Source organism: Aythya fuligula, chromosome 1, assembly GCF_009819795.1.
Source record: "Aythya fuligula isolate bAytFul2 chromosome 1, bAytFul2.pri, whole genome shotgun sequence".
In the NCBI taxonomy this organism is placed as follows: Eukaryota; Metazoa; Chordata; class Aves; order Anseriformes; family Anatidae; genus Aythya; species Aythya fuligula.
The window spans coordinates 116,825,917-116,885,479 of NC_045559.1; the positions used below are offsets into that span (position 1 = coordinate 116,825,917).

General features: G+C 40.1%; 1 protein-coding gene across 1 annotated transcript; it reads left to right on the top strand.

The window, feature by feature from the left end:
- Positions 1-569: 569 nt before the first annotated feature.
- On the top strand, positions 570-50,881 carry LOC116497301 (amine oxidase [flavin-containing] B-like). Its single transcript, XM_032200991.1, has 15 exons — positions 570-680; positions 18,224-18,318; positions 19,289-19,426; positions 31,849-31,953; positions 32,991-33,082; positions 35,981-36,122; positions 37,346-37,495; positions 38,164-38,323; positions 39,760-39,856; positions 40,683-40,736; positions 44,859-44,916; positions 45,897-45,994; positions 47,179-47,290; positions 48,859-48,921; positions 49,326-50,881. The coding sequence occupies exons 1-15, from the start codon at positions 635-637 to the stop codon at positions 49,479-49,481; spliced, it is 1,566 nt and encodes a 521-aa protein (XP_032056882.1). The 5' UTR covers positions 570-634; the 3' UTR covers positions 49,482-50,881.
- Positions 50,882-59,563: the final 8,682 nt, after the last annotated feature.

A 59,563-nucleotide genomic window follows, 5' to 3' on the forward strand; every position in this document is an offset into this window, starting at 1 on the left:
GGAGCCTCAGTTATCGAGTAAAAACCCAAGAAATGGAAAAGCCTGTTGGATCTCTAGGGAACCAGCCTAAAGGCTCAAGGTGAATTTGTTGACGGAGTTATTTCTGGATGGGCCAGCCTTTTTCTCTCCGGGTCTGTCTACTGAGGGTCTAGGCAGACGATGCTCAGCATATAGGCTGACCCCACCTCTCAGCAAGGCTCTCTTGCACAGGTCAAACTGCAGCTGGCATGAGGTGCAGTTTATTTTGACGAGCTTTCAAGGAAAGCCCTGACTGGGGAGCGCAGTCACTTGATCCTACAGGTCCTCCAGAGGCGACAACTCCAGTGTTGGCTGCCGCAGGTTCCCGCTGGTGGCCCTGGTGCGTTGAGCAGATGCCGAGGACCCAGACCCCAACATAGCCTTAGGAGAACCAGCAAGCCCACGGTGACTACAACCTTGGGGCTGCGCTCTGCTACACCAGGGGCTTCTCTCCCCTCACCCTGCGGGAGATAGGCGAGGGAGAGCTGTATCCACCCCTCACCCGGGGCGGTGCGGTGCGGGGCGGGGCGGTGCTGCCCGCCCACCACAGCCGGCCGGGAGACACCGCCGCCGCCACAGGGCGGGAGAGGAGCGGCCGGGCCGGGGGGGCAGCGCCATGGCAGAGAAATGCGACGTGGTGGTGGTCGGGGGCGGCATCTCAGGTGGGTCCGGAGGGCCGGGGTCCCGGTAGCCACCCTGGGGGGATGAGATGAGCCCCGGCGGCCGCTCGGTGGGCTGCGGTGGGGATGGCGGCGCCGGGACTCCGCCGCCCCGGGAGCTGGGCGCTGCCCGGTGCCGGTGGGGGAGAGGGGCTGCGCTGGTGGCTTGATTTACCTGTAAAGTCACCGTCATCCAGGCTGAATGTCACATTGTACAGGTTTTATTTTATTTTATGTTATTTTATGTTATTTTATGTTATTTTATGTTATTTTATGTTATTTTATGTTATTTTATGTTATTTATTTTATTTTATTTTATTTTATTTTATTTTATTTTATTTTATTTTATTCATTTCATTTCATTTCATTTCATTTTTATTTTTTTTTTATCATATCTTAGCCTATTTTATCCTATCTTATCTTATTTTATCATACCTTATCTTATTTTATTTTATTCTTCCGGTTCTTCCACTGTCCAGCCCCAGCATCCCCCAAATCCCCCCCAATTCCTTCCCCTGGAAGTTCGGGGCAAACAAGGGATAGGTGCTTCTACACTATGCCCAGGAGCATTATGCAGAGCACCTCAGTCACAAATCACTAGTTTAAAATCCTGGGGTCTTTTCTGTTTAGAGCATTTTCCCATAAAGGGAAAATGCCAAAAAAGAGCTGGATCATTTTGCAAGTTTCAAGTTCCTCCCCCAGCACAGGTATGATGGATTTAAGACTGTGAACGGCCCTGCAGAAAGCAACAGCAGGCCTGGAAGCCGTGTTGCACCGGGTGGCAATCTACTGCTTTTAGCCTAATCCTGCTGGAAGACCTGTGCGTGCTCACAAAGAAACTCTCGTGCATTTTATTCACAGATGCACGTGCCCAAATAGATCGTGTTATGTGCAATTGTTTCTTTCTTCTGTGCCTTCGCCATATCAAACAGCTGCTTTTTGGCCTGTGTCTGTTGGGAGGTGTGCAATATGATAGACCTGGTGCTAATGAAACGTTAATCTCATTAGTGCGTAGCAAATGTGCAGCTGTCCATGGATCCAAACAGCATCTCTTGCCAACCTGCAAACAAATTACTCAAAATGTGTCACCAAACATACGATTTAATTCATACTTTTTCTTTAATTGTGGCTTTTAATTTTTCCACTACTTATTCCTATACAGAATTTCTATGCAACCATTATATTAAGGTGTGCAGCATGGGATTATGTAGTGAATAATGCTGTGTTAGTTCCCCAGGCCTTACCCACAAGCTGGCAAGGCACTGATTATTTCCATAGACAGTTTGGTCCTTTAAACTCATTAGCATCATTTTCTAAGGATGGTTCCCAGATAAGAAACTGCTGAATAATTATTGAATGTTTAAAGTTTGTTCATGTGGTTAGCAAAAATTAACTTATGCTGTTTTGTGAAACATGACTGTAAGCACAGCATTATGGCTAATTTTTAACTTGTTTGACAATGACAGCATTACAGAAAATTAACCACTGGGAACTATCTATTCATGTCTTCTAAATGAAAACATCTTCAGTGGCATGTTTTTGTACAGATGCAATGCTACAGGTTCCTTCTCTTTAATGAGTTGGAGTCAAAGAGTTAGTGTAACAGATTTTAATAACTCGTTTTTCATTGTTGCCATGGGAATATTTTCATGGCAGGCCTGCGCTGCCTCCGTATGTTTTTCTGAAAACACTCTTGGAGCAGAACAGAGCAGCAGTACTGTGTCGTGTTCAGTTGTGTGCTTTGCTCTTCTCTACCTGCAGCTAAAAGCAAGTGGCAGGGTGTTGTGAGGAACCAAATTTCTATTCACTTTCTTCTAAACAAAATCTTTTCCAAAGCACTTTGCTCTCATGGTGTAGCAACTTTTCTTCTGCCCCCACACAGAGGCTGGAAAAATAGATACACATAAAAATCAGTAACTGCCTTCAGTGGCTTTCCTTCACCTTTTATAAAACACTCCTGATTCACCTCTGTCTTCTGTCCACAAGTTTCTTTGTAAAAATCATTGGTCTGGCAGCCAGGTGATAAAAATATGGTTTTCCATCTCGTTGCTCTTATTGAAAACTCCTGCAGACATGCTAGACTGCTGCTGAGATCTTTCTCCTGTTGACTGGAAAATGAAGCATATGATTTTTGAAATGGGTCACTCTTTGGAGACCAGGTTTGTTATTGCTCCAGATTTGATTTGTGCATTCCTTTGGAAAGTCGCTGTTTCTAAGCTGACTCAGGAGCAGCCAACTGAGACTTTGCTGTTAGTGCCTTTAGGTGAGGGAGGCATCAGTAGGTGCACTGATGTAAAACAGCGGACTGCTCCCTTGACCTTCAGAGTAAGTGTTCTTGAGCTAGCTGTTACTGCCATGAGCACAGAAGTTAATCACAGAAGAAACAAGAAGTTGCTGTGCTGATGTGAAGATGTGAATAAACATGCCACAGACACACCATTCAGTTTTCTGTTTTCTATTTGTTTACTATTTTAGGGTAATACAAACTCCATTTGCACTGCTCTCACCCTCTTTGGCAGCAGTTCTGCCCATCTTTTACTCAGATTTAGGTAGTATCATCTAATATATTAGGGAGGAAATATATTTCCTATATTTCCTATGTAGGGGAGGAAAAACATGGCTGTGAAAAACCTAACAACATAGATGGTGGGATTGGGTGCACCCTCAGCAAGCTTGAGGACAACACTAACCTGAGTGGTGCAGTTGATACGATCGAAGTAAGGGACCACCCAGACCATCCAGAGCACCCAGAGGGACCTGGACAGGCTTGAGAGGTGGGACCACGTGAACCTCATGGACTTCAACGAGGCCAAGTGCAAGGACCTGCATCTGGGTCAGGGCAGTCCCAAGCATGAATACAGGCTCAGTGATCAACGGATGGAGAGCAGCTCTGCACAGAAGCACTTGCAAGTAGTGGCGCATGAAAAATTGGACATGAGCTAGCAGTGTGCACTTGCAACCCAGAAAGCCAACCATATGCTGGGCTGCATCAAAGGAGGTCCCGTTTTATTGGTAAAATGTCTTCGGAAGGCTTTGACATCTTTTGTGAATGGCCTGAATTAAAAAGTAATATTTTATAAGAAAACTTCTCAACTTAAAAAATGCATATATATACAAAAAAAAACATATCCCACAAACTGTATGCAATATGATAGGTACTAAGGAATATTTAGTTTGGAAATGTAAAAAGTAGTTAGTTCCTCAGAGAGTTGAAACCTGCATGGTGAAAAAAAAAAAAAAATCTTCTGTTTGTTCAGAAGCATCTTTTTTAATTTTTATTTTTTATTTTATTTTTACCATTATTATTGTGAAGGACTCCTGAAGCACGAGGATGGAAATGATTGAGAAAAGTATGGGGTTGTGTTATCAAACTTGCTTATCTTCTTAATTAATCAGACACTGGTGACAGAAATTTTCTTAAATCAAATTTTGGAATCTGTTCAGATATTTCATTTAAAAACTTCCTCCACATGTTTTCAAAACTGCCTTCCCGTCCCTGCTTTTGCCATGGAGACCTCTTTCCTTTGTTTATTTCAAAAGAACTTAACAGATTTTAACCTAGTGTTGCTCCAGTCATACTTAAGAAAATGCTTCTTGTAAATTACCAGTGTGTAGATTTTGCAATCAAAGTGAGGTTAATTTATTTTTCCTCAAAAGTGAAATCTTTTTTGAGTTATTCTGGTGAATAGCATTTGTATGCATAGTGTTTTCCTGTTCTCAAGAAGCCTGATGTGTTCTTGTAAGTTTAGAACCAAAACCTACTGTAACGTAAAATATTTCTGTTTAAATGTTAGGTTTATAAAACATTTACATACCTATCATTGTGTTACTGAGATACAGTTTGCTCTGTGCTCTTCGTAAGTCTTGCTCTTCATTTGCATGAAGGCTTAATACACTGTAATTACTGTATCTCTCACTTCATCTGTGAGACAATTTCAATTTACTTAAATAAAACAGGTCAAGTGTTTTGGGGGCTATTATCTGAAGATGTTCAATCTGTTTTAAAAGAGACTGAAGCCAAGGGCAAAATTCTTATTTGAAACAAAACTGAGATGTTGCAAGAAAAGTATCAATGAGATTCATAGCCTGCACTACTTAATTGATGTTTTCTTTTTGCTCCCTGGAAGAAATTTATGCTGTCATAGTAGTCATCCTTTGGAAAGATACAGTTTGCCAAACAAAGCACTATTTTTGGAGAACATACCTAATATAGTGGTCCTATACTAAACACCTATTTAAAACAAAACAAAATAAACACAGGCATGGATGAAGTAGCGTAGATGATGCATTGGGTGGGATGATGCATGTGGGAGGACTGTGACCATCTCCAAGTCCCTCTCAGAGGGATGCTGCTGTCTCTGGGATGCATCAGGCAAAGAGAATCTGGGATGTTTCTCTATCAGCTGGCACTGTGAAGGTCTTTGTTGATATTTTCAGTTGCCTGTCTCTGCTACCAGGAGTTCTTCCTTTTGGTTTCAACTATGTTCTTGGCTACTGCAGAAGAACATGAGGCAATTAGCTGGAGCTTACCACTTGACTTAGATTTATCACACAGTCCTTGGCAATACACAGCAAAAGTACAGAAGGCAGCTGTGTAATGTTTTGAGATAGTTTGGTAGCCTAGGAAGCAGGGGCAGTAGTTGTAAGTCACTGGCCGATAGATACCTCCTAATAGGTTTGAAAGTTGATTTGATAAGAAGCTTTCTGTTCTGTCTGCAGGAACAACCTCATCTCCTAAGGCTCAAAGCTGTACATCATTAAGAAAAGCTTTTCCATTAACTTATTTAACTGTTATGAAAGGGTGGTATTAGGGAAAGTTTGTTGTGTTTACTCAACAAAATGTGAAAACCACCTTGAAAGGAGCAATAAAGGTAAATCGGGATAACAAAACTTTGTGTAAGCGATTCCTGAGTAACTAGTATGTGAAGAACTGCTGGAGAACCCAAGTTTGCGCATAGCAGTTGATGTCAGTGTTACAAACTGCAAAGTTCACAGGGTTTTCTTATCTGTACTGCTGAATTAGATGTTTTTGACAAACAAGGTTAGACAGAGAGGCTGAAAGTCCTTTGTAAGAAAGTTCAGTGCATTGTTTACTTAGGCAAACACCTGCAGTGGTGCTTTTAGTTCAGTAGACTTGTCTGAGTCTAGTTTAGCACTGGACTACCACCTAACCACACCAGAGGTGGTAGTAGATATTCATATACATTAATGTATGGGTCCAGCTCAGTTGTGTGCCTTGAGCAGATTTCCTGATTGACCCTACTTACTGCTCTATGGCATGTATCACAGAGAAAGCTCCAAGCATGCACATTGGATTCCTTTTTGCATAAGACCACATGCTCTAGGAGCTCACCATTTGAACTCCAAGCCCTAATGGGATGTTCAGCCTGTAGTCTATGAAGTCTAGTCTGAAATAAAGCACCTTTCATGGATATGACACCAGGTATTCAGGATACAACTGTTTTGCTCTGCAAATCTTCTCCTGTTGTCCCATATTATTTACTAGCATAAACACTGCAAACTTGCTTTCTTGGAATACTTTAATTTTTGCAGTTCAAGTGTAGTAACAAGGAGAGAGAAAACTGTTCAGTTTAGTGCTCTTCTTCAATGAAGGTGCAGTCAAAAGTAATTTAATTTGCCATCCTAACCACAGATGTGCACGTGCATCCCGTTTCCATCCTTAGTGTCTTCTCCTTGCCTACTTTTTTCTCTCCTCCCCTTCTTCCTTCTTTCATCTTGTAACATCAAGAAATTGCCAAAAGATCAAGTTCTGCATATTTATGAATTCTGATTTGTCAGTTTTACTTCTTGCCTTCATCAAGGACAGGAGTAATTTTAAAGACACATAATTCAGCCTGCTTACCCCCAAGCAGTGAGTGACTGTAGGGTCTGTCTCCAGCAAATGGAAGATGTTACTCACCGCAGAGATAGAAGTCCAGGTCAAACTCTGGTGCCCGCAGTCCCAGAGGTTGTGACAAGGAGCTCGCTGCTCTGGCTCCATTCTTGGTGTGCTCAGGATGTCTGACATTTGTTTGGGAGTGTGCAAGGATTTATGGATAGCAGGTGGGTGCTGGTTGTCTTACCAAAAGGTGGAAAACTGTGGCAAAAAGCCAGATAGGCTCATTTTACTGCTTTAGTAGACAGAAAGCCTGAGCAATGTAGGCTTGCACAGACAGCCCCGGTAGTCCCAGAGGTAAGCTTATAGCACCGCTTGTAGTATCATAAACCAGCAGAGAGTTTGCTCTATATTTGCATATCTCACACAGTAGCTAATGACAATGAATTAGGTCTTATGCATAATTTAGTCAATCAGGAAGGCTTTTCTTCTTCAGAAGTTACTATTGTGTATGTAAACAATCTGTGTGATTCTGGCATGCTTCCCACCACTCCATTTTGCTTCTCTGTAGCACAATTGACAGCTGTAGTGAAATAGTTGTGTTAATTAAAGATAAAAAGCAATAATGTGTCACTGCCCTTCTCCAGGAGGAGCTTGCCTTTGTGTTTTGTCTCCCTTCTGCAGCAGATACTTCACAGAGTAATACAGTGTAAATTTTACGTTGGTTATAGAAGTTTGCTAAGCGAAGCCATTGTGCATTGAAAACCTTTCTTTAGTTTCCCTTTACAGAGAACGTATCTTGATGTACTTACAAAGCACTCAGTTATACGATTTCTGAAATCAGTCATCATTCAATTGGGCTTTAATTTCATGAGGAAATTGCATTCATTTCATTACAGTTTCAATCATTTAATTTTTATATAGCCATCTTCGAACTTAACGTGATTTTCCTCCTGGGCCGATAACCTATTTCATCCTTGGAAACTTATGTCAGATATTAAGGTTCTTGCAGCCTTATGAGATGGTTTTTCAAAATGTGATCATTCATCCAATTGACTGGTTTATATACAGACTGATGGGTCTAAGGTTTATAATTTTGTAACGTATGATCCTTGTTTAAAGACATATTTTGCTGATTTCAATGGTCAGTAGGAGCACACTATAGTACCTTGTTATATGAATCATTAGTGTCTTGCATTATTTTAAATAACCCATCCATGCACTTGTACGTTGCCCAGCTTCTGTGCTGTCAGTTTTCTGTGTCTCATTTGTGGAGATCCTGAGTTCTGGGTGGCCTAGCAAAAAAGTTAATGCTGGAAAGCGCCTGTCAAGCCACAGAGAAGTTGCCTTGCAGCTCTGGGTGGAGAGCAGGGGAACTGCTTAAAGACATGATGGGCCTCAGAGTTTTCTCAGGGCATTTGTGTCTGTTTGCACAGAAGAAGGAAGGGCAGGGGATGGGATGAGGGAACACAGAGTATAGACCATCCCTGGAAGAAAAGGCAGTCCAGTCTAGGGAGTTGAAGCTACTTTTGGTCATGTTATATATGGCTACATACATCTTAGATCTGCCGATTTTTAACACCGGCTTTTATAATGATGTTATACTACAGAGATTGCATTAGTGAAATGGTTGATTAATTCTTTATTTTTATTTTTTACTGTTTATTGGTGCCATAGCTAAGAATAAGGAATGCACGGTGTAACACCTAGTCTCAGTGTGAGACAGAATGGTCCCTGCTTCGGAAAGCTTACTATGTAAGGATGAGATGAAACACAGACCTAAGCCAAAGCATATACGTCATCTGTGAAGTTGTACTGGCCTGGTGAACAGGCAGCACTGTTGGTGAACTGAAAAGTCTCTGGGTGAAAGCTAGTGGCTTGGTTAATTTCCATCTGAGTGTGCCTCAGATATGTCTTAAAAAAAAATAATAATAATAATAATAATTTCAATGTATAATTTCAATGCTAAAGTTATGCTGTTATCTTGTATAATGATTTATATCTGAGCAAGGTGAGTATGTAGCTTTGCCCTTACTGCCTTACCTTTGCTGTGCTTACTCTATGTGCTCAGCAGCAGATGGAAGAGTCTGGCCTTGGTTCATTAGGGCCTCTGGCACCTTGCAGTTACAATGATTAGTTTATGATGGTGACCATTGTTTGACATCTCATACTTCGAGAGGTTAAAGAGTTTCATGAAGTTTTAATCCATTTGAAGCCTCCCTATCTATTTGTTTATGTCTGTACTGTTCATCACATTTTCTACCAATATACTCAGCTGAGAGTGAGAAGCAAAAAAAAACCTCAACCAAACAAAAATCCTTTGTAACCTCCTGCTGCTCAGCCAGCTAGTTTTTATATATGAATTATACCATCAAGCTAGAACATCAAATGTAGTCTTCTTGGTTGACTGCACACAGGAACAGCTGATTAAACAGCCAGTTCATACTATACATCCTGATGACCTGGGTAGTGTGCGTGTAAACTTGCAGTGTTTGCTCTAGTGATAGATCTGTGTTTGAACACATTGAATACTGGAGCAAGTCACCTCTTTTGTTCCAATATGAATTAATATTTATGAAGCTAGATTGCCCAGAGGCTAAATCAGTAACTTATGCTAAATAATGAGCACAGGTGAGGAGAGGAAAGAGTTGTAAAGTATTTTATTTTATTATCTGGGTGCTTCTTTGTACCTCTGTACTTCCTTCACCTTTCCCCCCCACCCCCCACATGTTCTATCAGAATGGTTCAAATCTGATGATAGTATTTTTTTATGTCATAGCATAGATGTAGAATAAGTTGCTTAGCTCTTGTGCTTTCTCTTGCCTGCAGTTAGAGATGGAGGGAAGACAGTCACTTGGAAATCTTACTCAGTTTTTGTCTTTTGTGCTTCTCTGGATGACATCTGTGTTCTTAGCCCTTGGTATCTCAGCCCAATTGGTCATTTACTTCAGCCTGGGAATAGTTCATCCTGAGCTGGCCCTCAAAAAATGAAGTGATCTCTTGGAATATCAGCAAAGAGCTGGCAGGCATGCATGGTGTTTATACAAGGATGCTGGTCAATAGTGGGTTTCTTCTTCATTTTTCTGTTGTTTAAATAGATAAAATGTTCACTAATCCTTGTAAACTGTAAAGGCTAGTATTATCTAGGCTGTGTGTCCATGTGTGTACCTTCTTGTACACGTGTTATGTATAAGTAGATGATACAAGCTTCTATAGAGTTTCTGGGGCATGGCACAGTGAATATTTCAAAGTGACACTGACACTGGGACATGCTCTGGAAACATAAATCCATAATTATTAGGTGCAACTGAGTGACAGAAGTTCACTGAAGATCAAGCAAAAGATAAAGTAAAATGAACAGCCACAGAATGAGGATGTAGTTGCTTAGCTTTGCTATCTGCCCTGTGACTTGACCTTCTCTAAATGGATGCCTGTGAGTAACCAGCTACTGAGAGCTGTGAGAAATTATGTGCTACTCCTTAATGTCAATATATGAGAGTGGTAGTCTGTTTTTTTCTTTCTTATTTTTTTTTTTTAACATCTAAATTCAAATCTATTTGATCAAGTGTTTTGAGCATTTATATTTTTCCTTAGGAGACTGAAAAAAAAATAGAGAAGAATTCTTTGCTTGAGAACATGCAAGATTTAACAAAAAAGCATTTCTCTTTTGAGGCAGCTGCTCATAATTTTGCAGAATTTTCCAAACTTAGGTTAGTCTTTTTTTTTCTCCATTTTCCTGTGTATGGAAGGAAGACGTCTTCTCCAGAGTAAATTTGGCTGGTATTTTATTTGCTTTTATATCTTTTTGTAACAGTAATACCTAAAAGGGTACTTTTAGTAAGCTATCTTTGTAGTGCCTCAGCCAGGAAGGGACTGAGTTATGCCCCGGTCATTGTGCTAAGCTTTGTTTGTTCTAATGCTAGGATATGTTTGATGTAGTACTACCTTGTCTTTCAGTTATCTGCGTCTGCTTTGCTTCTTTCCTCTGCCTGTTGTGTTCAGAAGCAACCTAAGTTGTAAAGTAGCAGGATAAGGGATGATTTAAGCTGAAGGAGGTCCTGGCGTTGAAATTGTGAGATAATACTGCACTACAGATAATAATAATAGTAATAGTAATATAATAATAATAATAATGCAATTGACATGAGCTCTTCAGCATATCTTGGGGCCGTAACAAAGGACATGCAGAATATTTATATTTATAGCCCATAATATGAACAAAATACTGAGTATATGATTATTCATCCTAGAAATATTCATCCTTTGAAATGCTGGAGTGCCCAGTTTTGTCAAACTAAAATTTCACTGAAAACTTTGAGTGTAAAAATATAACAGGAGCTTAAGAGAATTCCTGGTCAAGGGCAGGACAGATACGGTTTCAGTGTTTGAGCTGAGGCAGAAGTGCACCAAAGGCACTGGGTTTCCACACAAATGCCATGAACTGTCCTCATATGGCAGTGTTTGAGCTCAAGGGGCTACCACTTGGCTTGTCTCACTCATCACTGGCTGGGCTCTGTATCACTTCCAAGGTGTGATGCCTGGAACAAGTTTGTATAGAATGATTTTAATGTTAAAGAACTCTACTTAATAAACACAGCTCCCTGCACTATGGATATGAATCATCTAGAAGCACTGCCAGAAGGAAAAGATCACAGAAAGCTGAGGGCTGGGACTAGAATTGATGCTCACGTAAAGTCGCATTAACTCAATGGGATGCTCATTCTGACCTCATTGACAGGTTACAGAGCCAGCTCTCAAATGGAAAATCTCATAGCCTCAGCTCGACAATGAAATGCTAACAAAAGTAAATTATATTTATTCATGGAGTTCTGTATCCTAGTCAGAAATGTTATGTCCTGTGTACAAATATTTTAAGTAAATGTACGTTTTAAACAGATAGGCAGATGGATAATGTCTTTTTTTTTTTTTTTTTTTTTTTTTGCTCGTTGGGATTTCAGAAACTGTTGCTTTAAGATCTTCAGTGTTGTAGGTGAATGGTATTCATGTTAATGCTATCAAGCATTACTACACAGTGATAAAGCTTAGGAAGAGAGAGTATCTCTCCCCACACTACAACTACTTGCAGCAGAAGAGTTGCTTTGATACCTTTCACTGTGCTGTTCAGTGCACGGAGGTAAGGTATTGAGAATAACCAAGTTGACAATTTACAGAGACCCAGCTCTACCTTGTGCTGAGGTTCTGAACTATGATTTTGTCTCTTTCTTCCATGAGATTGAGTAAAATATCTAAAATACCTTTGTAGATATAGCCCAAATTGGAGAGGTGAAAAGGGTACCTTCACCCTGAAGGCATACGTGATCGAAGAGAAAAACTAAGTTAATAAAAGGTACTGTTGGGTTGCGGTACCTCATTATCCTTGTTGCCCTTTGCTTTTCAGAAGGATTACCATCAAGAACTCCTAGAGGGATCTGGATACTGCAGACCTTGTCTGCACTAAGGATTAAGGTTGCAATGAAGAAGGAAAGCTCACTCTTGTGCATTCTCACTGTTTCTGAAAGCACTTTGTCGGTCCGATGTGAACTGAGTTTCAAGCATTGTGCTCTTAGCTGTCTCTGTAGACCTCCCATTAGGATTCTGAGCATGTCCCTTGAATTTATAAAGGGAAAGTATTTTTCACAAAAGCAAAAATCCCTTGACCTTTCTGTGAGGCGAGGAAAGCTGCAAAAAACGCCTGTATCACCTTATCTCACTGAGACCCGGACCAAAGTTTTTTTTTTTTTCCCTTACAGTCTTTACCTATACTGCCTTACAGGCATTACATTGTCTGAAGCCATTATTTCAATTAAAATATTTTAGCTGACTAATGATGAGTGACGGAGTTAAAGGTGACCAGTGCCAGGTTCAATCTCTCAGCAGCGGAGCAGTAATCAGATTGTGCTCATTAGAGTGGTCAACACAAACAAAAACAATGCTATTAAATTGCAGTTTCTGACACACTAATGCAATAAAGAAGCCATAGAAGGTTTCAAGGAGAAAAGCCACTGGTGCAAAATGGCTGCTTGGATGCAGATAAGAACACGTCTCTCCTCCGGTTGTAGTCTCCATCCCTTCTTTTACTTCAGTATCGCAGTGACATGCAAACTGTGTCCTGCTAATGGCACTGAAAATACAGGATGAATTGGGGACAACTCTTAAAAGGAGGTCAGAGAACCCTAAGGATAAGCAAGGAGGCTTTTTTTAATTTGAATTTTAGAGTAATTAGGTCTAAGCAGCAGCAAACAGAATTTTTCCATTAACTGATCTAATTTTTAGATGCTAGGAACTTAACACAGGAGATTTTCTGGTTGAAGGAGTGTTTCTCTTCTTCCCCCAGGATTTACCCTAACCACTTAGGGCATATTCTTCTTTATTTCTTCCTATTGCCAGTAGTCAAACATGGCAATTATGCTAACCACCAACAAAGGAGTTCTCCTTGAAATGTCTTCTGTGGTGTATTTTGATAGTCAGGTGTGTTTTGTTTTACTGGACACAGAGCACCATTTTGGTCAAACTCATTTATTTGCTATGTGCATTTTGTATGTATTCCTGAGAAATACAACACCAGACCAGGTAGATAAGGGTTACTGTGTGAAGACATCTAGAAGCAGAGCAGTTGTTTCCCATTTCATCCCACAGCACTGTTGCTACCTTTGTAACTTTGTGGAGGTTTTGACAGATTTGATGTTTTGTTTGTTTGTTTGTTTGTTTTTGTTAACATTTCAGCTAGAATCATAGAATCATTTAGATTGGAAGGGACCCTTAAGATCATCAAGTATGACCATGAACCTAACAGTCCCAAGCCCACCATGAAACCATGTCCCTAAACACCCTGTACACTTAAATACCCCCACGGATGGCAACTCCAGCACTTTTCTGGGCAGCCCATTCCAATGTCTACTCACTACTTTCACTCTTTCTGAGAAGAAAATTCTTCCTAATATCCAAGTAAAACCACCCCTCGTGCAACTAGAGGCTGTTTCCTGCTGTCCTATTGCTCCTACTTCAGTTTTCATGATGATCTGAAACTCATTGCTTTCATTAGGAAAATAAAATTTCTGTGTCTCTGCTCAAAATAAGACTTCAAATCAATAAGACAAGTGCAAATTTCGAGGTTTCTAATGTAGCAGATTTTGAATGTCCATGGACCAAGGTGGTCTGACTAATATTTTTGAATGTCTCTGTTAAGAAATACTTGAGTTCATTGACCGTAGCAACCCTGAACTCAACTTTTACTAGTTTATATATAATCAGTTATGGTATTTTTTTATTTTTTATTTTTTTGTTATCTGTTGGTCTCATGAAGAAGAGGACTTAAAGAAACATATCTTCAGCTTTGGACTGGAGGATGACTTGCAGTGCGGGCACACCTGCAAAAACACAGTGGAAAAATTAGAATTTGGCCCATGTTAAAACACCCATTGTCAAGGAGTAGGTACACTGTCAACAACGAGCTGAGCTAGTGTAGAGCTTGTTCACTATGTATATCCAAGTTGTGGGGGCTCAACAAAGGTAAAAATCAGCTCCTTGCCTTTTCTGGAGGCAGTGAAAATTTCTAGCTTACCTGTACAGATAAGGCTTGTATGCAGTGGCAAATGTCTGGTATGTGTTACAAATTTTAAAACTCCCCTGGCCAGTAGTGTGTAAACATACCTTTGATGCCAAAATAAATAAGTAAATAAAGAGAAAGGAATGTCAGCGATATTTATGAATTCAGGGAAATCCAGGTGTGAGTTGTGTAGGTGACTATGCAAAATCAGCGTTACAAATTTTCCAAACAAGTACAGTACAAATATGATGGCAGCTGTTCTTCATTCTCAACCTATAGTTTTAGTTGGAGAGAGAAATTTTTAAGGTTATAAAAATAAACAACTTTCTGACAGTCATGTTGGAAAGTATTAAGTGAATGCCATTGGTTTAGAGACTTTTTTTTTTTAATGTCTCCACACCCGGAATAAAAATTAAGAATTTCTGGGTGATTTTTACGATTATGTATATGAGAGAAGATAGATGCTTTGTTCCTAGAAGAGAGATAATATGATCTCTCATAGGATGATTTTTCATCTTATGAAAAAAAATAATGGAGGAAAAAGCAAATGTAATTTGGAGAAGTATCAGAGATGCAACTTCTGACATTGTCCTTTTATTTTCAATTTGTTTTATTTTATTTTATTTTATTTTATTTTGTGGAAATGCTAAGGTTTAAAAGGTATTTCAGTAAATTTGCTGATTCCAAGCAGAATCACAGCAGTGATACAAGATTCGGATCCATTTTTTAAACATGTGCTTAGAAATGCTTTTAAATAGATCTGTTTGACTCTAGGACTTCATTGCAGTCCATAATTCGTGAGGTCCAGAGGAAAAATGTGACTCTTGTCACACTTGTCAGTCCAAATCTAAGTATGGATTCTGCCCTAGTACAGAAATTCAAGATTACCATTTAAAAGACCAAATACAAATTAATTGCTCTCTTACTGTAAGGAAGGTGTGAAGGTTAGGAAGTGAGGTGGTAATGAAGCCGTCTAATCCAACGGTGCAGTTAGGGTGCTGAGTAGGCACAGAGATACCAGAGGGGAAAGAAAGAAGTTGGAAGTGGAGATGAAATAATCCTAGCGATTATTACATCTGGGTAAGATCTGCATGAATGCTAAGTGCTGCGTGATGGAGAAACAATTTTCATGGCTTGAACTTACGTTATAACATCCTCTGGAAGGCAATCGCTTACCAGTATCTCCAGTGGGAGCATTTAGATACCGGATTGCCATGGTAGCTGACGAAGGCTTCCCTGCTTTAACATAGTCTGAGGCTTCAAATAGGACCGTGCATCTTTGCTTCTTCATTGTCTGCATTAATTGCCTGCATGTTGCTTCTCTGAGTGGAGCTGCAGCTGGGGCTGCTTAACCATATACCATAACCACATACCATATACGTATTCTGTATATGAGGTTATGTTGCACTTCTGTGAGCTGTCCTGCCATAGATGCTGGACCAAATTCCTGTCCTCAGCCAAGTGGCAGAAGTGGTCCAGGCTTACATTGCAATTCAGATCAGGTTTGGTAGAAATGTTCCCGGGGAGGAGAGCATGGTGTCACTGTGTGGCAAAACATTGTATAAGAAATGGGAGTAACAACAGCACTAGTCACATTTTTGGATAAGCTTAGCATTCAGATGTGGTTGGTTTCATCCCTTTTTAGCAATGTGGACAATATAAAGTATATAAATAAATTTAATCTTCCTCTTGCTAGTGATGGAGAGTGACAGGTGAGCCGGGGACAGCACTGAAACATCTGAAAGATGTGCAGGGTTAAACTTCTCAGGATGAGACCTTACCTACAGGACAGTTGTGTGACAGATTTTTCCAGACTTCCTGACAGGCTCGGTGCATGCTTTATGGTTACTGGAGTATTGAGCAGAGAGAAGCCTCTCGCCCAGCCTCTGGCTCTTGGCCAGAAAAGAGATTGTAGTTTGTAAGGAGTTTCCCACAGCAATTCTTAATTTCTGAGGAGTGAGCCCCAGCCACGTGCCTGATGCTTGTCCACCAGTATTCATCTCCATTTTAATAAGCTTTTTTTTTTTTTTTTCTCTTCTGCCACCTTATCTGTCCTTGTATCGCTGTGGCTGAGAGCTCTCTCTCTGCAGCACCCAGCCCTCTCGCTGTTACTGCAGAAACACCCAACAGCCCCTTTGGGGGTCTATGGTCCAGCTCCATGAGAAAGAGTGAAGGGGCAATGTGGCTGTACCTTGGCAATACCAGGATGACAAATGTATGAGATATGAAAAACAGCAAGATACCTAGCTATTGATACTGTGCTGAAATGTATTTGCAAGAGCAGTCTTGCCTTATCCAGTCTTGTCCTACACATGCTGCAAGGTCTGATCTGGTTCTTTGTAGTGCCATCGGGACCTCCGGAGCCCCTGCCTTCACTTCTTCTCCCTTTATCCCCGGTGTTATGTGTTTGGCATTTCTGTTAGTGCTGTGGGAAAGGAGCTGGAGGGTGGCTGTGTCCCCTGCCTTTGGCAGCAGTTACCTGTGCAAACATCCACTTGAGTCTAGCCAACTCTCCTTTCACATGCTTCTCTGTTCAGCTCCTGGGAATAATCTTGCTCTGTTCCCAGCTGTACTGATATGTTTATTCATTAGATTTTCATAAAGAAAGTCAAATCTTATTCTGCTTAATCAGTGTTGGTCACTGACTATTATTAATTGATTAGTCAATATCAGTTAGCGTGATAAGCCAGCAGAAGCCTTTCCTGATAGCAGCCTTCAAACTACGTATTCATTCTGTAAATTATTAATAAATACTATTGGTCTTGTCCTGGCTGATCAAATATTTGTCTTTTCTAAAAAGCAACATTTTTACTTCTTTCTTTGCATAGTAAGCAATATTATTTAGGAGTTTTGTTGTCTATTTTTCCTTCTAGAACCAATCTCTTCTCAAAAGTTGATAGGAGATCTTTCCCATGTTTGCACACCATGACTATTTTAACTGTATGTTGTTCTTCCTTGGCATCCTCAAATATTTGTGAGGGTCGTCAAGACTACTGATTCAGCCAGATGTTTTTATAATATAATTTCCTCAATAAGGAAGTATGGAAAGACCTTGATAGCAGTGCCATTATTGATTTTCTCTACTCACTAGGACTTCTGTGAAAACCTAAGATAAATAAGTTCATGAAGCTGGAAATAAAAGCAGGATAAAATAATCTTTTAATGGAAACATCTACTGCCTTTATTTATTTTTTTTCCCCAGAAAATGCGAAAGTCCTTTAAAAAGATAGGTGTACAACATTGTCTTTCTTTACAGGTGGGGAAGCGAAGAGCTTAAGTGATTTAACCAGCTTAGCTTGGTTGGTTCACTGCAAGTGCTGGGAACAGGACCTGGGTCTCCTGGTCCCAAGCCACTGTCTGACCACCAGGATGTTCTCTAGCACCTTTAGTAGCTCTCATTAATACTCAGTCTATCTAGGGTTGCTATATAAAGGCTGTATCATCGTCATGCCATTTCATTCAGTCGTGCCATGCTAGCTTTGCCCATCTGTTTTTCCTGCCAGTGCTTTTGCTGTTTCTTCCGTGGCTGCCTTACGCTTAGAACAATCTCCTTTGACTCCACTTTTACCTCCACCTCCTCAAAAACTACATGTACTAGGACATCAAGAGGAAACCAATCGCCTTCTGATGGTGACGAAGCAGAGACCCAGAAGGGATAAATAAATTATGCTGTGTGAGTGTGGCTTCTAGCCTGGTCTGTGCTCAACTTTATTCAACGTATCCTACCAGTGCAAGAGGACCACACTACCTTTCAGAATGCATCTCTTGCTGTCCCACCAGAAAGTCATCTACATGTGACCAAAATGAGAACCTTGGTTGATACAAATCTCTGTTTATTTGTGATGAAGTGGAAGACAGATGTGATCTTATGGAGCTGAGAGATGGCAAGTTGCATTCCCTCCGTGTTATACATCCTGTGTAGTTCCCATCATTCCCATAGCGTCTCGACTCTGTTTCTGGAGGGCCTGACTGATATTTTCTCTGCAATTGTAAGGATTTATGCCATCAAAACTAAAATGAGATGTTCCCTCATGTATTTCCTTTGCTTCTTTATTTGGTGTCTCAGCATCAGGAATAACAAGATGAAAGAAAAATGTGTGGAGAAAATGGATAAGGAATGAAACCAGTTCCTAGCCCAATTTTTAATTGTTTCTTTTCTTTCAGGTCTCTCGGCAGCCAAACTGCTGACTGAGTCAGGCTTGAATGTGGTGCTGCTGGAAGCCAATGACAGGGTTGGGGGAAGAACTTTCACCGTAAGGGTAATTATCTCCAAACCCATTTGTGCTCTATTTATACACACATAATGTATACTATACACATGTATAATGAAAAATTATGCACACGTATGATATATATCTGTATATTATAAATATGCTATGTGAATAGTGTATATAATTTTATTCATTCATTTATTTAACTTCCCTGCTAGTGGTCCTACTTAAGGGAAAATTGCCAGAGCACTAGCAGGTGGGAAATTTCCTGATACTGTACAAGCAAGAGTAGAAAAAGAGAAGCAGAGTGATGGGACAGACTGTTCCCATGTGATCTGCAGGCTCTGGATTCATCACTCTGTTCCTCTGGGAAGAAGAACATGATTAGCTAAGTTTCAGAATCCTCTCCCAGGGAGAGATTCAGGTGAAATCCTTATGAAAAGACACCTTTAAAGCCAACTGTGCCATGAAGATACTCAAGCCGAACTGTAACACACCCTGTGGGGAGCAATGTTGGTTAAAGGCATGGCAGAGGTAGCTGGTGATTAGAACCAACCTGTCTCCTTCACTCCTTTACCGTGTGCCCTACCTGGACTCAGGAGACCCTTTCCCATTCTGCTTGCCAGAAAGCCTCAGCTTTGCTGTTCCCCAGTATAGTCTGTTTGAACTAGTCGCTGGTGAGACCAAGGAAGAACTGCACAAACCTCTCTAACTATTTCTTTGTCTGCCTGCCAGGGTCTTCTCATTTTTGTTGAATAACCCAATTTTACATTACAGTCTTATAACAGCTGGTTATGAGCTCCATATCTGAGATTCTTGGTAATTGCCACTCCCGAACCCTTAACAAGAAAATGGAGTTTTCCATGGGGAGAGGAATCTTTGCCAAAATGCTCTAGGAATGTTTCCATTGAGTAATTCTTCTGGAATGCTCTTTTAATTTGTCTGGTATTTGCAAAAGGCTTATTTTTCTAATCTTTTTTTTTTTTTTTTTTTTTGTGTGTTGTGTGTGATAAACTAGAATAAGCAAGTTAAATATGTGGACCTTGGAGGAGCCTATGTGGGGCCAACACAGAATCGTCTCCTGCGGTTATCTAAGGAGTTGGGAATAGAGACATATAAAGTGAATGAAGTTGAGCACCTGATACACCATGTCAAGGTAAGATGCTCTCAAGCCTGCTGCTGTAGACAGACAAGTTGTAGTGATCCCCTTTCTCATCATTTACCAGCTGTGCTACATTGGAGTATACCAGTTTCAGTATGCATCTTCTGAGTTTCTTGGAGAAAAATAAGTGTGCTGGTAAGGAAGAACTCCTACAAATTACTATATGTATGCACGTCTGGATGTATATGCATCCTGGTAACTGATGTTTTGGTTCAAGTCTGAGCTACTAGTTAAAAGCTATCAAAAATCTTCAGTGTTTCTGAACAGTACAACTGTGACTGTTGTGTACATGCCAGCTTTCATATAACATGCACAAGGTATCTGAAAGGTCCTTTCACAAGTCTGGGAAATGAGAGTATCTGGAATCAGGCTGAAAGTTTCTGAGGGTAGGCTTTCTAAATCAAGGGCAGCTATTATCCTGACTGAAATAAACATGTCAGGATAAATCTGTTTTGTGGATGGGGAAACTAAAGTCCAGAGTAGCAAAAGGCATTGCAATTGGAATAGTGAATGTCTCTGGCAATCCAGTGTTCTTGTGTGGGCAGATCCAAACAGTCTGGGACAGGAAGCTACAGTAAGGCTGATAAAAAGCCTACATTTTCTTAGTCTTCATCCTATGTTTTATCCAAAAGTGGATTCTTCCTCCTTTTCTGTTACAGAGCAGTGTTGCACTTCCATAGAAAAGATACTTTCTAAGTTAGTTCTGAGGAAGTTAACATTGAGTTTCATTATATCCTTATGAAAAGACATTGTGCAATGACTGGCAAAATATTTGTCAGATGGTAGTTGGTATTTGATCAAAGGTTAAGGAAAATGTTGACATATTTAAACTGACAGTGATAGAGAAAAGGTGTTTTACCACCTGTTTTCAAGAACTTTTCCCTCTCAGTTTTTATATGTATAAAAAAAAAAAAAAGAAGTATGTTCTCAAAGCACTTTGGTACGATGACTACCAAAAATTACTCCTGGTGTGGTAGAACTGATGGGTACATCCTCACTGTTCTGTTAAGTGTGCTTCTGGTATCATCCTCAAAGACAATTTTTCTGCTTGTTCACACTATTTAGCCTTCAGAGTCTCCTCCAGCAGGAAGTTGTGCCATGAAGGGAAAATTAATGATAGAAGACAACTGACATGGCCAGTTTGGATGACCATCTCTTAGGACAACCTTGCTGTCCTAGCATGGGGTTTTCCAAAATACTACCAGAAGTCAGAGAATCACAGAATCACCTGGGTTGGAAAGGACCCACAAGGATCATTGAGTCCAAGGATCATTGGCTCCACATAGGACCACCCAAAAATCAAATCCTGTCTGAGAGCATTGTCCAAATACTTCTTGAACTGTGGCAAGCTTGGTGCTGTGACAACTTCCCTGGAGAGCCTGTCCAAGTGCCAGACCACCTTCTTGGTGAAGAACCTTTTCCTAGCACCCAGCGTGACCCTCCCCTGTCCCAGCTCCATGCCATTAAGTCACTGAAGCATACTTGGTACTGCCAACTCTGAAGCTGACTTGTGGGCCTCATCTGTTGTCAGCAGCAAGCACAAGCATGGCTGCTAGTTTTGTAATTCAGACCCCATTTCCTCTTTGGGTCTCTAGGAAGTAGGTTTTTAGGAGGGATACTGGTATTAGCATGCTGGTTGAAATGATGTTTTGTTTTCCAACAGGCTTTTAGAGTGAGGAAAACAGAGAATGGCACAAAAGTAGGAATTTGGGCTCTTGTCAAGGATAATCTGTCTTTCGCTTGATCACAATTGTCTTATTACATGAATTGCCAGAGGCAGGTCAGGTTGTGCGTAGCCTTTTGCCATCATCTGTGGACACCTTTTAGCCTAGGGCTGGGAGTTCTGGAGTGAGTCAAGGCTCTCAGCCTTCCTCTCTACCCAGCACTGACAGAACTTGCTGGCATTGGGGGATATATCCAGGCTGGCAGAGGAGGATATGCCTTGGCTTTTTCTGTGTGTTGGGCAGAGAAAGGGCTTTGCACTGCTGCACTAAGGCTTATCCCCAGCTGAGGACTGAGTCAGCAGTGTCCTTACAGGCCTTAGGACTCAAGTCAAGAGAACCTATGCATCAGTACAAATCCTGTCTGGAAATCCAGAGTTGAGAGAAGACACTGCTCCAGGAGGCATTAAAGTCATCCAAGCCTGGGGTATGGGATGTTTGTCACTTTGACTGATGCCTGCATCTGTGAGTTATAGCTGCAAGCAGTTTCTGGAGGATGTATGAGGAGGGCCTGGACTCACACAGACACCCATGTGCTTGTGCTGAGACCTGCAGGTAGATGCTGGTAGGACATGGGTGATGTCCTTAGGTATAACAGGGCGATGGGGCATCTGTGATAATTTGGTATAGGCAAGTAGCTTGGCAGAGTCCTGGCAGGTATGTGTGAGATTGGCACCATGGCTACACAGACACAAGAAAACCTTCAAGGTTTCCATTCCAACTTGGGCTTGGATCAAGGTCTACCTCACAATTAGGCAGGTTTCTTGAAACTGTGCCCAGTCAAGTACTGAAAATCTCCAAGGAGAGACGTCTCACCTTTTGGTGGTGGCTGCTTGTGGGAGAACTCCTGAGGGGAGGCAAGAGAGAAGTGGTCAGAAAGAGGAGTGTGTGCCAAGACTCCCTGGTAGCCAAGAAGGAGTGAAAGAGGACATACTACACAGTCAGTAGCTACTCATTGGAATCTCCTAATTCCATTCATTTTTAATCTATTTCATTTTTGCTACTATATTTACACAACTGTGGGGAAAGTATTATAATAGTTAAAGAATTGCAGTTAAAGAATTAGAAGACAAACTCTATACAGTAAATATATGCATCATTGTGTGGCCAAATGAGTGTAATAACCTTCAAACGTCTGCATTTCATGTTACTGTAATCCATTCCTTGCAGGTCTTTCACTTTCAGCCATGTGGCCTGCCCTTACTTTCCCTGCATATGGACAGTACTCTTATGTGCTCCCTGAAATCCTAACGGTACTCTTAAGTCATACCTTATAAAACAGATTCCAAAATATATAATGGTCTGTCACTCTGGCATGAATTTGAATTCACCTGCTGACCCAAGCTTTATGACTAGGGTCAAATTTAATTAAATTCTGGACCAAAAAAATCTCTCCGAATCCAAAAAGGCAATGAAACCTAAAGGTATTAATTCTTCTCTAACTACACTATCAGGCAACACAGTGCATCTTGTAAAATCAGCTGCTGTTTTTACATATACCCCAAGGCAAAATCAAGCCTTTCATAGTTAATTAAATTCATTTTAGAGGCTTTTTAATACAAGCAATATATGCAGCTTCTTTGTACTACAAAATGAAAAGAGTGCATTTTGTTGATCTCTGGGAGGGTCTCTGCTAATTAGGCTTTACCAACTTGATTAGGTTGTGTATTTTCTTCCCCTTTAATCCTTTTTAATACCAGGTTCTATTGCTAGAATATTTTTGGTCTTGCTTATGTTGTGTTTGATATCTTCACAGAAACTCAAAATTATATTTCTTGCCTTTTTTTTTTTTTTTCATTCCCTCCACTGGTTAAATGGCCTTTTTCATGGTCTTTGAAAGGAGATTAGTATGTTCTTTTCATTTGTGTAAGTGCTGGTTCATCAGCCTCAGTGAGAAAATTAGGATAGCTCTGCAAGTTGTATTTGGTAGGCAAATTGCTGTCTGAACACCATTGCTTTTTGATAGCATAACTGAAGTTAAGTTTGTAAATCCAGATTAAAGAAGTAAAAGCAGAAGTATCTGAGTTGTCAGCATCTCCTAACAGTGATCTCACCGGACTGGCAAGCAGATATGAAACGCTCCTTAAATCAGATAATTTTTCCTTATCTACCTAGGAGAGGATTCAAGGCCCTACCTTAGATAGGTAGATCTGCAGCTTTTGAGCACTTTTTATTTCCCTCTCCAAAATGTCTTCGAAAACCAAACTAAACTTCATGCAGTCCAGGTAACTTTTACCTTTGCTATGTAAAAGTCTCTGGAAAGAGGTGTTAAAATATGAAAGCATATCAAATCATTGTATAGGTTTAATTGAGAACAGATTTACTTGGTTAATCCAAATTGCACTTCACTTTTGTGCAGTCCAAATAGCTATGCAAATTTACTGCACTTTAAAGCACAGACCTTGTGTTATCAAATGTGACACAGGTTCCTTTGCAAAGCAAGGTAACTATGGAAGTGGTTTGCTCTGCTACCAAAACTCTGTGTACAGAAACATTTGTTTGTATGACTGGATTGCTGAATTAATCTTTTTAAAGCTTGATTCCTTCATATACAGTAAGGTTGCTCTGCCTTTTGTCCTGCTGTGATGCTAGCTGAGCACACTCTGATCCCATTTTCACTGATGGAGAGCTTGCATGAAAACTCGGCAACACAGAAGGACGAGACTCCTCTTACTGCCTATGTGAGACCAACAAAACCTGTTTCTCAAAATCTGATCATTAGTCTGTGGTAGATCCCCCACTGCCATTGATGCTCATTGTCGTTTGTTTTTTCCAGATCTTTCTTCCACCACAACTGTCCATGGGGTAATACCGTGATCTTTTCTGGAATTTCCCCAGACAGCAGCATTGTTTTTAGAAAGTCACTGTGTTTTCTCAGTGCAGGTAGTGCTAACAGCTAGCTAGGTGGCTAGTTATTTGGACAGTACATTGCAGGTGGAACATTCATCACGTGATGATAATTGATATAAGCCCTGCTAGTTTTTTCCTTAGCATCGAAAGGCAGACGTAAATACTGTGTATGTCCAGGGAGATCTTTCAAGCCAAAATGCTGGGTGAAACATTAAACATCCCCTCTCTAGTCAGCAGACAGGATCTTGGCAGAGAGTTGCTGGTCCCTCATTACCACAGTTCAGTTTTCGTATGAGGATGGACTTTCGTCATGTTCCTCTGCCAGCAGCACTGGCTAGAGGTATCTGAATGCATGTCATGCCCTCTCCAAGGTTAGCGCAACCTTCATGCGTGTAAATACAACCTGGCAACTCTGAGGAGATTGCTAAGGTGAACTGAGTCTGCAGGATATCACTGGAGATGAATATTTAGTCTTATACACACAATACTTTTAACTAGGACCACAAATCTGCTCTAATGTTAGCAGGCTACATACTGATCTACAATAGATATGCAGAAGAAAAAATTTACAGCCCTCTTGGGTGTCATTCATTTTCAGCGCTATTGTGTTTATTAAAATGCAGTTTGCTGCGGTCTCATTCATGAATAAAAATGTGATGGCCCTGTTGTATTGGGATTTAATTAGCAGCAAGATAAGTGATTGCTGTATCTAAAGTTAGAGAATTTACTGAGGTTTCTTCTGTGATATCACTGATACATGCACTAAAGCTAGGCAACATGATTTATTTAAGCTTCAGCCCTGCTTCTTTGCAAAGCATCTCTTGGTATAGTATATAATACATACTGTAACAGCTTAAATGGATTTTGAATAACTGCATAAAAGCTCTTTCATTTTTCTTTTGTGTATCTTAATTAGAGTGCATTCAGAGAAGAAAAAGTATGAGAGACTGAGTTACCATCAGTTTAAGTGAGGTGAAGTGTCATCATATCTTTTTCTTTTTTTTTTTTTTTTTTATTTTTTCCCTGACAATTTGTTAGCAAGAACTTAGGGAACTAGGGAGAATCATCTCAATCATGAAGAAGCTGGCCATTCGGTGTCTTGAAAAGGAAGCTAAGTAAATTTGAAGACACTGAAATTACTACTGGGCTTTGGCACGTTCATGTGTACTTGCTGGAATATGGGTCTGCACTGCTTAAACTCTTTCATAGATATAAGTATGCAGGCATTCCTGTCACAAAACACCATGCCATTATTCACTCACTGATAGCCTCAGGAGACGATCTGAGCATTGACTAGGCTGAGGTAGGTGAGAGTATGTGCTAGACTCACAAGGGATGTCCTCCATGCTGTGAATGAAAGCGATCATCAGCAGGAATATAGAAACGGCTGGTCTTGTTGGACCTGCCCTGTACATAAAGGGACATTTTCCCTTTTTTTGTGCCAGCCACCTGGCAGTAATTGCAACAACTTAGTTTGTAATTAGGCCTTTTTCTAATTAAAAATGGATAATATTTGTATTACAGCAGCCTAAAAGGGTCAAGATAACGTACAGCAAATCTGCAAAGCAATCTCTGCCAAAGGGGACCATAAAAAAGGGTCTTACAAGAGATGTTTATTGATCAGGAAAATTGGCTGGAAGGCTGACAGCTGTGACCTCATGGCAGCATGAGGATGAAAGCAGTAAGGCAAAATGAACTGGAAATAAAGTATGCATTTCTTAATTAAAACTGAATGCAAAGAAACTTCCTCAGTTTCAGCCCTCCCAGACCACAGGGTCTGTTTCCTAGGAGATAAGGAAAAGGAGCTCTGCTTCCACCTAGCTTATTTAATTCAGGCTGCTGGGAGAAAAGCTTCAATTGCATTTGATTACAAGAACTGATTTTTGTTTCCCTTGGGAAGCTGATTGAGGTCTACAGAAATACAGAATACATGTGTATTTCATACTGAAAGAACTGGCTGACACTGCTGGGTTTCATATGTCTGTAACATTTTATGGAAGGTTTCATTTTTTAGGTAAGAAATTTTAGAACCTGGAATATCTCAGAAACAAAACCAGTGAGTCCAATATTTTCTCCTGTGTTAAATACAGCATTCTTACAGCATTCTCATTTTGAGAATTTGTGCTCAGTTATGTTATCTGTGGGCAGGCAGAGAGCTGGCTTCATTGTTTTCTCCAAAATAAAACTCCTCTTTTCTCCTGTTCTTATGTATTTTTGTGCACTTATCTGCTTTTGGGAGGGGAAGGAGCTGTGTTTTTTTTAAGACAAACTCTAGAAATACTCAGGAAAGGTTTCTATTGATTTTATCCACTTTGTTGGGAGGTTTAATTCAGGTGTTGAAAGTCTTGTGCAGGTCCACTTTCAAAGAGCATTTAGAACCACAGTCCTTTGAAATATGTACTTCATAAGACACTTGAGCACTTTTTGTAAAAGTGTGTCTTAAATCTGTAAATAAGAAGTCTGGTTCTAGTCAACTTTTTTTCTCAGCTGGTTGGATCAAAGGATTATATTCTGTTTTAAATTTAGAGCAGAACCTCAAGTTTTCTTTCTAAAATACCTCATTGCTATTTGTTTTCCTTATTCTGCCTTTTTTCAGACAAGACGTATTCGAGTTTTTGACTTATGTGGTGGCAGAGTGAAGATGGACTTCATAATACAGAGGAAATACATTGTTCCCAGTTAGCTCCTTTCCTTTTCAAGAGGCATGTTTCAGACCAATGTGTCTGGCTATACTACTCTTAAAATGAAATTACTTTTGATGATCAAATTTCACAAAACACACTGGCATCCAGAGCCGATGATCCAGAATTAAATACTGAAATATATTTAGAGGGTATTTTGGCACATCTTAATATTGCATATTTGCACTATTAGTTATCTGGATTTTCTTGCACTGCATTTATATTTTCTGATCTTTGTATCTTTTTATTTTTGTGATACCTGCCAGCATAGTAATCAGCTAAGTTTATGAACAGAACAGTTTCTCAGAGAAGGGAACTATTTACCTATTACTAACGGGAAGCTATTTACCTGTCTCAGCTGCTGGAGATTTCATTTGTTCCAGCTAGTTGCCACGTTTTACTGAGAATTATGATTAATCAAAGGCTGAGCCCCAAGGACATGCTATAGATAGTATGGATTAAAAAAAAAAAAGGGAGGGACAGTTTTCCATGGTGCAGCAGATGACAAACTGAGAGTGAGAAGGTCCTGAATTCCAGCCTGATGTGACTCCTTGCTATTTCTCTTTTTTGTTCTCATGACTTCGTATCTTACCATTTCTGCACTTTACATGAATGACAGGATTTTAAGCTGAGAAAACAAGGTGTGTGATGCTTATGAATCAGCAGATGGCACTACATGCCCGTGAAGCTGTGTAACCGCAGATTAACATGCAGACTGACATACTGGTGAAGTTAGAAGCTGCTACTCCAAGGCTTAGAGAGCTTAGCTGAGGGGGTATCTGTGCTCACTCACCGGTGCAGGGATTGCATCATGTGGTCTTATTTCCTACACTGAAATCTGGCTATATTCATGTTCAGTTCTAAAAACTTCACGGATCATTGGCATGAGGGGCTGCAAGTTATGATGTGGAATACAGCTTGGGTACTGCCTGGGTACGCAACATTTAGGGGAGCACAAAGTGGTCTTGTGCCTGCAAAACCAGTCTTTCTTCTGAGATCTCAATGTGCAGTGAGATACTGATGACACTTTCTGTCAGAGGATGTCCTTTCTCCCCTAACCATTCTCTCACTCCCACTCTCCCAGGAGGAGGTGTGTGGGACCCGTCCCTATGACCTCCCAGGTGCTGGGGCTGATACTCAAGGGGCTGCTGGTACTCAGTTACCATGCTGTATATTTTCCCAGCTCTGTAGTAGTAAGCCATTTCTAGTTATGTTATCTGTTTGCCCTGAGGCAGAGCTGATGTCTGTAGAGAATTTATTTCCATACCACTTGGATTACATGGGTCTAGTGTAACTAAGCCAAACACTGGTTGACGTGACATTCTTCAAAACAGATAAATGAGAAAAATCTTTCAGGAATTGTAATATTTGTGACATCTTACATTGGATTCCTCATTTCCCTGTTTGTTTATTCCTGAGACAGCTAGGTTACTAGAATTTGCTCCCTATTGTTTCAGCTCCTTTAGCATGCTTTAGCCCATACTGCGGCAACAATCTTCTTAAGCAGCAAGTGACCCGTGCAATAGCGGGTAGACCTCCAGCTGCCAGTGCTGGTGTTCTGCTTTTGGAAGCATTGCACGTGGCATTATGAATCAGTTTCTAAAAACTATATATGCCTTCTATTAAATGCCACTGAGTGCACAAACAGTATTGGCATTAGAATGTTTTATCAAAATGTTTAGATGGGATGGTTATTATTACGGTTTATATACTGCTCTGATTTGGGTATTAAAAACATTTGAAGAGTAAATGTTTTGTGCATTTTTGAGCATATTTTTCATCCACATGTTTTGTTTTTCATTAGAGATTATGCAGCACCAATAGTTTTGGAGACTGCTATTCCCAGCAATATGATAGAAATTGGCAAATTTTGCCTAAGTATCAAAAAGCTTGTTGTACCTGCAAAAGTACAAATTCATCAGCAAAGCTGAAATGTTTTATTTTCTCAGAAATTACTCAGAAATATGTTGTCTTTCTTTGGTTGTGTTCTTTTTGTTTCTGTATAGATCGTAGTCTTACACTCTCAGACTGAGTTCTGCCTGGCAGCTCCTGGAGTTTTGTCTACATAGGAAATAAGGATCAGGCCTTACATAATGTCTTAGGAGCTCTTAAATGTAACATTCACAGGAGACTCCCTCACTTTAGTGATTATTTTTGTTTTTCCAGGTTGAGATTTGTTCTTGTGCTTTATGAGTATTGTTGCCCCAGATTTCTGCACAAGAGACATACCCAAGTTTTCCCTTTCAGCAGTTCAAATGCAGTGAAATAGAAGAATACTAAAACAAAGATGTGTTTTATGTGTCTCTTAGTCGTGCACTCATGAAAAAACACCACAGGGAATTCATAAGACTTGAGTTAACTCAGAGGGGATAACTCAGGTAGGATTGCCTCTGGCAGAGCAGGAAGCTCAGAACAAAATCAATAATTGGAATAACCCATTCTGATGCTGTCCTGGTTTTTGTGGGCACAGCAGTATACATGTTTCATAAACCTGAATCTGGGAAATGTTAGGTATTAAAAACCAAACCAATATATTCTTTCTTTGGAATACCTATGCAGGTTTGTATGCGTGTGAAGGGTAGCTCCAGTGCTCAGAACAAGGCACAGCAAAACTGACTTCTGGCTGCTATGAAATCTGTATGTGCCCAAAAAAGCTCATTGGTAGTTGGTGTTGGTAATTACCAACATGGTTCAGATTTCACTCGTTGGGGTAGGAGGTTATTTAGTCTGTGACCTATTGCTCTTTCAAAGCCCCTTGACAGTAGACCATGAAGATGTATCTCAGTTCAAATTATTTTCATTTTAACAGATTCCGTAATAGTACCAAAATGTCTATTTCAGGACCAAGTGAAGGATAAACTTGCTGCGGTTCATGATCTCCATCTATAGGCTTGACTCCAATAAGATGTATTTTCATATGGCTGAGCACAAGAGCTGTATAGATACACTTTGTTCCATGTTGAATGAAAGCAAACCTTTCCTGACATCTTCTGCAGTATTTCTGAACATGTGCTGTAATGTGCATTCCAAGATTGGAAATGCAAGGTTTTCAGCCTTGGTACCTCTGCTTCACAGAGTGACTGGGGATCAAATCCAACTATTATGAAACTGCGGATTGAAAACTTTTTTAAAATTGACATTTTGGCATGTTACAAACCATAATCTCTCCTCAAAAGCACTGCAAAATGGAATTGTTGTTTTGCAGCTACTTCTTCACATGTTCTGCAGAATTAATTCCTTTGTTCCTTCACTTTGCTTTCTTCCAAACTTTCATTACCTTAGTGTTTCTTACAAGAATTTCATTACAGTCTCATGGCCTTACAAAGACTACATGAAAAAAAAAAAAGCTTCTTCTTAATTTACTCTAACTTGCTGTGTTTTTTTTTGTTGTTGTTGTTGTTGTTGTTGTGTTTTTTTGTTTGTTTGGTTTTTTTTTGTTTTTGTTTTGTTTTGTTTTGTTTTGTTTTGTAAATTAGTTTCTAAGTTGCTCTTACTCTTATCCCGAGGTTTCATTTCTGGAATTTCTGCTTTTTAAGTTTCTCTCTCTTTGAATTAGAAGTCCTCAAAATTATAAGTCAGCATTTTATAAGGTTGTGTATATTTTTGTTATTTCCAGACCAAGTTTTTAGTCTCTCAAGATCCTTTTACTCTCTCTTCTGGTGTTTGCAGGTTTGAATAATGTACTTTCTGTCCCTTCTTTCGCATTATTAATTAAGTGGCTAAATCAAACCAAGCTTGATGCTTCTTCATGTAAATGGTATTTGTATACTTATCTTCAATGAGACACAGTGTTTTTTGTTTGTTGTAACCTGGCTCCAAATATTTAATCCTGATGCAGCATTTCTTCTGAAGCCAGAGTGATCAGTTGGTGTGGCACTGTATCAATATCTATTAAAAGTTAATGATTCTACCAATTGGCGTTCATACTGATGCAGTGCCCTCTTAAATAGGTAATTTAAGTTTTGAAAAATCAACGATGGAACACAATATGGCCTTTATTGGTCATCAATTTTATGGAGTCCAGAATGTGTTGTGAAGAAATGAGTAGCCATACAATGCTAATGTGCATTTAATTGTGATTTTTTATATCTGTTATGTTGCCATACATATAGTAAGCCAAGGAAATCCCTTGCAAATAAAAAAGCTTTACAAATTAACTGTTGTTTTTTGCCCTTAATTAAACTGGACTTTCTGGACTGATAGTAGTGGCAACATTTATTGAATGTATTAAAACCTAACTATTAAATATATAATGATGAAATTAGGACATTCATGTTGGCCAGACTGTCATTATCGAGAATGTATGGCCAGAGGTATGGTTGTTGAATGGGAGAAATAGTGATCATTAGTAAATACTACATTTTCTATAGGGCTGGGGATGTGCATGTTAGCTGGAAAGAGTTTGTTCCAGGTAGGTCTCTGAGCTATGATTTTAGTGTATAATAAAGCTCATCACAGCTGCTTTGGTCTGATTTTGAAAGAAAAAAAAAAGTCACTAAATGCAATTACCAATTAAGTTTTTTCATGAACAATTAGGAAAATATGTAACATATGTTTCTTGTTTTCAGGAAAAAAAATAGCTGTTTTTTCATCTCAGTTGAGCAATACTGTTCTGTCTCATTTTTTCCTCCGATATTAGTGACTCTCCTGCAGGATATTAGTTTTATTGCCCAGAAGTATCCAATTTAAAACTTTCAAGATACAAGGCACTACCGGTTTTGCACACAACTGACTTAACTGTGTGTCAAGTTTAAGTTGCATACATACAATCCCAGAATGGCTGAGGTGGGAAGGGAGGCCACCTACTCCATCCCCTGCTCAAGCAGGGCCACCCAGAGCAGGCTGCCCTGGACCATGTCCAGGCAGCTTTTGGAGATCTCCAAGATTACACAACCTCCCTAGATAACCTGGGAGATTGCTCCATGACCTGCACGGCACAGAAGTGCTGCCTGGTGTTCAGATGGAGCCTCCTGTGGCTCAATGTGGGCCCACAGACATCATCTGTCAGAAGCCATTACATGTATTGATTCAATTTTTGCTTTTGTCTAGTCAGAACGTAACCATTTGGTGTGGTTTCCCGCACATAGAAACTATCAGTACAGTGATTGTATTTTATTATTTATTTATTTATTTATTTATTTATTTATTTATTTTCATCTTGTAGGGTAAATCTTACCCCTTCAAAGGTGCATTTCCTCCTCTGTGGAATCCTTTGGCCTACCTGGACTACAACAACCTGTGGAGGACTATGGATGAAATGGGAAAGGAGGTATGGCAGGAGGAATTGCAGCTGACCATTTCAGCTCAGCTTTGTCTCCGTGTGAAGCTGATCAGTGGGGCAGAGTGCAGATGGGACTAGGATGTAGACAGGCAAAGCTGGTCTAGCTTGAACATGCCTAGCTCTTCCCATGAACAGTATTAAAACATGTAATTTGGTATACATTGGTAGTCAGAGCACATTTATAAATGGCATCCTGGCATTCTCATTCTGAAAGCCATGCTGCTAAGCCTGTCTGCAGTCCTACCTCTCTCTTTTTTTTTTAATTTTATTTTAACGAGCATCAGGGTTTTTGCTTGTGATTTTAGCATTATGCTAAATTGAGTAAGCAGCATTTTAAGAGGCTTGTAGGCCTGTAAAATATGTCCTTCTCCACCCTCAAATTCATACCAACCATTTTAGTTTGTTACCATTAGTGCATATTTTCCATTGAGCTACAAGATTTTAAAAAGAGGTGGCTGTTACTGGCACAGATGAACAAGAGAGCTATAGAACAACCCAGAACCATTCCTCAGCACTGTGTTTTATCTTTGTAGCTCTTAACTCTAAAATTATTCTTATACCTAAAAATACATATATGAAAAAGAACAATCCTTAAAAGCATCTTCTGTTAAGTTCACTGTACTACCTGTCAGGAATTTGCAGGCAGAGTTATCATGTAAAGATGAGATTATGTCTGCAGTGTTGCAGATACTGAGGATAAAGCATAAATTCTGTTTGCTGCCTCTTGTGTTGCATATTTCTCTTTCATGCAGTCATTCAGCTTCTAATGTTAATTCTCTCCTTTTTTTCTTTGCTTGAACTTTTAATTCTAACCCAAAGAGGTAACTATTTCTTATGAAAATAACACATTCAGAATGAGTTATTAAAAAAATATATTAAAACACTATATCAAGGTTATTTTGACAATAGACCTAAACAACAGTCCAGACCTCTAATTTTAACCTGAAATCAACCTGTTCATTTTGTTGTCTTTTTCTTATGCCACTCATTCATTTGCTGATGAATACTATTTTATGTTACCTTAGATTCCTAATGAAGCTCCGTGGAAAGCTCCACATGCAGAAGAATGGGACAAAATGACTATGCAAGATTTCATAGACAAAATTTGCTGGACAAAGTAAGAAACTCTTTAATATGGAAGTAGATACAAAAGCTTATATTTATATACCTTAGAACTCCACGTAGACATTACTACTTGGCAAACAGGTATAATTACCACTAGGATACAGCTTTTTGAAGAAATGTGATAAGAAAATATTTTTACAGTAGAACACAACACCTATCAGCACACGCAATAGTTTCTGTTACATATCCGTAACTTTTTAGACTAATACAAAGATATAAGGAAAATGGGTTTTGTGGGAGAGGTTACTTCTGAATACTTGGGTAATACCTTCATCTGTTACATATTACTATGTGTTTAAGTATTCAAGGAAAAATGCTCTGGCTACAGAAGGTTTTTGAATTATATTTTTGATGGAACAGCATACATCTATTCTGTAATGGACCAGCTGATTTTTCCAAAGTACTATAACATTTGTCTTGAAATGGCAATAAATCACTCAAACATCCATTGTTCTATTGTTTAACTGCTGCACTATATACCACCCAGGGAAACTGAGAATGCTTCCTGTTTTTATGTATACATCAAAGCAATTTTTCTTTACTTGCCATTCAAGAGCAGTTTGATTGGTTTTCTTCACACTGAAGCAAAAAAACATGAATTCAGCCTTGCTGCAAAGCAGATTGATTTCTACAGCAACAGTGTTAGAATTTCTAAGCATCAAACACCCTGCTGCAGGGAGCAGGCACAACCGTAGTGCAAAAGCCTGACAGCACCCTCTCAGAATGACACTGCCAGCGGTATTGGGGGGCATGTTTATGGTTTCAGCCAGCCTTTAGAGAGGAACATGGGCATTGCTAAAGAACAGGAGGCTCTTGTGCAAAAGCACTCAGTCTTCTGGTCATTTTGCTTTCATTTGCAACAAAAGTTATAGCTGTACACAAACATTTCTCATTTATGCCACCATGCATATTCAGTGAAAGGAAATAGAAATGTATACTGTCCATCCTGCTGGCCTTTTTAACCTCTGATTTGGTAAGGAACTATGCGGGTTAGCAGAACACTGCACGCTGGTAGCTATTCAATATCCAATAGGTCACAGGACTACAGTCATATTTTTTCAGACTCTCTGATGGAATAAGACTTGACATTTTACCTCAATATTGGCATAACTGTCAGCCTCCCTTAATTCCAAGATGCTTTTCAAATTTCATATGTGCATCTCAGCTTGATTTGCCCGGTTTGCTCAAGATGTAGATAACGTTCTGTAGAAACTTCCCACCCCAGAAGGTAGTCATCCAGAAGGGTAATCTTCTACTATTTCCTCTCATCTCTCAGGCTGTACAGATTTGCTTTTGGCTAGACTTGCATGCTGGAAATGCCCTGTTGAAATCATTCTGCCATTACTAGGTAAAACACCAGAAGAAACTGGGAAACTGAAATACTGAAAAGCAGTGGGAGAAGGCAGCAGAAACAATGAAGATTTAACCACTGCCTAGTACCTTCCGTCTATGAAATATTAATAAGTACATACACTAATTCTCCCATCTTTCAGAGCTGATCATATTTTTCAGTATGTGTTTATATAGATAAAAAATGATAAATATTTTCTGTATTATTTTTGGCTGTCAAGAATAAAGCCAGAATGAACCCATATTTTAGAAAATGAGGCAGCATTTTACTACAGCAGGGCTTTGTACGTTTTTAGCAAGGACATTAAACCCTTTTTTATGTGTAGAACTACAGCTGAGTTTGAAATATTATGTCTGAGTTATGCTTTTCTCTTTTTTTTTTGTTTTTGGAAGTTCAAAGACTGAAAAAAGGAAGAAACAACTGAAAGTGAATTCTGTACTGGCTTTAGAAGTTATTGATTACCTAGTGCTTGGCATATGAAATACCTATAGGTACTCAGTCACTGTAGTTCACAATGCAGTTCAGCTGAGCATCTCCTGGTCATGTTCTCCATGTCACTCTTAAATCTTTCTCAGAGTGAGGGCAGAGGAAGTGTTTACTTTTCACAGGAGGAATATTTGCCTGAGCCTTAATTAACTGTCTTAGTTCACCTTAAAATATTGTACAGGTTTATACAATAATTTCCAGTAGAGCTGCCATTTTGCTTATTCCTGTAATGAAAGCACCAACTAGAGAACATAAAGCAGTGATTCTTCTTCAGACACAGGCCACTTTTCCACTTCTGTGTTCATCACCACTGGGTACCAGACCACCATTTAAAATACTGAGTTGTGTGACCAAAAGTATCCTTTCATTATTTATTTATTTATTTGTTTTTTGCCAAACTTATGCGTTAATCTGTATAAACTGCAACCTCACTTATGGCTTTCTACTCCTCTTCTTTCCTTGGTTTGTTCTTGCTGCAGCACCCTCCCAGAGCACAGCAGAGGAGAGAGCAGTAAGGGGTGCTGACTAACTAGAGAGTTTAGATAATTAGCTTAGATAAGATGCTTAACTTTTTTCAATGGCAAATGTTGAATAATTCATATGCTGAGTGCTTGAGGGACAGGTATTCAGGAAGTGCAAACAGAACAGCAGATCTTGAATATCACCCAGGAGCCATGGGAGGACGCATTGGTTTTGCAGTCCAGTGAAGACATCAGAGACTGCTTCCCTTAATCCTGAGTCTGGAATGATAAACTAATTTTGTATTGGTAGCATAAAAATGCTATAAGCTTTCATTGGCCTTTGTGTTTCCTGGAGCCCTAATTTGGCTGGTCTACAGCAGCACTTAATTAACATTTTTTTACAGGGTTCACTGAAAAATGTTCCATAAAAGCAATTGATATTTTTTCCTGTTTCCACTGAAATCAAGGAAGCCTTTGCCCTTATCTTCAGTGGAAGAAGAGATTGCCAAAGACAGTCTCTGCCCTACTAAAGAATGCGATTGTCACCCTTTTCCAAACTTTACATTTACTTACTTTCTTGTCTTTGCTGCAGTGCTGCCAAGAGTTTTGCAACTCTGTTTGTGAACGTGGATGTCACTTCTGAACCCCACGAGGTCTCTGCCCTCTGGTTTTTGTGGTATGTGAAGCAGTGTGGGGGGACAGCCAGGATCTTCTCAACAACCAATGGGGGGCAGGTATTGTCAGCCATCACCTTCTGCAGCTTGCAATGAACCCTTGTTTAGCTTCATTCTTCTGCTTGTTTATTTAAGTTCAGAGGGTGAACGGATACACCCATGACTTTGACCTAGTAGCACATTGGTAACTAGTTGCACGCATTTACACATTAATCAAACTCTTGCTAAACTCATGTTGAAGGCTGTTCCTGTGCTGAAGGCATTGGCCTAAGGGTCAGTAGATTTGTAACAGTTCCCGACTGTCTTCCTTTTGGGCTCTGGTTGGAATACATATTTTGTTTATTAATTTTTTAAACAAAGGAAAATATCATGTTTCCTTCTGGTATAAGGCTGAAGACAGACTTACTGCTTCAGAAATACTTCATGAGGATGGTAATGTTAGCTGCATCAGTGTGCAGAGCACTTCAAATCAATACTGGAATTGTAGCCTGGAGCTGGGTTCCTAAAGACACAAGCTTCCAAGAATTAAAACTGTAAAGATTTTAAAATCAGACTGAAGAAAATGAAGAGCCCTGCTTAAGTATAGTATTGCTCTAAAATGACTGCAAAACTGGTACCTTGGTGCTGCTTCTACATTTCAAAAAACTAAAGACTCTGTTAATGGTCTTCTACTTTAGAAATGCAAATTTTAGTGAATATGTTTGAAATAATTATATTTTTACCAATGTAAGTTATTTAATCACAAATAAATACCCAAAGACAAAAAAAAAAAGATAAAAAAAAGATAAAAAATACAAAGATAAAAATTACAACACATAAAAATGCAGATAAACATGCATAGATACATCAGTAATTATAGATAATTTAATTGTAAATACAATGCATAAAATATTATTTGAATCCTCCAGTAAGTTGGAGGTTATTTGAGTTTAAGTTAAGTTGGATTACATACTTCAGGATATGTGATCAGTGTTGCTGATGCACACAGGTTTGTGGAATCCATTTGAAGATCACATGAGAGTGTGTTTTTTTTTTTTCTCATGAGGTTACAGATACTTCTAGTTTTGGCTGGTGGTCAGACATGGGAAGTGCAGGAGTTCACTGAAAGAGAAAATAATGTGGAGACTTTTTCCAAGACTGCTAATCTTCCTGAAGAAACTTTGTTAACAACAGAAGAATGAAGTTTGTTTTGAACCCCAAGCAAAATATTTGTCATTATATGAGCTCTGCATGCACAGCTTTGCTGATTCCTCTGTGCTGAGTCGTCATTTTGTGTCTTTCAGGAGAGAAAGTTTGTTGGAGGCTCTGGACAGATCAGTGAGAAAATAATGGAGCGCCTGGGAAGCCGAGTGAAGCTGAGGAAGCCAGTAGTCCGCATTGACCAGTCGGGTGAAAACGTCGTAGTGGAAACCTTAGATCATGAATTATATGAGGTGATGAAACCTCATACATCTAAACAACCATTTGTATTGGGACAGATAGAAAACTTTCAGTTTTTCCTTTTTGTCTTTTACAAAATCCTGTAAAAAAATGTAGCAGAGACCAAAGCGACTATGACAGAGGGTTGCGTTTTCTGACTGTTCCTGCGTAATAGCACTGACGGAACTGTAAAATGATATCTGAAAAGCAAAGTGTCTGTTGAAAGTCGTCATTCACTACCATATTTTCTTTGTGTTCAGTTACCTTCAGAATTAAAGGATAGTGGTAAGGTGAACATGATACTGTAGCTTAGTAATAAACTTCCTGTGAAAAAAGAAAAAATCAGGCTTTGCTTCCAAGTTGTAACAGAGGAGTCCAGATGGAAAGGCGACCAACAGACTCCTATAAGACAGAAAATCTCTCCACTGGATTTTTTCAAGTGCTGGGAAAAGAGCAGCTGCCCATCATTGGAACAGATGGCTGTTTACATAATGCTTGTTTGTTGTTTTAACAACCAGGATTTTGTGAGGGTTCAGTTTCGCAATTCTTGTACTAAATGCCAAAATTGCTTTAGAAGATACACCCTGCAACCTCTCCAGATGTCTGCTGAAATCATTAGAGCAATATAGTTAGGTTGACGTATTTGAGAATGTCGTTGGCTTATGTATAATTTCTTCTGCAGGGCAAATATGTGATCAGTGCCATTCCCCCAGCTCTTGGTTTGAAGATTCATTTCAACCCACCTTTGCCCCCAATGAGAAACCAGCTCATCAACCGAATCCCAATGGGCTCAGTCATCAAATGCATTGTGTACTACAAGGAAACCTTCTGGAGGAAGAAGGGTATTACATTTTAATTAAAGGGAATAGTAGCAGTAGTAGCAGTGGAATAGAGAGGGAGAAAGTACATAGTAACAGAGTGGACTTTGAGTTTAGAGAATGGTGGTTCTTAGAAGGAGATTCCATATACTCCCATGCCTTTCCTTGAGAAACTTGAGGGAGAGTTTTGGAAGACTGGGAGAAGAAAAAGAAAGGGGTAGGCATGAAGGGAGAGGGCAAGGTACAGTCACGCTTGTTGCTTATTGCTTTGGTTGTTCTTTGTTGTCCTCTCCTTTTCCGTTGGAGATACCTGTTTATGAGTTTCTCCCACTCATACACTAATCTAAAGGTACAAGAAACGTATGATGGAGAGAGGTTTTATCCCATCAGCTGTCAGCCTGCAAAACCTCTGCCTTCTGACTGTGTTGGGCAGGATTCAGTTAGGTTGTCTTCCTTGTCTTCCAGTGGACATCTCCACCTGCACCCTTTATATGCTGAATACTTCCATTATGTTTCCTCAGATCTCTTTTATAACTTAGTCTCAGACAAACTGTGATGTAATAGCACCCATTTCTCTTCTGTGGTTATAATGAGTCCACACCTATTTGTCTACAAGTGTCACACACCCTTCATCTCTGTGAATGATTTTAAGAGCTCTGGATTTTGGCATATACTGGCCATTAAGTTTTGGGATGGATTGGCAAAAGGTAACTCTCATTTCCTGGTACAACCCATAGTTTGTATACTGTGCTTTGATAGCACAGTTTTTCTTCTTTTAAGAAGAATTTATTTTCTTCAAATTCTTCTTTTAAGAACAATTGCATTTTCAGAACAATTTACAAATATCTCTTCCTTTGTCTGACATAAATGTCACATATGGAAACAATTGTGCTAGAGGCACTTGAACATCTTCAGTATCTGAGAACAATCTGTTTCTCTGCAATTTCTGTGCAATCTTGCTAACTGGGTTGGAGTTTATTTTTGTATTGTGAATTCAACAATAGATTCCTTTACTGTCTTTCTGCTTTAAAGAAGAAGACAGAAGCTTTTCTGTTTCAAAAAGACTGCTAATTGTCAGCACATCTCAGATGCAAAGTTTCTCTTCAAGATAGGATCTAACACTTCTGTGAGCCAATGTGTGCTGCCTTGCAGATTGGTGAAGGTTATGTGCTAATTTTTGTCACTTGGTTAGGATCACTTTCTGTGTTTGTTTGGTTTTGTTTTGTTTCCTTCTTCTTTCTTTCATTTTCATATCTCCTTATATTAGAAACACAGAGTCAGAGAACAATATGGATTGGGAGGGACTTCTGGATGTCATCTAGTCCAATTCCTTGCTCAGAGCAGGGTACCTTTGGATCAGGTTGTTTAGGGCATTTTCCGGTCAAATTTTGAATATTTCACAGCTCACACATGTGTCCAAATACATGGATCCTAAATTCTTTTCCTCCTTGTGCTTACAGGGTATTGTGGTACCATGATGATTGAGGACGAGGATGCTGCAATTGGTTTAACACTTGATGATACTAAGCCTGATGGTAGCTTTCCTGCCATAATAGGGTAAGAGAAAAGATATCTACTTAATACCTCTTTATTTTGTCTTAGAGGCAACAACTGAAGCAGAAAACCTGCTACTTTTGAAGGAAAATCCTTTAATAAAATAACACTCCACAGATCATGTGAATCGCTTAAAACTCAGAATATTCTGATAGTTAAAGGGTTATTTCTCAGTGTATAGTGATTTTTTTTATGAAATTTTCTTTCCAAAAAATCCTCACTATGATTTAACAGGAAATTTTAAATGATGAAATTCTATTGCTTCTTCTCTTTTTCCGCCTGTCATATTTTGCCTTGCCATGCACCAAAATATAAAAATGGAGAAACAGAATGAAATGAGAAAGAAAAAATGAGGTTAATGCACAAATTTACAGCTTTCTCTAAATATTTTGCCTCCCCAAAACTTGCAGTTCTTTAAATGAAAATTTGTTTTCTAGCATTACATTATTTTTATTAAAAAACTGCTTGATCGATCTTAGAAAGTTATTAATTTCCATGTCAATCCCAGCAAGCAATCCCAGGTTTAACCTCTTGTTATTATATGCCTGCACACACTCTTGTATAAAATTTAGGTCACTGGGACCTAATAACTTAGCTCATACAAATGAACTCTGAACTTTAGAGTGGGTTCTTCCAGATAGTTTTTTTCCATAGTGAGTATAGCATATAATGTTACACAACAAGATAAAATGGATAGTTTGGATAGCGACCCAAGAACTAATATTAATGATTACATCATCTCATCAAAAGGTTTTGGCATTTTAAATAATGCAGGGAACATAGTAACATAATGGAAACAAATTGTTTTGTGGTCTTCTTTTTTTTACAGTTTCATTCTTGCTCGAAAGTGTAGAAGACTGACAAATCTCACAAAAGAAGAAAGGTAAGCACAAATGATAGAGATTTTATTAGACTCAAACTTCTGTTATAAACAACCAGAGCAGGAAAAAGTGCCCTAATCTGAAGGAAGCTGTAACCTTGTGACTGTAGGTGGATGTGTCACTTAAAGGAAGTAGTCCTCTTATTTGCGGTGGGCTTTTTTTTTATTATTTTTTTTTGAGAACTCTGTAAGGTCTTCATCCAAACTGGCAGCAGATGTGGCAGCCAGTCCTTGTCCAACAGATGAACTGCTCTAAGCTGCTGACTATAGATGTAGTGTAGATATCCTGCTGCCCTCACTGGGAAGGGCCAGGGTAGCCTCATCCCCGCTGCTGCCTCTCTGGCTTAATGCAACTGCACTGTGCAATTACAAAGCTTGTCAGAAGAGTTAGGTTTGTCCACTCTGCTTGATTTTGCTAGTCACCCTGGTGGGTCATTTCAGCATCTGTAATTTAGCACAACCCTTGCACTTCTGTAGCTGCTGTGAATGAGATCTCAGTATCATGAAGGGTTCAAAAAGCTGCTTCTAGCTCTCCATCCTCAGCTGCAGAAAAAAAAAAAAGCCTATCAGGCAGTGTTTTTTTTACTGTCTTGTTAAAACAAATCTGTGCATACAGTACTCCTCTTTTGTCTGTTATTAAATTAGAATTTACAAAGTAATGAGATTTTTTTTTTTTTTCCATCACACGGTTTCACAGTATCTGATCAAATTAAAAGCTACACATAGAGTATGGATGTAAGAAGAGCCTTATTTTGACATGGAAAAAAATGCATTTGTATTTCAAGCATGCCACAAGGAATACTGTGTCCAAGTAAACATTTTTACGGTAATAGCCAGCCTAACTAGAGAAGATGTAGTCATCTCAGATTAGCTTTGCAGGTAGTCTAGCCGTCTGTGGATAATGGGTCTAGATGGGCCTGTTAATATCCCAGGCTTTTGAAATGACAGCCAGGTACCACAGAGCTCCCTTAATTTTGGCAGGAATGGACAAGGCTCTCTTTTCCTCAGCACTCAGGCTTTGAAATAGACCCCCAGCAGGTGACTGACGATAAAAGCGGTGTAGGTATTCTGAAATCCAGCATGCCTCGCATTTTAAGCCATCATAAACACCAAATGGCATCTTACACTGTGTGTCAACATACAAGATATTACTGAGCATTTGCTGTACTTGAGAAGAGCTTCTATTTCTGTGAAATGAAGGGCTGTCCTAGCTATTTGTGAGGTACTGTTGAAGAAAGGCTACTCTTCCCTGGGCATTAAAAGTGTTAGCATGACCAGCTGACCACTGCTGCCTATGGTCAAGCTTTAAACAAAAGGATTTAGAACTCTTGTCTTTTGTGCAATAAATCTTAGAATAGGAAGGACTTCATTTTGGTAAAGAATGGACATGAAATGTGCGACGGTTGGTAGATGCACCCTGGTGCCAGGGCTGGGGGTGCCTCTCTGCCCCCTGCAATCCTGGTCACAGTCAGACAAGGCAGGAGCCTCCTGAACTGCAGCTCCTCCCCTGAACATCAGTACAAGGCTTCTTCACTGGAAACCAATCTTCAGGAGAAGACAGAGTGCAAAGCTGGGTCTTCTCCCACTGTAAGTTCAGGAAGCAAATGGTTTGTGTCATTTAGATGGGGCTTTGGTGTTTGCAAGGAGAGACTGCAGGAGCAGGGTGGACTAGCTGCCTTCCTGAGACAGTGCTCTCTTATCAGCAATAGCTGGGCTCTCCCTTTATCATGGCATGGACAATAGGGTTAGGTTTTCAGTACTGCATATGAGGAGTTGGATGTAGAGTCCATGGAAGCTATTTTAATTCCTGGCTGAACAGCAGTGGTGGGAGGGGATGGGAACTGCTTTACAGCTTAAGCCAGATCCAAAGGAGTGAAGCCCACCACTGCCTTCCAGCTGGCGTTCCCAGGCCAGGTGCCAATGACTAATTACAGTGTTTAAATTGTGCCCTACCTTTCGCAACTGTGCAACAAAGGCATCACACACAGCCTTGGCATGAAAGAACAGGGAGGAGAGATGAGTGCCTGCATGTGCACTTCATCCTCACTGCAGGGAGGAAGCACTGGGCATGGTGTCGGTCTCAACAGGATCCTACCTTAGTAGCTCCAGGCATAACACTCCGCCTATTTAGTTCTGGTGGTAATTTCACAGCTGAGTTCAAGGCCCAGAAATAAGGATTTTACTTGCTGCATATGCCATATATTCCATACGGGCATTAGCCACAAATTTATAAATATGAATTTATTTAAACTGCTCCAAGACAAAAGGTGCAGATGGTGCAGAGAGGCCACTGCATCTGCAAGGATTGCTTCTATTAAGGGGGATGTCCTCAGTGAAGGCTTATTGTTGGTACAATTTAGTCCTTTGGAAACTGCTTTTCTGTGTGCATTGTTGTTGTTTTCTTTCAAGTAATATCTTGTTATTGAAAAATAATTCCTTCCAGGGTTGAAGTTTCTTTGTAGTCTGAAGATGCCCTTGACCTGAAGCTTAATATTTTCTTTTACACAACTATCTTAAACTAACTTTATGCGTGTTTGCAACATAGTTGGCAAACAGCAGAGGGCTTGCAGTGTCTTGGAGCCCTGCTTGTGTCCATACATGAGAATCCCTACCAGTTTCTGCTGTGCCATTTCCAGGCTCCCTGGAGGGTCTGCAACCCACACGTGGAAAAGGGGCAGGGCACAGGCAGACCTGGAGGGATGCTCCTCATCCCTGTCATGGTGCTGGGAGGAGCAGAAGCAGATGGGTCCCAAGGTGATGCTCACTTTGCCATGAAGCCCTGTGGTGTTACTGAGCTGCCTTGAAAGCAGTAGCTGGTGAGCATTTGTGAGGGGCAGTGGGCAGACCCTGGCAGGGGGCTTTGCTGTTAAAATGGCTTCATTTGGTTCAGACGCTGTGGGAGTGCTGGCGCTCTGCAGGGCAAGGTGGTCACTTCACTTGGGGAGAGAGAGACAGAGGTGGAGGAAATGGGCCCTTCCATTATGGTTGTTGCTGGATCCCTGCCAACCCCTGACTGCAGAGAGATGTTCATAGTTAGATCCCGCAGCTCTCTGAGCCCCCTAGCCAATTTATGTGTCACCACACATTTCTGCTTCTGTCCTGGGGCTACAGGAAGGGGCTGCTTCCCTTCAACGCTGCCGCTGGGCCTGTCACGTGCCAGCAACAACACCACGCCAGGCCCACAGCTCTTCCCAAACAGCAGCAGCCTCCGTGTTTGCTGCTTCAGCCCCAGCCTGCACAGAAGGACACCTTCATTAAGGGCCTTCAGACCTTCCTATTCTTTTTCTCATCTTCTTTCCATAGCATTCTTTGAGCTCAGCTGCTTATGGGTATAGCTGGGCTGTGTTGTATGTCAGCATAAATATGGTTTCCTCATAGGCTTATAGAGCTGGAAGTATGGTCCCTGCAGAGCTGGGACTGCTGTATTGCTGTCCCTTGTGCCCAGCATGGCCCTCTGTGGAGGGCAGAATTTGCTTCCAGAAGTAAACCAAATAAATGTCTTTCCAGTGTTGTGTTTGTGTGTTTGCTTGGTTTTCATAATTGTTCATCATTATTTCATCTTGATCTTCTATTTGGAAATTGGTGTGGTACATCTAGCAGTAAGACCCAAAAGCTCGTAGGAATGAACTTCATTGCACTTGGGGCTTACTACAGCATGAAGTATATTCATGGATTTATAGACTCATAAACTAAAACAGGAGGAGATTTTATAGATACAGAAATAAAGTACTGATTCTCTGAGCCTCAGGCTACCAATACCTGCATCGTTGTAGGAACAAATTATAATTTAGACTATGTGCCAAGACCAAAAAAAAAGTGCGACGTCTTCCTTATTTTCCTGACAGTTTAGAGAATCTTTGTGCAGTATATGAACTTGGTCTGCTAGAGATGTCTTAAAGGAACTGCTTGCATAACTGCTGGTGAAACTGGCACTTACGCAGCATAGAAGTTTGACTGAAAGATCTCTGAAGTCATCTGCTCCAGAGTCTGAACAATTAGATCCTCAAAAGCTGGAACCTCAAGTTTGAGCAGATACTAATGCTTGTTCTCTTGAAACTGGAACATTAGAGGCAGTGTATTTTCTCTTTCCTTACACATAGGTCTTCTGTTGCTTTTCTCTTGCAGGAAGACGAGGCTGTGTGAGCTCTATGCAAAGGTTCTGGGATCAGAGGAAGCTTTACATGTAAGCACACAGTCTAAATCATGGTGTCTCTCATCAGTTGTGTTACAGAGGCAAAGGGGAGAAAGAAACTGGAATGCAGAAGTGCTCTGGCACAGCACTATGTAGCATTTTGCTACAGAAGTACCTGCTCCTCTGGAGTGGAGAGAACGTTACAGCAAGCCTTGCTTTGTATTCGACAGTGAAGATAAGAAAGAGCTTATAAACCTGTTAAAAAGGCAAATCTGTCCTCATTCTCTGCCTTGATGAGGGTGGCATTCATTATGGTTACCACCATAAATCTCAACTGTTTCAAAATTCTCTCATAGTCCATATTGAACATAATGTTTCTTCTGTCTTAGCAGTTGCTAAGATCCATTGCTGCATCTGTTTTTCTTTTTGACTTTCCCTTGTCTTCTCTTCCCTGTAATGGTAAATAACTGATAGGATTTGTGTGAACTCACACTTAGATTGTGTGATCAAAGCCCTATATCGTTTAAGGGAAATTCTATGTGAGTTAAATGTTATAGACACCAATCTCAAGATTGCATCATTTTAAACACAATGATAATTGTACACAGAACCATGCAAGCACCACGTCACATTTTCAACAGTATGTGTTTGTATCCTGTGCATATATTACAAGTATTACACCTGTTTACAGCAGAGGTTAATTTTTCTTTGCATGGCCCAAAGCATAAATTTGTGCTCAAAGTGTAAATTTACATTGACAGATTAAGAGGATTATGTTCTACAGTGCCCAGATTAGCTTTAAAATAAATAAATAAATAAATAAAAACATCAGCTAGCAGTGTCTAAAATTAAGGTTTATTTTATTGTTTCCGATCTGTGCTGCATTAAGAGACTTGTTAAATGTGCTCATTATGTCAGGCATTGTCATGCAACAAATCATAAACTGTTCTTCACTGCTGTCTCCTCAGTTCTTTTATTAGCTTCCTTAGGACTTTGTCCTTTCCTTGAGTGAATTAATGTCTGTTTTACAGCCAGTACATTATGAAGAGAAGAACTGGTGTGAAGAGCAGTATTCTGGAGGATGCTACACAGCCTACTTCCCACCAGGCATAATGACTCAGTATGGAAGGTATGGTGTCTATTTATAGTGGATTTCAGAGTAGCAAGATAAGACCAAGTTAATAAATAATCTCAGAAAGGGTCATAAATCCTCTGTCATTCTGTTGGCTTTATACCTTTGAGATTGCTAGAGAATATTTTAAACAGATATTATAACCTTCCACTTGTCTCAGTTGGGCTTTATGATGGATGAGTACAGTATCATTAGGGTTCTTTTTTTTTTCTTTTTCTTTTTTTTTTTTTTTTTTCCTTTTTGTTATTTCATGAATACAACTTAGTAGGCTTTTGGAAAGGAACTGGGAAGTTTTCATAATCTGTTTACAAAACAACCTTTGGGTATTTGAGATCAGTGTTACCATTTCCAGCACATCTTTAACTGGTGTTTTGTAAATACTGGTGGAGAGTTAATTCCTGTCAACATTGACAGTCAAGTGATTTCTTTGGCCTGTTCTTTTAGCAGACAAGGCTTAATACAGCAATCAGTGTGCCATTGTTTACAGTCCTCTCAGGCATAAATTTTTGCATGGAAATAAGATTTACCAAGAAGAAAAAGACTTACTGCTCAGACCAGTGATTGGCTTTCAGATATGTATTTTGTAATGCCTACTTGAAATACAAGTTTTCACAATTCAAAACGAATTTAGATCAATAAAACAGTTGTAATGAAGAATATATGGAGGCCTTAGTTTTTAAGGTAATTTTAATGACACTAATTGTGAATGCTCAAAAAAAAAAAGCTTTTTTTTTTTTTTTGGTTGTTGCTTAGATATTATGGGTATATGTTTTAGAATATTTTTACATTTAGAATGTATATATCTAGAATGTTTCACTGAAAAGTATGAAGAACGAGTAATACCTAGCACCGGTATTTAAGACACTGGCTAAAGTCTTGAGATATAAAAAGTCTCCTCTCAACCTAATTGTCTTTTACACCTACATGAGCATTAAATTCACATCCAGAAATAGCACTGCAAGAAGTGCAGTGTAAATGTTTAGAAAATACCAACACTGTTACACTTACTGTAAGAAATGCAATGTAATGCAGACAGCCTACCCATCCATCTCAACTCATCCAAAGTTAATATCTTTAAGTACCCATTGTTATTTTAAAAACTTCTATTCCAGTGTTCACCCAAGGATTTAATTTTCTTTCCTGATCTGGCTGACATGACTTATTGCTTCTTCCCCCTTAAGGATTCTTCGGCAGCCCATTGGCAGGATCTACTTTGCTGGCACAGAGACAGCCACAGAGTGGAGCGGATACATGGAGGGGGCCATACAGGCTGGAGAAAGAGCAGCCAGAGAGGTACAGGCGCAAACCCAAAGCAGGCAACACTGTCAAATATCTGATGGAAAATGAAAGATCTTCTTCTGATTGGAGGCAAAATGAGACCTTCGTGTTGACATCTTCAGGCATTCTGGAAAAGGGTGAAGGGTGAAGAACCCTTAGACTTGGAGTGCTTAGGAGGAACTCTGTCCGTTTGATCAAACTCTATTCTATTTCCAGCAACAAAATCCATTATTCTTCTTTAACAGAAATCCAAGATTCTCATCTAGTTATCATTCCCTCAGATGGGCACTTCATGTTAGTCACCATACTGAGAGATCACGGCTGTTAGCCTCACTGGGAACAGCTCAGTTCTGCAGGTTTGCAGACCAAGCCAGTCCCTTCAACTGTTTACAACATCGGCATTTATGTAGTGAAATACCATCAATATAACCTTACATATAGTCCTTAAGCCAGAATTTAAATACTTCACTTCTGAAAAAAAGCCAATTCCTCAAATATTTTAATAAACATTAGGTGTGTAGAGCAGCAAAAGGAATTTCATCTTTGTTTAATGAGGTGAAGGGGACCTTATGGCTAAAAACTACCATCAAGACAGGGATCATCTGTCCCTAAACTGTCCCATTTGTGAAGGTTATACCTGTTCTTGGAAAAAAATGTTCTTGAAAATCTCCAGAGGTAGTGCTTTATGACCTCTCTGATATAAGAATATACATTGCAGCACAATCTTCATGGATGTCACCAGGGAATTTGGCAAGTGAGCTTGACTGGTAAAAATACATTATCTTTCTTTCCCTCACTTGCTAGTGGAGAGAAAATATGTGTAAAATCCAGTACAGAGACGTTTCTCACTCTCTTTTATTGAAAAGTTGATAATTGTTCCTGAATCTTGTCTAGAATAAAAGCCCATTGTAAATGATGGCAGATCTTTTTAAATCTTCTAGTGGAATAGGAGAAACTTTTATATCACCACCTCCATTTTATTTTACTATAGAAGTTCATCTTTCTGTCTTTCATTACTGTCATTTCAGATAATTTGCTTTCCCACTCATCTCTGGTGTGTTTGGTGCTATAAATGGTCAGTTTTCCATTGTGAAGGTTTCCTTTTTAATCTTGCTTTTCTCTGGCTGAAAGTGGTGGTCTGTCATTACGCACAGGATTCTACATCCTACATCATGGTAAAACTTGGAAAACAAACCACTACTGGATATATTGGTTGCTCTTGTAGTAGCTGGTTTATGCATACCTCTCTTTGCCATGAGTGGATACTTAACTCTTAGTTGTATTCATATTACCCTATTCACATGAGACTAGTCAAATTCTGATATCACATGGAACAATTAAACATAGAAAGCTTTTTCTGTTACTGTTTCTATTTTCTTCTAGGAGCAGTGTCTTCTTAAATATCAAGTCTCTCTGGAAATGTGTTGTACAAAGATTGCATTTTCTTTAAAGTTTGGATACAGAAAGATTTATATGCTGAATTGTTATCTTAATCATGCTATTTTAAAATAAAAATTGAAAACAAGGCCTTTTCCCTTTCAAAAAATGAGTGGTGCTTACTAGAAAATTTTATTTATTTTCAGATACTGTTTGCTATGAGGAAAATCCCAGAAAGTGAAATTTGGAAGCCAGAACCTGAGTCAATTGTAAGTTTTTCTGTTAAGTGGATTACTATCTTTTCTGTGGTGTTGTCGATGAGTTAAAATTATTTATTTATTTTAAATTATTTAAATTAAAATAATCTTTTTCTTACTTAGCAAAACTATCCATCCCTAAACAAACAGGAACATAACAGAAACCAAGAGAGGGTACCAATGTGACAACTCTGTAACATGGGATTAGAAAGAATTGCACTTTTAAACTAGGCTATGAATCCTTTTCATGTATCTCTTCCTATTCCTCTTAACTGAGTAGAAAACTTTGATGCCCTGTACTTCTTGGTAACACGAACTGCTTCAACCCAGTTCTTACTCTGCTCAAGAATCTTTTGATTAACATTCTGCCTCTCACTGTGGAGATGTTATGATGGTAATGCTTGCTCTCTCCACAGGATGTTCCAGCTTTGCCCATCACTACAACCTTTTGGGAGAGGAACTTGCCATCTGTGCCAGGACTGCTAAAGCTGATTGGATTTTCCACTGTATTCACCTCTGTGGCTGTGGCAGGGTTATTTGCTTACAAAAAAGGACTTCTGGTTCGAAACTGAAAAAGGTGCCAACACAAAGCCTCACAGTTTTGTTTTTGTCAGAGGTTTTTTTGGCATGTACTTCCCTATCTCCAAAAACAGATCAGGACTGGGGAAGAGGAGAAAAGAGTAGAGAGAAGACACTAGAGTGGAGAGATAAATGGAGATCCATATTCAAAGGATTCATGTCCTTTGAATCCAAGCCTCCTTCTATCAGTAACTTTTTTTGTTGTTGAATTTCTAGGAAACCCTGCCAAGAATTATCACCTTGAGATTTTTATCCAGATTTCAGAACACAGGTGACAAAATGCCTCAATAAAGCCTGTTCTAATGAGTTTTCCAGTGTTTTTTACACTTCTGAACCAGGCCCTGAACTCCAAGTCTTCTTAGTACTTCATACCTAGCTGGAAACAAAGCATTTCTGCCCTCATGTGTGACTGAAAAAAGAAATTTAACTTAAAGTGTAATTGATTAGTTCACACAAATTGCTGCTAAGGACCTTTTTAATGATTTTTTTTTTCTCTCCCAGATGTCCAGAGCCCAGGCAGCACTTAGAGAACAAGTCAGGCTACCACCTGAAATGGCCATAGGTTGTTAGTATTTCCAATGGCATATTTGTCATTGCAAGTCACATCTGTCATTTGTCAGTGAGTTAAAAGACAACATTTTTACTGTCTCTGACAAAGGAGTTGCAATTCAGGCTCCCTGGCTATGTTCACACTGCCTGGAATGGCAGACCTCATGTCTCCGAGTTCGTTCTTGTGAGGGATCAGGTCTTCACAGCCAGCAGGCTACAGAGGACAGCCAGTATGTAGAGCACCATGGCTGGCCAGGCTGTTGGGCCTGAGTGTGAACTGGGAACTTTGTGTAAATGTGATGATACAGATAAAGACTTCTGAATTTTTGTCATCTTCTCTGACATCTCTTTGCCTCCAGGGTTCACCTTTAGATCCCTGAAGGGAGCTGTAAGATAACAAGTGAACAAATTAACCTCTGCTTATCCCAGGAAGCTGTAGAGCTGCCCATACAAACTGTTTTACACCATTTTCTTATCTTCTTCCTTTCTTTTATCTGCTTATGTTTATACTTTGAACACCTTGAGGGTGTCTGTTGCCTAGTAGGGCACAACAGGCTTGGAAATGTACCTTTAGCATAGTAAATAATACCCTTATCTGTCTCTCAACGCTTACTTCATGCTGAACACAGCTCAGCTGATTCAGAGCTCCAGTCTCTCCTAACAACCATATTGATGTGATTAGCACTGCCACTTCTGCCTGCTGTGTGGTGTTGTACTGACTGTGCACTTTTGGTGACTAATCAAGGATCTTAATAATGAAGAGATCAAAGGTAACTGGGGATAGGAGACTCACATACCAGTGCTTCTGCCCTCCCTAGTTCAGAACCTTTCAAACAACGTTAACAAAAAAAAAAAAAAAAAAAAAAAAAAAAAAAAAAAAAAAAGGAGGGGGGAGAGGGCAGAGAGCAGAAACACATACACACACAAAAACAGCAGCCAAAAAAAAAAACACCAAACCACCCATACCATAGGTGCCCAGCTGTCAACTAGGTATTTCTGCTGTTTAACATCTGTGCAGCACAAAAAAAGGAAGTCACAGGTGTAACTGGGAACAGGATGAGGCCCACTGCACGTGGTTGAGGAAAGTTACCTGGATGGAATTTTTTGGACCCCGTTTGCTACACTTCTGTCTTCAACCAGCTGTGATTTATATGTAAAAAATAGCATTTCAGTAATAAGGTGTGGAGGGAAATATAATAAGTATAGGGGTGAGCAGACAGCAGAGGAACTTTACCATCAGTCTCATGCAGACTTTCTGGGCTAGCATCTGATCTCCTTGCTTGTGCTGAGTAGTACTTTACTCTCCAAATAGTCCCATGGAAATCCACTGAACTGCCTATAAAGTTGTAATATTTGTGAGCAGCGCATCAGTTTCTGGCCCTTAGGTTTCATTCTTTTTAACTTGATGTGCCAGTTAAAAATCTTCTTGTAGCAGCAGCTTGGATTTTATCACAAATGAATATTCTCATAACAGCCTTTTAAAATGCATGGGGGAACTTTTCAGACATAAAGATCTTTAAGTCAGAAGAACAGTGCAGCACTGTACATATGGCCTTTCTCATTGTATCACATTGAGCACTAATTGGCCGGGACATTTGCCTACCACAGAGTGCTTCTACGTGGGCTTTTTTTCTCCGTGATTTATTTACTAAATGAATTAAAAACCCAGAGCTGAACGGGAACTCTGTGAGTTCAGAGCTTTTTCAACTCAGACAATTCTCAGGCTGAAGATGAGTGTAGGAGCCTAAATTTGGGAAGGGATTCTTGAAGTCTTGCTCCGGTATTTCTAAGTGTTAGACAGTTAATGAATACTTAACATATAAAGTACAGCTGCCTTTGCAAATAATTTCCCTGCCAACAGTGGTTGGAATTTAAGTCCCACTTCTGCCCCAGAAATACTCTGCAGGTCTGGAAAGGGTAGCAAATCCATGAGACTGAAGAGGATAAATTTGTTTTGTTCATGTCCAAAAGGTATCTTCTTTTTTGCTCCTGAATCTGACAGAGTGTTTTCCTAGTCTAACAATAAAAAGCTGCATGTCATAGGAACAGAAAATGCAAGGAAAAGAAGAATTTAGGTGTAGTTAGAACTGGATTGAATCATAACAACATGAGGTTGTTATGATTTATGTTATGTTATGTTTTATGAGGTTGGTCTTCCTTTTTTTTTTTTTTTTTTTAATGAGTGTATAGCTATAAGCCTTTCTTGTTTTTAGTTTCAAAATGAAACAAAAATGGAAAGAGGAAAAAAAAACAAAACATTTTTCAAGTTATTTTGCCACTACTAAATGTAGGGGTGACATGGAATCCCAAATTAAATTTGGATTCCCTGAGGTTTCTAACCTATACTTATGGAGCTAAGAGGTCTGAATTGCAACATTTGTATTAGCACTCAGAAGTCTTTGACTTCTTCATTCCAGAGTACCTAAGTGTTAGGATTGGTCTCTTTGTCTCCACAGCCACATCTCTACATTGTGCTGTGGAGCTTGTGACCATGGTGTGATTAAAAATATATATATGTTTGCTATTGTTTTCTCAACATCTTCTAAACAAAATGAGTATGTGGCATGCTGAATATGTGTATGCCAGTGTGATGAGAAAATTGACAAAGGTAGGTAGAGAATGAAGCTGCTTTCCCATGAAGAGAGGGAATTGCTAGCATTGGCTTATACTTTAAAATTCCTTCGTGCCAGCCCTTTAAAGAGAAGGATGAAGTCGCTTAACGGGTAACCAGTAGTGCTATATTTTAACTTTTTAACACATTTGATGAGAAATGAGTTTACCAGATTAGTAAAATGTATAGTAGGCCCAACTATGGAAATAATTGTATTTGTCTCTTACAAACTAATTTTTGTTATCACATATATTTTTAAGGGTCTTAAGAGTTTGCTACAAAAAGAGGTTTACTTGCTTATATGCTGCTGCAGCAGTAACTGTATACTGCAAAGGATGTCAAGTCACGGAAGGAAAATCTGTGTTAAACAAAATACTTGAAAGTTAATTTTACAAACTACTGAACACTAGCAAGGAAATGAGCACTGTAAGGTAGCCCCTCGTCCTTCCTTTAACCAGTGCATTTTTCTTCTCATGCAACTCTCGATTCCAGATAGAATATCTGCTGTCAATAAGACAATGACATTAATCACTTAAGTAAGTGTCTAAGCATTGTCCAAATTGGAACCCAAGATCTGGTGGAGCAGCTAGGGACTTCTATTAAAATAATCTTCCCATTTCCTCGGTGGGACTATTTTTCACTTACATTGAATTCACAGAAGTGCAGAAATTGTAAGATTTTTCTTTTGAGACATGAAAGAAAACTCTTTTTGTGGAAGAAGGAATTGTGTGTGCTACAGAAGTGCTTGGATGCAAAAGGGAGCCAGAATTAAATGACAACAGAACTGCTACTGCTCTCAGGCAAGGAGCAGACCCACTTAAATTGCAGATTACCAATGCTCAGGAATAAGCCTGACCTGTGTTTAAATAGACTAACATTCTCTCTCACATCTCCACCTTAAGATCACCTTGATCTCACAGTCCATTCTTAGAGATAAAAACGAGATGGCCAAAGCAGTCTTGTTTTCAAAGTAACTCTACAGTCAAATCATTTAGGCGTTGTTATAGACTGCTTCTTATAGTGTGTCTCATGTGACCGTGTGCGGGTCAGTGTTAAGTGATGCCTGCCTCTGTGTTTTGGGAAAAAAAGAAAAAAAAAAGTGACTTTGCTTTGCAGGAATATATATGCTGTGTGTGTGATGAATTTGTGCCTTTTATAACTGTAGCATTTTCTCAAGTGCCTCTGTGGTGACTGTCTCTATTGGGTTACATCTTAAGTTCCCTTTTCAATTGTATCTGCAGATATTTTTATCTGACAGCTGTGAACCTTTTTTTAACCTTAATTAGAATCAATAAATATTGTCATGTCACTTTACTGTTTGAGGTGTTTATGTTGTGGACACAGAACCTCCCTATCGATTTGGTTGTGATGGTGAGTATTATTTAGTAAAACAGCATTTCACATTTCATACCGAAGACAGTGAGATATCTTTAACTCTGTGAAGAAGGAAAACAACATGATTTTACCAAACCATCCAAAACTTACTTTTAGTATGAGAATTGAGGTTTGGTCTTGGTGGGCATTCTCTGCACGTGAAGGGGAGAGATGGACTCCTTGCCTGGCAGCTCAGCCCATGCAAGCCTGGAGGAGGCCTTTGAACACATCCTATTCTTGCTCTCGTTGGAGGACACCTAAATGGACCAAGTTTCCGGCTTCAGTATCTTGGTTCTGCACTTCAAATACATGGGAACATGGAATGAAATCAGTATAGGAGAAGGATTTTATACCCAATATGTGTGTTTCACTTGCTCTGCAAAGATATTAATAACAGATTTAGTTATTTTCAAGGAATATGTGATAACTACTCACCTAGTGAGCAATTCAGGAGCTGAAACAGTTGCCTGGTGATGTTCAGACATCTGAGGGCACCTTTTCTGGCCTCCAGCTGCTTCCTCAAAAGGCTGCAGGTCTTCCTGAGGCCTTGTGCCATCAACCAGCCATGTGTAGGTGGCACAGATGTGCTGTGGATATAAAGTAAGGCAGCTTCTACGTTCCACCAAATGCTGATGACAATTAGGCACTTAAATGCTTTGTTGGGATATTTAGCTTGGGAGAAATGCAAACAGGAATAATGTAGGTGCTGTGAAGCTTCTGTGATCCCAGTTAATGAACTGAATGTTAAGAGGTAGCTGCATATGCAGGATGTTAACACATAGCTACCCTCTGTAGAAAGGTTATACAATGATTTAGTTGGTCATTGGAAAGAAAAATAAAGGCATGGTATTCCAGTAAGCTAGGGTGTTTGTGGTGCTTGCTAGAAAAGCCATCAGTAGCTAAGTGCTAAGATAAGCTGTAAAAAAATACAACCGTGTAACAGGATTTGTAACTGATTTCCATTTGCATGATTTATACAGACAGCAGCAATAACCTATTCTGCAGCTGGACTAAGAAAAGCTCAAAAAAGAATTTTAAATAGCTCTGATAAATTGTAAAACATACATTAAAGATCTTGTCCATTGGGTCTTTACTTGGCATCATGCTAGCTCATCCCAGCTTTCCATTCTTCCTGGCACTGCTGAAAAAGGTAAACAATTGTTTTGAGCTTTTGCATCCACTGTAGGTTAACATCAGTCTTGCTGTGTTTTGACAGAATGTGAGAGAGACCTTTTCTGTTTTAGAAGTGATGAGCTGTTAGCTTTTACTCAGGTTTGTTTTTTGCTGTGCACATGGAATTTTCTGTTAGGAATTTTTACAGTCACTCTGTAGTGGAACTGCCCTAGTGAAATAATTACTACTCATCCAGCTCTATTTCATCTGGTGTCATCAGGTTCTGCAGACTCCAGCCCCATCTTTGCAGGGGAAAAAATTTCATCTGAGTCCAAGTGATCTGTTTATTTGACCTCTGGCAGAGTGGGGCAGAGCAAATGCAGCCCAGCCTCTTCTGCACGTGGCCATATTGTCATTGAAAGCCAATGGTAACTTTTCAGGGTCTCGCTGGTGCCATTTCTGTAGCACAGAAGAGACTTGAAGAAGTGCTTGAGGACATGGTACCCAGCAGAAACAGCAGCCTTGGGCTCATTGGGTTTGTCAAATGGCTGCTGTCTAATGGCATTCAACACTGCAATCAAATATGCTCCGATGCTTAGGTGGGAATGAAGGGAGAAAAGGAAAGGTATTAATAATGCACTAAGGCATCCTTGTCAGCTCTCAGGCTGTTCACTAACAATTTGCATATGCTCCAAGTTGTAAGAAAACACTTTGCACAGCAGTGTTGCATTTAGCAGAAATTACATTATAATTTCAGATGTGGAAACTACTATTCCAGATCCGAGCTCCATTGGGCTGCGCAGTCATTATCTGAAACAATTGAAATGCGTGCTCGCACCTCATCAAAATCAAGGAGAGACATTGCTCCAGCCTGGGCACCCTCAAACAGAATGAGAATATTAAACTAAATTAGAAAGTGTGTTATTTCCCAATCACTTCTTTATGAGCTGGAGCTTGGCCAGAGTGCTTTCCAGAGGTGGCATATTTAAGACACTGTCTCTGTCTATCCTGATAAAGTGCACTGCCCCAAAGTGATCCCTTCTCAGAGGAGGGGAGTGTTCAGATACATTTAGATCCGTGCTCATGCTTTTATTCCAGCTCCTTCACGCTGATGAGCAGCCGCAAGGACATAAGCGGCCCCTTTTGGGGAAGCCTTGAAGCTGGGGACCACTTGCATCCCTTTCCTTTAGTGTTTTGATTCCAGAGTTTTTGGTTACCCAACAGGACTTGTGAGAACATGCACAGAAACACCCACTGAGACCTTTCTGCTAAGCAAAGCTCCCAGATTTTCCTGTGAGGTGACAAACCGATGGGGTTATGCAGCCACCAGATGGCAGCCTTGATTTCAGCCTCGGCGGCGGCCAGCTTTCAGCACAGCTGTCTGCAGCTGGTGCTCATCAGGAGCTGTCCCCCTCAAACGCCAGGCTCTGCCTCCTCTCATTCACCGGATTTAGCTCATATTTGGATGAAAATGATGACGTTCAGGCTATAATTGAAGGAGTTTTCGAGTGAATGGTCTGGACATGGAAGGCCAAACCCCAGCACAAGCAGTAATTACATCTTTTGCTTCCTTGTCAGTCCTAGAGGGAGGATGAGCTACCTGTCCTGCTGCACTGCACATGGTGGTGGAGCTTTTTCCTTTCCTAAGTCATGTGTTCTTCCGAGGGAAACACTTTTTTCCTTGCTACTCCTACATGTCCCAGGCTAGTCTGTCTCTACTATGTAAGAAAAAGCCAAAAGAAATTTTTTAAAAATGTAAAAAGAGGCAGACAGAGAACAGAAACTCAGAAGCCAAGAGCTACCAAAAAAAAAAAAAAAAAAAAGCAGAACCGCAAATACAACTGGAGCTGAAAACATTGATTGCCAAGTGCAGGGGCTGAGTGGGAAAATAAAAAGTTACAGTTCACTAACAGCGAGCATATTTAATTTCCCCTTCTGGATTTTCACCAAGATGAAATTTGCTTTCTCTGTGTGTGTATGTGGAAAGTGACTCTTGCAAGGAACATTTACAAGCAAAACTGGTTGTTTCAAACAGCTTTGTGGAAGAGAAACAGTCCAAAAGGAAAAAGTGAAAAACCAACGTAGATTATTTTTTCACAGAAAAGGACTCTCTGGATTTGTACATTTTTCTATTTGTTGGTGCTGCAGTTAGGAAATTAGAGCTGTGTTCTGTATAAAGCACACATAACCAGCATCCAGCTTGCCCATCGCATGGTTTGTAGCCAGAGGAAAGCACTTGGTGTTAAGCAGCAAACCTGATCAATAGGGCACAGGAACAGAGTGGCCAGAAACCTGCATGTTATAAGTGGGTAACATTGGGCACAGCCCTCTGGGCAGTATTTTTGTTCAAATATATAATCATAGAATCATAGAATCATGGTAATTCGTGCCTACAGTTGGAGGTGTGTTTGATCTGGGGAAGAAAGATCAAACAGCATGAAACTGGAGACCGGATCAAACACGAACTGGAAAGTCTCTCTGATGAATGACTATCAAAGAGACCAGGCTGAAGGCTGCAAGCACTTGCTTGTCCAGCCTGGATTTTAGACCTGGATGTGCTGCGTTTAGCATCCTGGGTGAAGGTGGGCTGACCTCCTCTTTGCCCCGTACAATGAGCATGGCTAGAGGGATGCTGCTCACACTGGTGGGAGGTTCACATCCCCCGAGCTGAAGCACACAGCCCCTGCAATCCAGTGCTTCATCCTTGTGAAGCTGGCACCTTCCCAGACCTCTCACATGGTGGGATTCCAGCCTCACGGGTCTGAGTTGCCAGCTCATCCTGCTCGGAGCTCCCCAGCCTCATGGGGCTGGTTGGTGGCAGCCAGGGAGGGGATGGCAAGGCCACCCTGCACAGGCAGGAGCTGCAGCCAAGAGGAGCAGGACTGAAAGGAGGTGAGCAGCAAGAGGTGGTTGGTGGCTTGCATGGGAGAGCTGGAGACTGACACCCAAACTGGGGGTTCTTGTGCCCTTAGAAATGTGCAAATGCAATTTAGGTACTTGGTGTGCTTGGTGTGCACCTTGGCTGCCCCATCTTTGCCTGTCTCTCCCATCTCACCCTTCGCTCAGAGAAGACAGAGCATCCCTCACATCTGCCATGGGGGTGCAGGGCTCTTCCTCCAACAAATGGTGCCCAAAGCACCCCCAGCCTCAAAGGGTTGTCAAAGACTTTCCCATCCCTTGGCCTGGTGAGATCTCCACTCCATTCCCAGTGAAAAGAGGTGTTTCCACGGTGTTTCATCCTTTTTAACAATGGCAACAGCTCGCTTCTTTGGGAGCTGTCAGTAGTGATTAACTCAGTCCCATTCTGCTTCAAAATTGGTTTAAGAAAGATGCCTGGCTGTTTAATATTTAAGCTAGATGTTTAATGTTTAAACAGGGAAATTGTTCTGATAGTCAAAAGAGGCATGAAAGCAGGTCTGTGATCTCTGACAGTCACAAACGTTGCCCTTTCCTGTAGCAGCACGGTGCCTGGGAGCTGCAGGATTTTCAGAAATGCCAGTTTTAATCACTCTCTTTCATTTCATTCACCATTTACCGCTCCCACAGCAGTGAGACGTGCTCTTTTCCTGTGCAGAGAGGAACATTGTACCTGGCCCTCTTTGCCAGTGGTTTAGCTGGATTGCACTTGCATGTCAAAACCCAAACAAATTGCAATGGAAACGTGCAGGAGCGATGTGGAAAGCGAAGCTGGACAGTGTCAGGCCATGGGCGTATTGCATAGAAGCTGTTTATGGCCGTGAAATTCAGAAGAAAGCAGCAAAATGAATGGCTCTACCTGCCATAAATACATGTATGGGTGAATGTTTTGGAACAGGTATGAGCAATATTTTCCTGGTGGTGGGAATATTCCCAGGGGGAGCATGCATAGCAGTGCATAACCATTTTACAACGCTGAAGACGTCTCAGAAGACAGCCTGTGCTTCCCCCCAGAAGCCTTGGGCTCACACTACAGCAATGCCAGGCTGCATGCACAGAGACAGTCCTGGTGCACAGGAACACCTGCATGGTAAGGGCTGGGTTAGGGGGAGAAAAAATGACCAGCTAATACCACAAAATCCAACATTGCTGCTTCCTATTGAAACTACTCTCTTCTTTTCAGTGGAGAAAGGAGCACAAAGTACATATATAAGTTCAAGGTAGATGTGAAAGCTGAAACTCAAAACATAGACAGTCTCATAAATAAACTGTCAGGTTTTCTTTCCCCCAGAGAAACTGGTAGGGGCTGTCTGATCCTCACGCAGCATGGTTGGGAACAATGAAGAAAGTAGCTCAGGAGATGCATACCAGCTGTACCTTTTATGTGTTGTGCTTGACTCCAACACTCTGAGCACCTGCTCACATCTGAAAAGAGCCTGATGACAAGGGGCCACCTGAAGTTCTCCTTCCCTCTGGGAAGAGCTTCTGTTGTTAAGCCTGCCAGCACATAGG

Bases quoted from the DNA above. Each gene is read 5' to 3' on its own strand.
- LOC116497301 (XM_032200991.1), top strand. From the start codon at position 635: ATGGCAGAGAAATGCGACGTGGTGGTGGTCGGGGGCGGCATCTCAG. The intron at 44,917-45,896 runs GTAAGCACACAG...TCTGTTTTACAG, and splicing joins GATCAGAGGAAGCTTTACAT to CCAGTACATTATGAAGAGAA. The intron at 45,995-47,178 runs GTATGGTGTCTA...TTCCCCCTTAAG, and splicing joins ATAATGACTCAGTATGGAAG to GATTCTTCGGCAGCCCATTG.